General features: G+C 40.1%; 2 protein-coding genes across 2 annotated transcripts in view; one reads left to right on the forward strand and one right to left on the reverse strand.

Annotated features, from left to right (window-relative positions):
• AFG3L2 (AFG3 like matrix AAA peptidase subunit 2) overlaps positions 1-4,414 on the forward strand; it is an 80,493-nt gene extending 76,079 nt beyond the window's left edge. The window contains exon 17 of the mRNA XM_004702870.2: positions 2,990-4,414. Within this exon, the coding sequence (XP_004702927.1) occupies positions 2,990-3,232 (243 nt within the window). The 3' untranslated portion in view covers positions 3,233-4,414. The remainder of the gene's footprint in view (positions 1-2,989) is intronic.
• A 4,673-nt stretch (positions 4,415-9,087) lies between these two features.
• On the reverse strand, positions 9,088-36,362 carry TUBB6 (tubulin beta 6 class V). The gene is made up of 4 exons (XM_004702871.2): positions 36,273-36,362; positions 35,650-35,758; positions 33,747-33,857; positions 9,088-10,256 (listed from the first exon to the last, which is right to left on the reverse strand). Exons 1-4 carry the CDS (start codon positions 36,327-36,329, stop codon positions 9,193-9,195), a joined length of 1,341 nt encoding a protein of 446 aa, XP_004702928.1. The 5' UTR covers positions 36,330-36,362; the 3' UTR covers positions 9,088-9,192.
• Between the last annotated feature and the right edge of the window lie 17,679 nt (positions 36,363-54,041).

Here is a 54,041-nt window from a genome sequence, read left to right on the forward strand (position 1 = left end):
GAGGTTGGGCAGAGGTTCCTGCAACAGCTTGGAATGTTGATGAGTGTTGGCCTTCTGCCTCCAGGTGCACTGGCAGGAATTCCCTGGTGAGAAGTTGGACAGAGGGGAAGCAGGGCTTTCCCTAGCCTCGGGATAACTACACAGGGTGGAGCTCACCTAGCTGGGTGTGGTGCAGGCGTAAATACCCTAGGCTAAGGGGAGTGGTCTGGAGGTCAGCAGTGGAGTGTGAGAGAACAGGAAAGAGAAAAGAGGAGAAAAAAATTAAAAAGTAAGACCAGTTTAGACTGTGCAGTAATATAGGGAAGAGAGGGAAACAAAAGCAACTATGTAGCTGAGTCCCACTCCCACCCAAATGGTTTAGTGCCTGCTCCAAGGCAGCTGGGGCAATCCGCAGCTGAGCTGAGAAAAAGCCCCTGCTCGGCACTCAAAGACCATGGGGGTACAGAGAGCAGAGATGGAAACAAAAGCAACAATGTAGCTGAACCCCGATCCCTGCCTGTGGAGCTGCAAGGGTCCAGACCCTGCCCCGAGGCAGGTGGGGACAAACTGTGGTTTTGTCCATACCAGGCCCCCTACTGGCTCCAAATGGTCCCTGCTCCGGCAGAGACAGTGGCGGGGCCAAGGTCAAGCCCCAGCCGGCTTCCACTGAGGTAAGCCAAAAGCCCCAAGCCCCTCAAAACCCCATGGATCTGTGCCTACTTATCTTTATTATGCTCCTCCTGTGTACCAGTTGTATTAAAGATCCCTCTAAGCAACTCTCCTGGGCTGGATTCTGCTGAGTCCCTCTGGTATGTGTCATTCCGTCACCATCTCTCAGATCGATAATGCATTTTTTCCACTGACTTTGACGTCGCCTCATATAGTATAGAGAAGAGGATAGGGTTTAAGGGGTAGACAGTGAAGGGTTACAGAACTAGATGAGAAGGGCCTCCAAAGTTACACAGACAATGTGGAGCATAGTTTTAGAAATAGAAGTAACCTAAAAATGATCTAATCTAGCTTCCTTGTCAGTGTAATTGGGGGTCTTTGAGGAATGTAATGATAAGCAGAAATGATCATTATATAAAATGATGGGTATGGCAGCAGAGTGGAAGAACACAAGACAGCTCACATTCCTGAGATGATGCCAGTGGGAGCAGGCAAGGTAGAATTATAAAAAGAAGATTTATTAATTAGATACAGAAAGGGAAAAAAAAATCTCCCAAAGACTTCAGTGATGGCAGACAGGAGCTGGTGGAAGGCAGCAAGGTGCAGTTTGATACTCAAGAGTGTGTGAGTAATGGGTTGTTGCACCTCGAGTGTGGACACGTGTTCTTGGCTAGAGGTAAGGGTTTGTAATTTCATATAGAAGATTGTGGAAAACAAGGAAAGAAGCTGTAAGAGATCACGGGAAGCAGAATTCGCTCTAGATTACTACCTCCATGAGAGCAAAAGGCATGTGTGACAATTTTTAAGAGTAAGGATTCCATTTGTATTGAATAGATGCTCAAATGCATCCAGGGAATAAGTCTATTATCTTACTCCTTTCATATATACCATATATACTTGTGTATAAGCCGAGTTTTTCAGCATATTTTTAATGCAGTTTTGTGGTAAAATTAAGTGCCTCGGCTAATACTTGGGTCAGCTTATACTCGAGTATATACGGTACATAGAACATGTTATGACAATAATTGGATAGAAAAAAAATCAGTTGAAAGAGAATTGGTTCAATGTGGTATATACACACACACACATACATATATATGCAAATTGATAATTAAGATGTCTAGGAAAAAGGAATTAAAATAATGTTTATTTCTCCAGTGCTTATATCTGCAAACTGTATTTTAAAAACCAGAGCTTTTGAATATTTTGATTATGTTTTTTCAAGAGTTTGTAATCTCTTAGAGATGTATGAAAACATATGGATAAAATATGACATCTGGTTTGGGTTTTTTTGGGGGGGGGTTGTTTTTTCAAAATAGTTCAAGGAATAGGTAAAAAATTGACTTTAAATTGATAATGTTTTATAATGGTTACATGGGGATTGGTTAGCCATTCAATTTCTGTATGTATTGAAAATACTTTGTAAGGAGTTTGAAATATCAAAACAAGAGTTTATTTCATATCTTTTAAAACCATAACATTTAATATAAACTATAGATATATTAAATTTTTAAGTAGTGTACTGTCTCTGGAACTAAATCCATTTTCTACTCATAATAACCCAATTGGTTAGGATAGAACTGCCCCTATGGGTTTCTGAGACTCAATTTTTTGTGGGAGTAGTATGCCTTGTCTTTTGCCAGCAGTTTATAATTTAAGCAGCTTAATTTTCTTTTACAACAGTCAGATCACCTAACATGAACACCATCCTCTAGTCTCCTGACAAAATCACTTTCTTCCACAACATAACCATTCAGGTCTCCCCTGTTCTGTGACCCTTTTCTGTGTAGTGGCAAAGTTATAGGTCAGCAATAGCAAATGATTAAAACTTCAAGACAATATATTTGGGTGTTAACTTTGTTTTCATTTTGTATTTTTGCCCCAGCCTGCCTCTAGTAACCGCTTTCACTACTTATCCTTCCAGCATTTCTGTATGTACAAACACTTAAAGATATATTCTTTTCTACATTAAAAATCAAATGTAGCACCTTATATATATTGTGTATTTTGCTGTTTTCATTTATGTATCCTTGAGATATATATAGAACAAAGAGAACTTCTACTTTTCTTTATTACAGATTCATAATTACTCATTCTATATATGCACTGTCCCATGTGGTGGACATTTTTGCTTGTAATACTTTAAAACATTACGTTTCTAACACTTTTGTTGCTTATATTTATTTGCCTCTTTAAATTCATGTTACCTAGTATATAAGACATTTTTTCCCAGTCACCTTAAATCTTTATTTCAAATGGTTTAGGCTATGAGTAAGAACGTGATTACCTTTAAGTAAATATTTATTGAGTAACTGTATTTAATGGAAATTGTTCGTTTCAGGTTGCTCTCCTATTGTTAGAAAAAGAAGTATTAGATAAGAGTGATATGGTTGAACTTTTGGGCCCAAGACCGTTTGTGGAAAAATCTACCTATGAGGAATTTGTGGAAGGGACTGGCAGCTTGGACGAGGACACATCACTTCCAGATGGCTTGAAGGATTGGAACAAAGAGCGTGAGAAGAAGACAGAGGAGCCCACGGATCAGAAAATGGTGAACCAGATCAAAGGACAGATGCCAATCTAATTGTGTGTGGTTGCAATTTACACATTATTTCAACTTGGCTTTCACAGGAGAATGAGAACACTGCTAAGTTGATTTTTAAATCAACTTAAAAGTCAACTTACCCAGGTGAAATGGTGAGAAGAGTAGTATTTAGTCTTCTACCTCAGAGTTGTGGTGGGAATGGCAGTGTGACTTTCTGAATATCTTAGAGCTTCGTTGGACAGTGCAAGGCCTGTGAGTGCCTTGGACTGCTGGTTTCTCCTGGACCCTCAGGAAAGTGGGCTGACCATGTGCTAGGGTAATGAATATGTGAAATCTAGATAGGAGTTGAGAGCTACTTTTTCTTTTGATTGTCCACATCCTATTTCCATTTATTTTCCCACTATAGATGCAGGTTGCCATGGACAGTGAAATCAAATTCAAATTCAGATAAGAATATTTTCATTTGACCTAATATTTTAATAATCAAATTCTGATTACTTGTTGCTGTTTAATGGAATGGTTTTCTACAAAGAGCTGTAATATTTAAAAATAGTAATGTATTATGTAATTATGGCTTCTTTACATCAAGAAAAAAATAAACACTATACTTTTTTTTTCTGAGTACAAAAAAGTCCATATTTTTAAAAGCATAATGGCTTAGGAATTAAATGTTCTTGCTTTTTCTCATCAGCTAATGTATTTTTATACAAATGATGCACACATTATGAAGGTTGGTTTTTTTTAATTAATTTATTTTTTTTGCTAACCTTGACTTCCCTTCTCTCAGGACATTTTTGTAATCATGCTCTTTTTTTTTAACAGCAACATGTTTAACACATTAAAATTAGCATGTTTACAAAACTACCTTGGTGAGGGAGTGTTTGGCAGAAACCATATAATGCACATATTTTTATGTTAAAAAAAAATCTAGATTTGTGTATTCTGGGCTGACATACTGGATTTTGTATGTAATATAGACAAAGTATACTGTGAGGCAGTGGGTTTAAGGAGCTGGGTGATGATGTCAGCATAATAATCTTCGCTAGCTAGACCTTCGAAGACTTTGACCACACTGTCTGGGTCTAGGGGTGGATCAGGATGGTGGGCTTTGACAGGTTGTTACAGATCATCCTCTCCATGTTCAGGAATAATGACGCTAGTTGTCAAGGTCCTGTAACAGTTGTTTTCTGTGGTTTCTCAATAAAGTGGTTCAACTCTTTAGCTACCACTACTTTCTATTTGAAGAGAGTTAGGTAGTTTATGGTCACAAAGATACTACAGCACCCACACAGTGTTTTTTGGATTTTTGTTGTTGTTATGTGTAAGGTTTCCAAGAGTCAGAGTTGACTTGGCAGAAGTAGCCTCAATTAATGTAATTAATGTATTTTGCAGTGTTGCAGAAAACATGATATCGGAAGTGTTGCAGACCTACCTCAGAGTTCTTACAAGATGAGTTCACTTGGTTTTCAAGCACCATGATTTGGATTTGGAACTACCAAACATTTTTTAGCAGCTTCCTTAAATGGTATTCCAACTTGCTTTCATATTTATCTAATCGTGTTGTGAGCACAGGGGTTTCAGGCTTGAGATGTAAAATTATATGGTGTCTCTGGAGACAATTAGAAGGCAAGACTGTCTTCAAGCATAGAACTGGCTGAACATTATGACCCACTGACCATCACTTGGGAATTGGCACTCTTCCCCCCACAACACCATCATTACACTTCTACTAAACCCTCTGCCAATGGTCTTCTGAAGAAGCATACTGCCTATCTTCCTCATAGGATGATTTTAGGAAGTAGCTTTTGAAAGAATTGTTTTAAAGCTGTAAGATTCACCTACTCCTGACAGGGATTCAGCAAGGGCAATGTAACAAAGAGAAATTACTGAAACCCAAATGAAGGCTGAGCATGATAGTGGACATGACAAGAGGAAAGTAAAAGGAAATAGAGGAAAGAACTAGGAGGCAAATGGTATTTATAGAGGTCTAAATACAGGCATGTACATATGTAAATATATTTATATAGGATGGTGGGGAAATAGATCTATGTAGATATATTTATAGTGGACATTGGACCTCCACTCAAATACTTACTCAATGCAAAAACACTTTGTTCTGTTAAATTGGCATTCCATGATGCGCACCTTCCCAACACAATTGCAGAAGACAAGTGTGTGCATAAAGCAAATGTGGTGAAGAAAGCTGATGGTACCCAGCTATCAAAAGATACAGCGTCTGGGGTCTAAAAGGCTTGAAGATAAACAAGTGGCCATCCAGCTCAGAAGCAACAAAGCCCACATGGAAGAAGCACACCAGCCTGAGCGATCACAAGGTGTAGAAGGGATCAGGGATCAGGCATCAAAGAACAAAAAATCCTATCATTGTAAATGAAGGTGAGTGCAGAGTAGAGACCCAAAGACGATCTGTAGTCAACTGGACACCCCCTTACAGAAGGATCGTGGGGAGGAGACGAGCCAGTTAGGGTGCAGGGTATCAACAATGAAACATACAACTTTTCCTCTAGTTCTTAAATGCTTCCTTCCCCCACTATCATGATCCCAATTCTACCTTACAAATCTAGCTAGACCAGAGGATGTACATTTGTACAGATACGAACTGGAAACATGGGGAATCCAGGACAGATGATCCCTTCAGGACCAGTGGTCAGAGTGGCGATACCTAGAGGGTAGAGGAAAGGTGGGGTAAAAAGGGGGAACCAATTACAAGGATCTACATATAACCTCCTCCCTGGGGGATGGACAACAGTAAAGTGGGTGAAGGGAGATGTCGGACAGTGTAAGATATGACAAAACAATAATTTATAAATTATCAAGGGTTCATGAGGGAGGGACAGGGAGGGATAAAATGAGCTGATATCAAGGGCTCAGTTAGAAAATGTTTTGAGAATGATGATGGCAACAACTGTACAAAAGTGCTTGACATGATGTATGTATGGATTGTGATAAAAATTGTACGAGCCCTCAATAAAATGATTTTTTTTTAAAAAATCACCTAGTTAGATGAGGGATTGGTGATTTATTCATAAAATTCTTGCCTTCCATGCACCAGACCCAGGTTCAATTTCTAACCATTTCTCCACTAGAGGTTTGCATGGTACTATGGTGCTCAGCAGGTTTCACTGGATGCTTGCAGACTAAGAAGAAACACCTCATGATCTGTTTCCTAAAATCAGGTAATTACAGCCAGTAACGGTGGGACAGGACCAGGCAGTATTTTGTTTTCCTTGTGCAAGGGCTAGAAATTAGAGCTGCTCGTTCTCCATCGGCACCTCTTCGAGGAAAGTGTGCTGGGCTGAACTAGGCTGGGCCTCCCATGGAATTGGTGGGTTATGCCAAAAAGTCCCATTTGATCCAGCACACTACACATGAGACTGTTGGTGACTCAACTCATGCTCTGGCACCTTTAAAAAAAAGACAAACCCCAGTGCCATCTAGTCGACTCATTAGTAACCCTAGGAACAGAACTGCTCTTTAGGGTTTCCAAGACTGAGTTTTAACAGGTGTTTAACTTTATTCCCATAGAATGGCAGGTGGGGTGGTCCCAACAAACCTTATAGTGGTTAAAAGCCCAACACAACCCAGTGTGCCACCAAGACTGTGTAGACAGTACTCGAATGGCCTGACATAGTTGCTTAGCCTCAATGGTTTACCTTGGTTCTGCAAAGAGATCCTTAATAGCTTCAACCCGCCCTTTGAGGGGACCATGTAGTACACAGCAAGCACTCTCTGTACTCATCTTTTCATATTCTTCAAGATCAAGTTGGAATCTGGTTGGAATGTTTATGGCGAGGTGTTTGGTTTTTTTACACACCATACCCTCAAATAGCTCAGAATTCTTTCTGCAAAGGGGGCTTTGCTTGCACATCTGTCAAATCTTACTGTGTTCCAATCTTGCCCTGGTCTGGGGTCTGGAATGCTTGTGCTCATTGTACACTAGGGGCAGGACAGGGAAAACGGTGGTTCCAGGCAAGAGTGGTGCTGTGGGGCAGCATGGAATCTGACGACACAAGAAGCCATTTTCCCCCTTTGTGCAGCACAGGCTGCAGGGGCTCTGCTTGTGACAACTCACCACTGGTACCAACTGCTACCATCTCGACCAGGGAATCTGGTATAGAGTATGGGAGTCACCACTCACATCCCTACACTCCTGTGGCGCCACCACACTGGAAATGAGTGCCACTCACTTCTTATTTGATAAAGCAGATGTTCATAACTAACTTACGGGACAATAAGGAAAACCCTGAAGTGAACAGCAGTCTACTTAATACCTAGTATGGCAGGGGTATGTGTTTTACAAGGCTTTTGAAAATATACTGTTATTTATTAAAACTATAGTTATATTAGGAGAACTAGTATATTGTAGCTAGCCCCAATCTGGGTTTCTTGTCAAGTTACAGAAGCACATCTCAGGAGCTGTAAGCTTCAGGGTGCTCCCATTTACCCCTCTTGATCCCACACACCCCATGCTGTGCCTGGAAGACTGAAGGCTGCTGCTTGTGCATTCATTGGCCAGCCAGAGCTGCGCAGGTACAGGAGGCTAGAAATAGGCCGAAATAGGCTGGCCTATGACGAGATAGCAATATGAAAGATTATTGGTTGCAAATAAGACAAACTAGTAGTCATCAAGTTGACTGACTCTCAGCAGCCTCAGGTGAGCCAACACTGAATTTTCTGTGGCTGCTTTTATAGAAGTAAACTATGCCTTTTTCCTGAGGCACCTTGGGTGGACTTTATATTGCTAACCATACATGCTTACCTTTTGTACCACCAAGGGAAGGAGAGGAGAGGCTTTTGTTTGTTCATGTTTGCACTACTTGTAAGCTCAGGAAAATAATCTCACTCATCGCTATCAAATCAGTTTTTACTCACAGCAATGCTAGAAGACAGTAGAACTGCCCCTGTGGGTTTCCAAGATTGTAACTCCACGGAAGAGAAAACCTCCTCTCTCTCCTGTAGGGCCACTGGTGGTTTTGAACTGCTGACCTTGCTGTTGGCAGCCCAATGCATAACTACTGTGCCACCAAGGCTCCCTGCAGGATAACTGATAGTCACTACTTTTAAAACCTTCAGTTTGACAAAAGTGCTTTCAGTTCCTTTTTAGGGAGCTGCAGGGGCAATTTATCCTAAGAAGAAACCAAAAGGACGGGCATAACCACTCTAAATCCAAAATAGTTGTTCAAGGGAAGGGAGCATCAAGAGAAAAGGGAACTATGTTTCCTGGTGGTTTACATATTCAGACAAGGTACCACGTACTTCAGGTTTCATCACGAAAGATGAAAACAGTTGTCTAACTTCTCTCTAGGATGAGTCTCAGACTCGGTGAGAACTTAATGGAAGGTAAGGTCTGTCTAGCCCACTGTGGCCTCAGAGACTTAACTGTTTTATTATTATTAATAAATAATGTATTAACTGTTCCACGGAAGGGAGCTGTGTATTAACTGTTCCATGGAAGGGAGCTGAACTGAGCCCCGTGCTGCTGTGTGGACTAATTAGCTGTTATATTCCTGTATCTGTCTGTACATTCATACATATGTGTCCTGTTTTGTTTCTCTAGAGAATCTCTCTAACACATTAGGTACCGGGAATGGTTCTAGAGAAACAAGATCATAAATATGGGCTTCTCACATTGGCTCTCCAGTCTGATTAGGCTTACCAGCACTGATAATGCTATCTCTAATCCTAAAGGCATGGATAAGTCCGCCACTCTTACTAGAGTGGGTGGTGTTACTCCGTGGTGTGAAGTAGCAAAGCTGATAGCCACAGTATTTGTAGATCTTCACAGCTGATCTGCTGGGAGGAGGGAGGACTGCCAAGTCTGCTATTTTAATGTAGTTTTTGTTACTCCACATGACAGATAATACCATTCTGCATTTGTGAAGGGCCTACACCAACAAATTTAGATGAATGCATAGGGTCAGGATACACCAGGGGTAAAGAAATAACATCAGTTATTTAGCATTTGAGGTGGAGAAGCTCCTTTATTCATTGATCTCTTCATCATCATCCCCAAAAGCTTCTTCTCCATCATTAACTGTAGCTTCTTGATACTGCTGGTATTCTGACACCAGGTCATTCATGTTGCTCTCAGCCTCAGTGAACTCCATCTCATCCATGCCCTCTCCAGTGAACCAGTGCAAGAAGGCCTTGCGGCGGAACATGGCTGAAAACTGCTCTGAGATGCGCTTGAAAAGCTCTTGTATGGCTGTGCTGTTGCCGATAAAGGTGGAAGCCATTTTGAGACCTTGGGGAGGGATGTCACACACAGCTACCTTGACGTTGTTGGGGATCCACTCCACGAAGTAGCTACTATTCTTGTTCTGGATGGCCAGCATCTGCTCGTCCACCTCCTTCATGGACATGGGTCCCCGGAAGACAGTGGCCACCGTGAGGTAGCGCCCGTGCCTTGGGTCACAGGCGGCCATCATGTTCTTGGCATCAAACATCTGCTGAGTAAGTTCTGGGACTGTGAGGGCCCGGTATTGCTGACTACCTCTGGCCGTCAGCGGTGCAAAGCCAGGCATGAAGAAGTGGAGACGGGGGAAAGGGACCATGTTCACGGCCAGCTTTCGGAGATCAGCATTGAGCTGGCCTGGGAAGCGCAGGGAGGTGGTGACCCCGCTCATGGTGGCAGACACTAGGTGGTTCAGGTCTCCATAGGTGGGAGTGGTTAACTTCAGGGTACGGAAGCAAATGTCATACAAAGCTTCATTATCAATGCAGTAGGTTTCATCTGTGTTTTCAACCAGCTGGTGAACAGAGAGGGTGGCATTATAGGGCTCCACCACAGTGTCAGAGACTTTGGGGGAAGGCATGACACTGAAGGTATTCATGATCCTATCAGGATATTCCTCTCGGATCTTGCTAATGAGCAGAGTGCCCATGCCAGACCCTGTTCCTCCCCCCAAGGAGTGGGTGAGCTGAAACCCTTGCAGACAGTCACAGTGCTCGCACTCTTTTCTCACTACGTCAAGCACTGAGTCCATCAGCTCGGCTCCTTCTGTGTAGTGCCCCTTCGCCCAGTTGTTTCCTGCTCCTGTTTGACCTGGAATAAACCAAAAGAGAGAGCAGCATGTGGTTTAGATAGGATGACTCAGGAAGGAAGTAGTGATGAAGTACCTTAAGGAATGGTCACAGAAAAAGATGAACAATGGGATGTTCCCTGCCAAGTCGTGTCCACCAGCCACTCTGGGAGAAAGATGAGGCTGCGTACCTATTGAAGAGTTATTCTGGGAAACACACAGGAGCAGTTCTCTGTCCTACACGTTCACTGTGAGGCAGAAACGACTGGAAGGCAGTAGATTTGGTTTCGTTTTTATCCAACAATATATTGTACAAAGTTGAAGGGGAAGAGAAAGGCACTCGTCAAAACTTCTTTACTAAGAGAAATGAGTGAATTTTAAAAATGTACATTATCTTCTGACCTGGTAAAGTACATTCTTAATTTTTAATATGTAATTCTTGCACATAAAATTTAAAGGGGACAAAATGTACACATTAAAAAATAAGTCACCTTCTGAGTTAGTTAATTGTGCCAACCTGGCTGATAATCACATGTGGGGCTAATTGAAAGGCGGAGGGATAAATGGGTGGTGAGCCTCACCTTTCTAGTTCTCTGGTCTCTTGCTTTGTGATGGTCGCACCAGGGTGCAGCTGCCTTAGCAGTTCTCTGCTTCAGCTTGCAAGATTGACTTCCTACAAGACATCCCCAAGGAGAAGCCACGTGGACCTTTCCCGATGCAGCCCTGGGTGCTGGAGCAGCCGTGTGGAGACCCCTGCTAGTGCTGAGATGAATATTCGTTCACTGACTCAGCTTTCCTCCTGCAGTCGGCATCATTGCCTCTGTTTTGTGAGGTGGAGGATTTTGTGGACTGGTCTTGGGTTAATGGGTTAATGTTGGACTTGTGGGCTTGGGCAGCATTGGGTTGGGATGTTTTCGTGATGCACACTTTCTTTACATAAAACTCTCTTATACATGAGTTGCTGTGGATTTGTTTCTCCAAAGTACCCAGACTAATACACCTTCCCCTCTCTAAGCATTCTGACATTGTAATATGTACAAATATTTTCAAAACGAATTCTTTTAAATGTTATTAGAGTTCTCATTCATTATCCAGAAGTAATGTTGCAAAAGTTTCTGAGACCAATTCTTTTTTTAAGGTTTCTTGATATAAAATACACATATCATACACTTCCATTGTCAAGTCACTTTTTATTTTATTATATTAAATCATTTTATTGTGGGCTCTTACAGATATTTTAACAACCCATAAATCACTTACATCAAGCGAACTTGCACATATGTTGCCATCATCATTTTCAAAACATTTTCTTTCTACTTGAGCCCTTTGTTATCAGCTCTTTTTTCCCCACCATCCCCCACCCTACCACTCTCACGAACCTTTAATAAATTATATATATACTTTTTCATATCTTATGCCAACTGCTGTATCACTTCACCCACATTTCTGTTACTTGTCCCCCTGGGGGTGTGTGAATTATACATCTATCATTGATATCAATCCCTCCCCCACCACCCTGATAGAATCACTACTCCCATTACTGTTTCTGAGGGGTTTTTCTGTCCTGGATTCCGTCTGTCAACATCTTTTATCTGTACCAATGTACATATGCCAGTCTAGCAGGATTTGTGAGATCGAACTGGGGTCATGATTGTGGGGGAGGAAGGAATAAAGAACTAAAGGAATATTGTGTATTTCATCAGTGCTATGCTGCACCCTGAATGAATTGTCCTTTCTGTGTGTCCCTTCTGTGAGGGATTGTCCAATTATTAACAGATGGGCTTGGGTCTCCACTCTGACCCCTCTCCTTCACATCAATATAATTGTTTGTTTTCAGTCTTTCTGATACCTGTTCCCATTGACACCTTGTCACACAAGCTGGTGTGCTTCTTCCATGTGGGCATTGTTGCTTCCCTGATAGAAGGACACTTATTTAACTTATTTAACACTTAATTAACAAGCCTTTAAGACCCCAGATTCTATATCTATTAATATCCGGGTGCCATCAGCTTTCTCCACCACATTTGGCTTATGCATCCATTTTTCCTTCAGTGATCGTGTTGGTAAGGTGAGTATCACAGTGCCAGAACTGTGTTCTTGTGTTGAGAGAAAACTTAAGTAGAGGCCCAAAGTCCATCTGCTATCTTAATACTTTAACATATAAATATATGTATATAGACCAATACCCATCTTTATATATTAATGTATTTACATATATACATGTCTATACACCTAGATAGCTTTTAATTCTTAGTTATTTCCTGTATTTCCTTTTATTTTCCTTCTGCCCCGCTATCATATTCACCCTTCATTTGGCTAGGCTACATTACAATTGCTCCAACATCACCAGGCACTCTGCATCCTCCTTGCCATTGATTCTGGATCCCTTGTCCCCCTGTCCTAGAGTTTGTTGTCTCCCTGATCCCTTCCTCTTGCCTCCTCCTCTCTCAAACTCCACCCCCACCCCCCACCAACATCCATCCATTGTTTTCTCCTCAGGATTGTTTATCCTGCCCATCTTATAGTGATAAACATATTGTTAAGTCACTTTTTAAAAGAGTTGTATATACATCACAATCCGTTTTAGTGCTCCCCACCCACCCACATTCATTGTTCCCTCATTCCTCTCCCCCACCCCCCACCCACCTCCTCCCTGGTAAAACATTGCACTGGTTATTGCTTCTATTCATCCATTCCTTTCATGTTTTGTAAACTGGGAAACCTAACATAAATAAAAATATAAACAAAACCAAGCAGAAAGAAGGAAATAATAATACAAAAAGAAAAGACCGCCAACAATCTTTACCAAGACAGCAAAGAAATTTCTATTGTGGAACAAGCAAGAGATACTTAAGCCCAGAGCAAATTTAAGTTGGGTAAAGAGGGAGGTCAACTGGCCGAGTATACTGTAGTTTGAGGCACTATCATCAAGTTTACAATAGTTTCTCTCGCATAGTAAAGCTGTCAAGTCCCTTGCCTGCGGCCAGAAGGGATCTGCCAGATCTGACTAGCTACTCTGCAGATGGACTTTGGGCTCCCACTGTCCTCCTCAGCCTAAAAACCCATTCTTGATTTTGTTCCTATAATTAAATACATAGTTGGCTTCAGGAAGTTCATTTAAAAAATGGAATTAAAAAATCATGAAAATTTCCCTTGAAATATTGTTACCTACCTAAAAGATTTCATATTTTTACCCCAAGAACTCAGGTACCTTACAAGAAAAGACAATCTTACTGTAGATATAAGCACATTTTCACTAAATATGTTAATATTATCTCACAGAAGAAAACTTGAATGAGTGGTTAGTTCTTAAATATAAAATTCTATTTTTAACTTTACTTCATTAGAGCTTTGAAAAAAACTAGAGTTTTATCACTAGAGAAAGGACTTTTTCCAAGTTGTAAAAATAATATAGGCCTATATATACATGAATGGAGGCAAAAGGAAAAAAAAACAGTAAAGAGGACTTGGGTTTTATTTATTTGCTTTTCTGGACACTGCAAATTGCCTATAACTATAGTATTCTTCACATATTGCTCTTTTACTCCTGAATATATAAAGTAAAAAATATTGCTACAAAATCATACAAACCTTTATTAAACAAAAATATCAAAATGAACAATTTTTGGAAATATCTTCCATGTAGATCTATAGTCTTTTCACCTCTTCTAAGAATTCATTGCTCTTTGATTTACACCATATAAAAATAGCAAAAACGTATTATACCTGAGGGACTCAGGTGGTATTCCTTTTCAGTTTTCTGAAAATGTTTTGAGCTGATCTCTCTGGCTTGAATTGATTTTTGAGATTTTCCCAATGCTCCTTAAAGTGTTTGATTCAAACATCAATCTCCACACACCTGAGAGCAGAAGTAGATGGTGCCTGGCTACCATTGCCAACTGCTCTTAAAAGGGATCACATTAGAAAGCTCTGTATGGAGTGGAAGGAAATCAACTCAAAATTTTTAAAAAGACCAGGCCTACTGGTCTCATAGAGACTGATGGAGCCCTTGAGCCTTTAGTCGCCTTTCACATTTAGAAATGAACTCATCCCCATGGCTCAATTTTCAAACAATAGATAAGTTTGTAAAGGGAACAATAACACTAGTGAGGCATGCACTGAGAACCATCAGCCATTTGAGATCCAAAGGACAGCATTTACTCAAGGGCAAAGTTCAGAAAGGTTAAAAAAGAAGGAGGAATAAAAACGGGACAGGGAAGAAGTAGGATAAGTGATGTTGTATTGTGAAAATTACAATCAATGAGATTAAAAAAAAAAAAAACTCATCTGCTTTGAAAGCCTTCACCCAAGTCACAAGAAAAAAGTAAAATTAGAATGCTCCTTAGAAGTGAAGATGGCAAACCTTAGAGACATGTTATCAGAAGAGACCAGTCCCTGAAGAAGGACATGATGTTTTATAAAACAGCCAGTAAAAGTAAGGTCCTCAGATGGATTATCATAGTGGCTGCCATATTGACTCAAGCAGGAAGAGACACTGTTCTCTTCTGTTGTTTAGGGGTTGCTATGAATAGGAACCAACTTAATGGCAGCGAACAACTGACCCTAGCCCAACCCTGTTAATTAGCTTAAGAGGAAAAAAAAAAGAAAATATAAAACAAAACCCAACCCACTGCAATCAAGTAGATTCCAACTGAAAACATTTCCTTTACAGGAGAAGACAGCCGCGTCTTTCTTGCAAGCTGGTTGGACTGAAATGCAGATCTTTAGCTAGTAGCTTAATGCCTAGCCCAGAGCACCACTGGGCTCCTCTCAATTAACTTCATTGGAAAACAAATGCCAAGAAAGCCAAAACATCAGGGCATGTGCTACTTTTAGTCTGAAGGACACCACACACTCCACCTCCATTCAAGGCAAGGGGGCAATATTTTAAAAATAAACACTGAATATTAAAATTCAAAAACAAAAAACTCCACTTATCCATCTTTTTTTTAAATCGTTTTATTAGGGGCTCATACAGTTCTTATCACAGTCCATACATACATCAATTGTGTAAAGCATTTGTGCATTCATTGCCCTCATCATTCTCAAAACATTTGCTCTCCACTTAAGCCCCTGGCATCAGCTCCTTTTTTTCCCCTCCCTCCCCGCTCCCCCTTCCCTCATGAAGCCTTGATAATTTATAAATTATTATTTTGTCATATCTTGCCTTGTTCAATGTCTCCCTTCACCCACTTTTCGGTTGTCCGTCCCCCAGGGAGGAGGTCACATGTAGATCCTTGTCATCGGTTCCCCCTTTCCAACCCACTCTCTTAGCCATCTTTTATGTGAGGCAACATTCCTGAATACTTGCTGCAAAGTTACAATGATTTGGGAAGATGTCCATTTGAGTTTTGTTACAATTTTAATATTGGCCTTGACCAATCATTTTATCCCATGGCTTACAAAGTATCCTTTTTGGAAGGCATCCTAAGGAGACAAGTGTTTGTTACAGAGATAACTGCAGCCATCCACTGATCAGAGAGACATGTTTAGACACATTGTGTCTGGAATCAACCCAGGCATGTATGAACTGGAGCCCCAGCAGCCATACTTTTTCACTTGTCCTGTCTTCACAGACTATGCACTCTCCCAGGATCCCGGGTGGTGGAGTGGGTTATGAATCGGCAGTTTGAAACCACACCTAATTTTTCTTTATAAATTCAAATAGTTACAAATAGTATAGCATTAATTTCTGGGGCACTATATTTGAAGAAGTAAAATTTTTATTCTGTTAAGTATATTCAATGGAATATAAAAATCAGAAATAAATCCAATAATTAAAATTTATTATTTTAAATGTCCCATTATCACCAAAAGGCTAGTGGCCTATTTTGTTACACATTAGTCAATTGGTCAAATCTACCAGCTGCTCCACCAGAGAAAAGGTAGCTTTCTGTTCCTGTAAAGATTTACAACCTCTGAAATGCAGAGGCAGTTTTATTCTGTCCTATAGGGTTGCTGTGAGTCAGTACTGAATCAATGTTCATGGAGCTCTAGTGGTGTAGTAGGTTATCAGTTGGACTACCCATCACAAGGTCAGCAGTTTGAAATAATTATAAGGTATTAAAAATGTCATTGTATCTATGTATTTTTATCTATTTGATTTATTCAAGAATGAGTATTAAATATTGCCAGAAGGAGATAAAGTTTGGTTTCAATTTTAACCTTTTTTAAAAATTTACATATATAAATCTCTCTGCCATTGAGTTGATGCCAATTCATAGCAACCCTATAGGACAGGATAGAATTGCCCCCTGTGAATTTCTGAGACTGTAACTCTTCATGGGAGATGAAAGTCCCATTTTTCCTCTGGGAGCAGCTGGTGGTTTTGAACTACTGACCGTGTGGTTAGTAGCCCAACAAATAACCACTACCATCAGGGCTCCATTTACACATATAAACACTGATAAATCTTGTTTAAGTACCTATGAATATGGGAAGGAGTTATGTTCTAACAATGTCATTCAACTATTCTAAAGGCTGGTGATTTGCACTCACTCCTGGGCACCTCAGAAGAAAGGTCTGGCCACTTGTTTCTACGAAGATTACAGACAAGAAATCTCTATGGAGCAGTTTGACTCTATAATACGTAGGGTTGTCACAAATTGGACTCAACTATATGGCAATGAGTTTGGTGTGGTTTAGGTCATAGAATCCCAAACTTAGCCTATTGTCCCCTTTTCAGAAAAAAGAAAAAAAAAAGAAATTACTCAGTGCCCCACTGGCAAATGAAAACATTTGTACTATAGCCCATAATCCAGGATAATGGGCGGTTGGTTGTCTTCTTTTGCAGCCTTCCCCGGGATCATTCCATTGCCCATTTCAGGAAGCACTGGTTTAGATGATAGAAAAAAAGAGGTAGAGATGCTGAGGCCCATTTATCTTACCCTGCACTAAAACCCTGTATGCAATGCAGTTTGGGGCTGTTCTAGTTAGGATTTTTGTACCAACATGGCACCTGTAAGAAGATATGGATGGAGTTTAGCCTGTCATTCAGGTAACACCCTGATGATAACCTCCTGGTGGCCATAGCTTTCTCATAAGGAGAGTCCTGAGAACCTCCCCCACTCTCTACCTTCACCTTCCTGCTGGCTGACCCTAATGGCAGCCAAAGCACTAGAGATGCATCCACTGCCATTGGATCCACAAGACTTTGCACCCACTGACCTGTGAGATTCCTGCATCCTGCATGTGACTACATGAATCTGAAGAAGGACTTATGGACTAGTATCAGACTTATGGGCTTGAGTTGGACAGGGCTGGGATGTTTTCCTGATATATAAAGCTTTTTGATATAAAGCTCTTACTTATACGTATTTAATGCCACTGGATTTGTTTCTCTAGCCAAACCAGTCTTCTCCCAACATAGTTCAAAATGTTAACTAGATTTTGTGGGGATAGACACAACCCATAACAACAATTCACAACAAGCACCAACAGATAGAATTTTCTGTTGTAGCATGATACTGGCAAGTCAGGACCTGATACTGACCCCCCAATGCTGGAAATTAGTTATGAATCAGTGAAATTTCCCAGGCTTCCCCAAGGTGATCTCAAAAATCTATTAGCTTTGGTTTGAAAGTTTTTATCTTGTGTTTTATTTTCCCCTCCTTATAATAGTGGTTTATTATTTATTATTTATTAATATTTATATAATTAAGATGTGTGTATAGGTATGTGTGTGAACATTTGTCTAAGAAACAAAAGCTCTGTGTATCTAAGTTTATGCTAACTTCTTATCCTTAATTTAAAAAGTAAGTTATTTACCTGTTGAATAAGCTAAAGTTTAACCTTTTAAGTTTTTTCATTAAATAATTCAAATATTGTTTCTCATTCATTTGTAGTGAACTTCTGACAACTTTTAAATTTTGTAAAAAGCCACAATCAATTATGTTTTTGTTTTGTTTTTATTTATTTTGTTTGGTTGTTTTTGTTTTTCACAATCAATTATTTTTGTTAAACAAATAAAAAATACAAGGCTTATTTACTATATTGTAAATTACATGAGACATATTCCCAAGTAAAGGAATGTACATTTTCTTTAGGTTTAGTCCTTATGTGAATAATGGGCTTATTAGTTAATTAGACAAGCAACACATAGTATTATATAATGATTTGATTATTTCAATTGATTGCAACTTTGTGTTTTGTTTTGAATCTAGCTTTACTGGAACCCAGTAATTTTAACTGATACATACATACTATTCCCCCATAATGTCTTTGTTACTATTTCAATATGTAGAGACTTACTATCTTCAGTATTTACTAACTTCAGTATATACTAACCATTTAATATTGTGTCTCAAATTTGTTATGTTATTTTTTAATTTATGGTTAATTACTACATTTATAAATACATTTATCTAATGTTTTGTTGATTTATTTAGCTTTATTTTATGTTTAAGGTTCCAATTAGGTCTTTTACTTTTAAAAATTGTTATAAATAAACTATGGTTATCTTTAAGTTTATCATATACAGAACAATTCTACTCTGACATTGACTAAAAAACATTTGACTAAAATATTTCAACAAAAATGAACTCTATCATATGAATTATATATATCTCAATGAAACTACTTTTAAAAGGGATCATGGTTGAGGGACCTGATAACAGCCTTGTTATCAGAACATTGTAAAATCAATTATGGCATATATAGTTAGGTTAAAATGTAATACCATACGATCTCCCTTTTGTCCCATTTGAAATTTGTTTCAATTAAAAAAATACAGGGGAAATACATATGGATTAAACCTCTAGTCTAGTGAATACCCTCTGACCAAGGATGTGGATAGAATATACTGGAAAGTGAATTGTTTGAGGTGTGGTTAGATGAAAATTTAAGATTTTGTTTTTTGAGCTCCTTTTGAATCATTTTAAATTTGTTTTAGGTTTTGATATTTTTGGTTTACTTTTAAGGTGAAGTTTTTATCTGTTTTACTTTGTTATAGTTGTTAGGTCTTTTGTTTTAAATGTTTTCCTGTATATGAAATCTAGGGTAGGTAAATCTATAGAGACAGTAAGTGGTTCTCTAGGGGTGTGGCAGGGCAGTTGGGGGAAATGAGGAGCTAATAATTAGTACAAGTAGGAAGAAAATGTTCTAAAATGGATTGTACAACTCTTCTTCATGTAATTGGACTATGGAATTGTAAGACATGCAAATTATATGCCAGTAGAACTGGATGGTTTTTTGTTTGTTTTACAGGAATATATCAGACTTTTGGGTTTTATTTAAAGAGACTAGTAGCTTTTTTTTTTTACTATGACAATTATTTTGAACTTTACAAATTATGCACATTTAATTTCAATCTTACACTATCCTAGGATAACTAGGTACTATGAGTTTGCCTGGGACTGTTCTAATTTTTTTTAAATTAATGGAATAATTGAAATAAATGAAAACCCTGTGTTAGGAAATGTTTTAGTTTGGGGGAAGCCCTCAGTTCTGAGCAAAGCATGTTGGTCACTGTAGATACCACCGTGAGCTTTCTGTACGGTCACCATATTTAAAATCCTGCATGAGGTCAAAGATAGGAGAATACAATTCCTTTTCATTGTCTAATCTGTGTACTCCACAGAGATTTGGATCCTCCTCAAATGTCACTATCCTCAATGGTCACACTTAATACCATTCCTGAAAATCATTAAAAAATTAAATGCATGAACTGAATTTATTTCTCTTTTGAGTTAGCCTGGAGATAATGCATCATTATTTTGTGTCATGTACTTTGGATATGTTTTCAGGAAAGGCTAGTCTCTGGATAAGGATATCATGCTTGGGAAAGTAGAAGGTCAGTAACAAAGTGGAAGACCCTCAACAAGATGGTAGCAACCATGGACTCAAATATAACACTAATTGCGGTAATGGCACAGGACCGGGCAGTGTCTTGTTCTGCTTCACATAAATCAAGTTGCTATCAATTGGAACTGCCTTAACAGCACCTAACCACCACCACCACCACACGACATGGGAAAACTATAATTGCCCAGATAGACGGTAGCAAGTATCAGAGACCAACTTAAAAAAGAACAAACATGTGTATTAGAAATATGGAGTATGAAAATTATAGTTGATCGGGGGTTCATGGGGGAGGGGAAAGGGGGCACTGCTATAGAGGGTTCACGTAGAAGGAAAAGCTTTGAAGATAATGATGGCAGCATATGTACAGATGTGCTTGACACAATGGATGAATGTATGGATTATGGTGGGAGCTGTAAAAGTATTTAAATTTAAAAAAAGAAAGAAATATACAGAGTAGCTCAAAGAATCCAAGGTAAACCTAAACAAGCAGGCTTTGGAATAAACAGAAACAAAGATAGCCCCTCTGCTCTAGATATCAGAAATTAATGGATGTGGTAGTTACATAATCTGTTGTCAATCTGAGCATATTAAGAGTGAAGGGGTGGAGTTTAACCTGTCAATCAGGTCACAGCTTGATGACCTCATTTGGAGGCACTAAGGAGATAAATAGCTCACTGGAGGTAGGACATACCCACACTTTACTGACAATGAGCCTGATGGAGCTACATTGGTGCAGCCAGAGTTCTGGGAGTTGGAGGAGCCATGTGAGACACTTGCCAGTGCTGAGATGCTTCTACTGCCACTGGATCCACAAAACTTTCCACCCACCAACCTGTGATCTTCCTGCATTCAGCATTATTACATGGCTACGGGAGTCTAAAGAGGAATTTATGGACTAGTATTGGACAAATGGGATTATATTGGGCTTCTGGGCTTGATCTGGACCAGGCTGGGATGTTTTCTTAATGTACAATTACTCTTTATATAAAGCTCTTTCCCATACACATCTGAGTGTCTGTGAATTTGTTTCTAGTCTACCCGGACTAAAACAATGGGCAACCCTTTTAGGGCAAGGGTTGGCAAACTTTTTCTGTAGAAAGGTCCAGATAGCTGAGATACTCTTTAAACTTTGAATTAAAACTATCCCTTGACGTCACTTCTTAGTGAAATGGCAAATTGACACACAAAATAAAGGGTATTATCTATGAACACAGGGATATATTGAAACCCTTCCCTATGACAGTGGTTCTCAGCCTGTGGGTCACAACCCCACTGGGGGTCGAACACTTTCACCGGGGTCACCTAAGACCACTGGAAAACACATATTTCCGATGGTCTTAGGAACCTAGACACCACTTCTCTATCCATCTCCAGGCCGGTCCGCCCACATGCAGATATGTCCACATATGAGAACCTGGTGTGAAGACTGTTACCCATGCTACACCATGCTTCAAGACAAAATTTCATTTATTTGTAATTAGAAATAAATATTGTATACTATATAATTACATATTATTTTTGTGATTAATCACTATGCTTTAATTATGTTCGATTTGTAACAATGAAATTACATCCTGAATTATCAGATGTTTACATTAAAATTCATAACAGTATCAAAACTACAGTTAGGAAGTAGCAACAAAAATAATTTTATGGTTGGGGCTCACCACAACATGAGGAACTGTATTAAAGGGTCACAGCATTAGGAAGGTTGAAAACCACTGCGCTAGCCAGTAACTTTACTTTCCACCCCCTGGTTACTATCAAAGAACTTTACTGTTAGTGTGGAAACCTTTTCTCGGATTTTTAAAATAAGCACCTCATACAATGTTTGTCCTTAGACCAATGAACTAATGGTCCATGTGAACATCAATACCCAGAAACCAGAAGAACTAGATGGTGTCTGGGACTCATACTACCAACTGCTCTGAAGGATCCTAGATAGAGTGGGAGAGAAATAAGGAATAAAACTCAGAATCACACACACACACAACACAAAGAAATACCCGGCTTACTGGAATCACAGAGACTGGTAACCCCTAAGACAAAGGCCCTTGGTCACCCTGAGGTCTGCTCATGAACTCACCCTCATGTCTCAATTTCCAATCAAGGAAAAGATAGGTCTACAAGAGGAAAAATAACACTAGTGAGGTATGCATTTCTTAGAATCATCAACCACCAAGATCAAAAAGGGCAGCATTAACCCAAGGATAACGTTAAGAAGGGTTAGGAAAGAAAGAAGAGTGGACAAAGGAAACAGAGGGGAAGTGGGACAAGTGATGTTACATAGAGGGGAAATAAAATGTGTAGGAATTGTTGAATGGAAAAACTGATCTGCTTTATAAACCTTTACCCAATTCACAATAAAAAGTTTTAAAATATATTTAAGAAAGAGATTGGAGAAGTATCAAACTAATGACAATGGATGTGGCTGAAGGGAGGGATTACAGGGATATTCAGTTCCAACATTGCTTATAAAAGTTTAACTTTAATAAACAAACATGTACTTTATGGTAATGAGATAATTAAAAAATGAAGTCCTTTAAGGACTTTAAAAATGTCCATCACCATCAGTTCTAATCTGATTGTGATAATATATATAAAATTCTTTTTAAAAGAGCTTTAACTATGGAAATGTATGATGTGTGAGTGTTACATCAAGTTAACTACTAAAACATTTAAAAAAGAAGAAGAAACCCAAAATAAGTCTATCAATAAGGAAGAACAATGTAAATTTTGATACATGTACAAGTAGACTTCAAAAAGTTTGTAAAATTTTTCCATTATCTTTAAGTTCCATTTTTCCATAAACTTTTTGAAACCCTCTTGAATCCTATATTGAAAGATACTCTGTTATGGGAGGATGGTCAAGATGCACTCATGTTCCTATCCCCCACCCCACCCCCACTATCATGATCCCAATTCTACCTTACAAACCCAGCTAGACCAGAGCTTGTACACTGGTACAGATAAGAGCTGGAAACTCAGGGAATCCAGGACAGATAAACCCCTCAGAACCAATAATGAGAGTAGTGATACCAGGAAGGTAAGGGGAAGGTGGGGGGAGAAAGGGGGAACCGATCACAATGATCTACATATAACCCCCTCCCTGGTGGACAGACAACAGAAAAGTAGGTGAAGGGAGACATAGGTCAGTGTAAGACATGAAAAAATCATAATTTATAAATTATCAAGGGTTCGGGAGGGAGGGTGAGAGAGGGAGGGGGGAAAATGAGGAGCTGATACCAAGGGCTCAAGTAGAAAGAAAATGTTTTGAAAATAATGAGGGCAACAAATGTACAAATGTGCTTGACATAATGGATAGATGTATAGATTGAGATAAGAGCTGTATGAGCCCCCAATAAAATGATTAAAATAAAAAAAAAAAAAAAAGATACACTCAGGGGCTTTTTAACACTCATGACTCCATTTTCCAAAAATAAAATAAACTCCGTGTGTCTGTGTGTGTGTTTACGTTTACACACACACCTGCACACAAAACATATGCACATAGAAAAACGTCTAGCAAGTCAGAGGCCAGCAGAAGAGAGAGACGAGTGGGGGTTGGAGTGGGATGGTGTTCACGCTTCACATGATATATTCATGCACTGTCTGAGAAAGCAGGTGCAAAGGGGCTGCTTTGATTTTGTAAGGAACCCGTGAAGCATATTTAAGTGGTAAAGAGTCATATTTCTAGTAAGTGAATCCACCCATCTGAACAGTTGCCTCCCAGGTCCTCTTGGACTCACTTCCACCTCTTATCCAGACGCACAGAGGCCCTTAGAATGGACTGGACAGATAACTCTCACTTCATCAACCTGTGACCCATCATTTCAGCCCCTCGAGGACTCCTGTCCTTGTATTTTTCATAAACCTTTGTTTGACATTGTCCAGGAAGTGACTCTTCTCTCTTAAGAATGTAGAATTCTTCCTTCCAGCTGCACAGTGACACTCGTCCGGCCTGCTCTCTTGGCAGGCTCCTAAATGCTAACTGTCCGTGCTCAGGGTACCCACCCCCATCTACCACGTCCCACTCAGCCATGCCCCACCCAAAGCCTGCCCAGATCACAACAGAGACTAAACAGTTGGAAGTCTGACTCTTGTAGTCACACCTTTGGAATGTTAGGACAGACTGGTAGTACAATTCTTAAAAACAGTCTGAGATCCACTCTGCTAAAATAGCAGAAATTAGTAACTGAAAATAAGTAGGTGGCTTTAGACAAACTGGATTAATCTTTAGTGAACAGAAACTCTGAACTTGATTTTTCCCCTTGTTCCACTTCATACTATTCACTCTGCTTCCTAAATATTTATAGCTGACTGATAAATCATGAAGTTTCTCTATGCTCTTACCAAAAAAATGTAACTGGTAATGTCTGAAAATATTTTGCAGTCTCACAGCAAGGTTCCATGTTAAATAGTTGGGGGTCATTGGTTGAACACCACTATAATGATAAGTTGTGACATTAAAACACAAACAAACAAAAAACCCCTCCAGAGTGTAAGCTAGAGGCTGCAATTTCTAAGCTCTGGCAGCAGGGCTGCTGCAGACTCCAGATTGCCTCAGAGCCCACAGCCCCTTCTTCAGGATCGCAATGAGTCAGAGGTGACTGCAAAGCAGTGAGTTCATTTGGTTGAGCCTCCTTCTAGCCCTGAATCAGGGGGGTTGGGGGCAGGGGGGGCGGTAAAGAAGGAGGCATGACAGAAATTGTACCTTTCTGATGCTTAATTTTCCCCATGAAACTCCTTCCCACAATCTTACAAGCTTGGCAGCTATGCCAAGAAAAGATTATTTTAAAAATCATATTCATACATGTTTTTCAATGCCATTTCAAATTATAACTGAAGGTGGAATGACAAGTGGTTTAATTTACCAATTGTTACTGAAATGATGAATTATAAGACCACTGGGGGATGAACCATCTCCAATTCAGGTAGCTATTGTCTCTTTTAGAAGCCCTCGCGGTTGTAGTGGTTGGGCTGCTAACCACAAGGTCAGCAGTTTGAAACTAACCACTCCATGGGAGAAAGATGCGGCTTTCTTCTCCTATAAATACTTACACTCTTGGAAACCCACATGAGTAGTTCTTTCTACCTATCCCATTGGGTCACTATGAGTCAAAAATCGACCTGATGGTAGTGCGTTTTTTAGCTTTGCTATCTCTTTTATTGGTAAATGCTTTGAAAACAACTGCATAGCCAGACAATCTAGTATATTCATAGTTTGGATATTTCTACATTGGATATTTCTAACTCATAGTGACCCTAGAGGACAGGGTAGAACTGCCCCTGTGGGTTTTCCAGGCTGTATATCTTTTTTTTTCTTGTTGCATTAAAATTCAAGGTAAATCATTGTTTATATATTTTGAAATATATTTTAAATATAATCTTATTGGGGGCTCGTACTACACATCACAATCCATACATACGTCCCTTGTGTCAAGCACATTTGTACATTTATTGTTATCACCATTCTAACATTTTCATTTTTCTCATCTAATCATCTTGAGGAGATTAGCCATAGTAATGCCTTAGGAGGTGAGTTAGTTAATTGTGCCAACCTGGCCGATTAACACATGTGGGGCTAATTGAAAGGCGGAGGGATAAATGGGTGGTGAGCCTCGCCTTTCTAGTTCTCTGGTCTCTTGCTTTGTGATGGTCGCACCAGGGTGCAGCTGCCTTAGCAGTTCTCTGCTTCAGCTTGCAAGATGGATTTCCTACAAGACATCCCCAAGGAAAAGCCACGTGGACCTTTCCCGATGCAGCCCTGGGTGCTGGAGCAGCCGTGTGGAGACCCTGCTAATGCTGAGATGCTTATTCGTTCACTGACTCAGCTTTCCTCCTGCAGTCGGCATCATTGCCTCTGTTTTGTGAGGTGGAGGACTTTGTGGACTGGTGTTGGGTCAATGGGTTAATGTTGGACTTGTGGGCTTGGGCAGTATTGGGTTGGGATGTTTTCGTGATGCACACTTTCTTTACATAAAACTCTCTTATACATGAGTTGCTGTGGTTTTGTTTCTCTAAAGTACCAAGACTAATACAGGAGGAATTCCTTATAGCTCAAAGAAGAGGTGGCTTAAAAACTACCTTTTTATGAACAAGAAATGAACTGGAGAGCCGATGTGACCTGTGATCTGAGAGCAGAAACCTCCTCTCTCTCCTACAGAGAGGTTGGTGTTTTTGAACTGCTGACCTTGTGGTTAGCAGCCCTGTGGCTAATACACTATACCACCAGGGCTCCCTGGGGTAGGGCCAGGGCTGGGAATAGGGCCTTCACTTCATAGTGTTGTCTGTTTCAATTCTGTTTGTGGTTGTTAGATGTTGTTGAGTTGGTTCTGACTCACAGTGAGCCTATGCTTATGTTTATTAACTGATAAAAAAGATAAGACCAGACTTTTTATCTTCTCCTTTTTTGGTTCTAAAGTATGGTTCAATTTACTGAAGAAACATCCAGTATTGCTGAAGCTGCTGCTGTGAAAAACTAGCATACTAGGACACAATTTTTGTAGGTTTTGACAGATCCAGATCCACAAAAATCAGAGCATGATTTGATGCTTTTACAGGGGTGGGAAACATCCAGCCTCTAAACCTTATAAGACCTGCAAAATTATCAATACCAGTTAACATTACATGCCTCCCCACTGAGGAGCCATTCTGCTATTACATCAGAGGTGAGTTAATTAAATATTTGACTAGCATAGCCTATGAATTACCTTCTAATTATCCAAATGGCCCTTGGCAGACAAAAAGGTTCTCCACTCATTTTAGAACCTTAACAGGATATACAACAAATTAATTTAAATGCTGGCTCCACTGATCTAAAAGTGTATACGTAGGTACTGGTTCCTGGGCATCAGGGTAGAATACAGTCAGTTCATCTCCACAGCCATGGGCTAAAGTCAGAGCAGAGACTTGGCTCCTGCAAGTGAGGCTAACCACAAGTTCAGCAGTTCATACCCTCCTACTGTTCCTTGGGAGAAATGCCTGCTCCCACAGTTCCAGAAACCCTAGATAGGGTCTCCATGAGTCAGAATGAACTTGATGGCAGTGGGTTAGCTGCCTCGTCTTCTTCCTACAGAGCAGTTAGTAGGTTTCAACTGCTGACCCTGTGGGCGGCAGCCAATGCATAATCAATTCTGCCACCAAAGCTCCTCATGTCTTGTAATCAATCAAAAAATACTTTCACCATTAACTGAAAATATATCTTGATAGATGAAGGAATTTCTGTTGATGAGTAACATTTTTTCCCTACTAGGCACAAATCGTACTCAACAGTTGAAGTAGTTATTTTTGAAAAATAATATTGATTTGTAGTATCTAACAAGATAAAATCGTCAGAAATAGAAATGTTTAAATTTGTCACCCTTCCCCTGGGACACTTAAGAGAAACGGCTATGAAAGATCACATGCTTATGTATTGGCTTTTCACATTCTCTCTTTATTCCTCTAATATGATAGTCTTGGAAACCCAGAGGGATAGGTCTACTCTGTCCTGTGGGGTCACTATGAGTCACTCTTGGCTAGTGGTTATCAAATGAGCAGAGGTTTCTCTTGGAGATAATTGTGGTCTCCAGTAAAGTCACTAGAGATTTCTGGTGGTATAGTGCTTATTTATATTGTTCAGCAGCTAACTGAGAGGGTGGTAGTTTAAACCCACCTGCTTCTCTATGTAGAAAGTTGTCCATTTGCTTCCAAAAAGATTACAGCCTCGGAAACCCTCGGGAGTTATTCCTCCTCTGTCATAGTTGGAATTGGCTCAATGACAAACCACAACAGGAAAGAAATATCTAAAAGATGTAAATATCTCTATTTGTGGACTATGAAACTATTGGTAATTTGGCTTTCCTGATGTACGAAAAAGGACTTTAGAATCTAGTCTTCGTCTCTTCAAAATATCAAAGGGGGCAAAACCCAGGAACAAATTATCAAAAAAGTTTCCTGCCCACATATTTTGTGGATTATTATGGTAATGACGAAACAGATGATATTTAGAGAACTTAGAAAATGTTTGTGAAAATTTGCTCTTTTGAGACATCTTTATAACAGATCATTGCCTGATTTCTCTACAAGTACATCAAACCATAAGCCAATAAATTCTCCGAAGGTTTTACTTCTTGTTTTATAATTTGAAGTATACTAGTATTTCTTTTATGCTTTGACCCTAAAAGTCACAGTTACAGTGTGATGGAGTCTGTGATTTGGGGTTATTTATTTATATCGGTTTGAAACTAGTTACAAAAGCACTGAAGACCATTTCAATGTGACCCTTCCACTTTTTGTAACCACTCAGACCAGTACTTAGATCTGATGGGAAAGGAAACGAGAGGATTTCAAAGGGGTTTCAAGACAGTGACCTAAGGTTTTCCTTTTTATTGGTGTAAAACACCGTTTCTTCCTCCCACCCTCCCTTCTTTTTTTTAAATTGTGGAATATGAACAACATGGGGAGTGACTTTAAATAGTGTTTTATTTCTCCTGGGTTTGTTTCCTTTCCATATGAACTTGATGAATAGACTTCCCATTTCTTTAAAAAACTGGGCTGGAATTTGCATCGGAATTGCATTGAGTTTACAGAATGATTTAGGTAATATTGACATTTTCATATGTTAAGTCTTCTTGTACATGAACATAGGACATTCTTTCATTTATGTAAGTCTCTTGGTTTCTTCTAGAAGGGTTTTAGAGTTTTCTTTGTATGTCTTCTGTTTCTCTGGTTAGATTTTTTCTTAAGTATTTTCTCTTCTGACAGGTTATAGTAAATCGTATTGTTTAATTTTACTTTTCAGAAGCCCCTTTATATATAAGACTCCAATTGATTATTGTATAATGATTGCCGAATATTCCATAATTCCTGCAATTTTTCATTTGAGCTTTTAGGGTTTTCTATAAACACAATCATGTTTGATCTGATGTTCAAATAGAGATTTTGTTTCTTCTTTGCCAACTTAAATGTTTTTTATTTTATTTTGGTGTCTAATAGCTCTGGCTAAGCCTTCCAGGATTACATGAAATAAGCATGGTGATAAAGGGCAACCCTTTCTTGTTCTCATACAGAAGGGAAATGTCTTAAGTTTTTCTCCATTGTATTAAATGCTGGCCATTGATATTACATGTATATTGGTATTAAGTTGATATTACAGTAGGGTCTTTATTACATTAAGAAAATTTCCCCTTGATTTCTATTTTATTGAGTATCTGTTGTGATGTCACCTATTTCATTTATTTGTAATATTTGCTTTTCCTTTCTTATGTTTGCCAGTGGCTAATTAATACTGTTAATACTTTCTCTCTTTTTTTTTTACTGTTAATACTTTCAAAGAATCAACCTCTTGGTTGTTTCTTCTTTTTTGATGTGAGCACTTACTGCTATAAATTACCATCTGAGAATTACTTTTGCTGTGTCCCAAGGGTTCTGCTGTTTTTCATTTTCATTTGTTTCAATGAATTTTTAAAATTACACTCTTTATTTCTTCCATTACTCAGTGTTTTGTAAGTAAGGTGTTCAATTTCCATGTAGCTGATTTTTTTTCTTGATTTTCCTATTATTGATTTCTAATTTTATAGTATTATAATCTGAAAAGGTAGTTTTCTTTTTGGACTCATTATAGTAACTGGTATTGTTTTAAATTTCTCAATGTTTTTTAAATTTATTGATGTTTGCCTTGGGGTCCAACATGATTTATTCCAGAATATGTTCCATGAACGCTGGAAAAAACTGTATATTGTGTTGTTGTTGATTGAAGTATGTGTAAGACATCACATTGTTTAATTGTGTTTAGTTCTTCAGTATTTTTGTTGATTTTCTTTACAGTTAATGTCTTTCCTGGAAAATAGTATATTAAATTATCCTACTACCAATATTGTAGTAGATTCTATTTGTCTATTTGACTCTTCAACTCTAGCAAATTTAATATATTTTGAGGCTCTTTCATTGGGTGGATATATGTTTATTATGGTTATGTCTTCAATTTCAATTTTGGCTTTCATTATTATATAATGGCCTTCTTTGTCTATCATGAAGCCCCCCCTTTTTTTTAATCATTTCATAGGGGGCTCATACAGCTCTTATCACAATCCATCCATCCACTGTGTCAAACACATTTCTACTTATGCTACCATCATCTTTTTCAAAACATTTTCTTTCTACTTGAGCCCTTGGTATCAGCTCATTTTCCCACCCTCCCTCATGAACCCTTCATAATTTGTAAATTCCCCCCCACCTCCATGTTTTACACTGACAGATGTCTCCCTTCACCCACTTTTCTGTTGTCCATTCCCCCGGAGGGGGTTATAGTAGGTCATTGTGATCCTGAGGTTTTTACTTTGACATCTATTTTGTCAGAAAGTAATATTGAAGCTCCCACCTTTTTGACTACCATTAGTTAGATGTGTTTTTTTTACCTCATTATCTGTTTTTGCATTTATATCTGAAGTGTTTCTTATAAGCAGCTTATTAATGGCTCGTGATTTCTTATCTATTCTTGTAGCTCTTTCATTTAACTGGTGAGGTTAATCCATTTACAGCCAATGCTGTTATTAATAACTATGGTCTTATTGCTGTCATTTTTGCTGCATTTTTATGTAGATATTATTTTCTTTGTTCATCCTACACTTATCTGTTAATTTTGTTTTTCTGTGGAATTTTTTGGTCAATATTTTCTTTGTTCTTTTTGGTTTTTTCTTACTGTTTGGTAAGTTTGATGGTTTTCCTTTTTTATTGTTCAAATTTTGTTATTTTCTTTTAAATTTGTTTGTTTCTTTATTATTTTATTTCAAATTTTAAGGCACTTTGTTGTCTTTTGTGAACTACACAAATTCTCAATTTGACTGTTTAGTGTCTACTCTGTTTCTCTATTGCTTTATTGTTGTTTTCATTGTGGACTGTTACCTGTATTTCTCTTGAAGTTTTGCTTCACTTTGTGCATTACTTAAGTAGAATATTTTCTTTATTATTAATGAATCATTTCATTGGGAGTTCTTACAGCTCTTATAACAAGTTATATATCAATTGTATCAAACACATTTGTATATATGTTGCCATCATCATTTTAAAAACATTTTCTTTCTGCTTGAGCCCTTGGTATCAGCTCCTCTTTTTTCCCCTTCTCTCCCAAGTAGAATATATTCTTGATAATGGTGTCTTAGATGTTGATTTTAAGTTGTTGCTCTTAATTCTTGTGTTGCTGTTAATTCTCTGTCCAAAGGACTTCCTTTAGTGTTTTTTATTTTAAATAAGTTTGATCTTGTTTTTACAAACTTTTAGTTTATCTTTGTCTGAAAATTTATTTCTCCCCTGTATTTGAGGGATAATTTTGCTTTATATAAGATTTGTGGTTGGCAGCATTTTTTTTTTCTTCCAAGGTTTTATACATATCATTTCATTGCATTCTTGCCTGCAAAATTTCCATGGGAAAAAAAATTGAGGTTGGTCTTCTTAGATTGCCTTTTTAGGTGGTTCTTCTTCTTTTTTCCTTCAGTTACTTTTAGGATTCTTTCATTTTACTTGAGGTTAGTAAGTTTGACAGTGAAGTGTCATAGGAATTTTCTTTTGAGGTTAATTCTGTCTGGGGTTCTTGAATATTTTCTGTTCACTCATGTGTTAGGGAAGTTTTCTTCTAATATTTCTTGAACTACTTTTTCTGTGATTATTTTTTCTTCTTTCTGGTCTGGAACCTTTATCAAATATAAGTTGTTCTTTTTGATAGTGTTCTATACAATTCTTATGTTTTCTTCAGCTATTTTGGTCTTTTTTATAGGCTGATCTTTATCTTCAAGATCACTGATTTATGCTTTTATTATTTAATTTCTACTGTTTTGTTCTTTAAGAGTGTTACCCAGTTCTAATATCTTAGTGTGTATCTTCTGGATTTCTATTCGCAGTTGTTGAATTATTCCAAGTTCACAATGTCAGATTGTTTATGTAGTACTTTCCTTGGTTCTTCTCTCTTCTCTTCTTTTTATTCTGTAGAATTTTTTCCTCCATCAATATCAAGCAGCTGAAGTTCATTTTTCTAAACTCCCTTATGGGAAGATTCAAAGTCTTTTATTCATATGAAATATATTCTGGGTCTAGTTCTACTTGCATGTCACTCAGTTCAATTGAACTGTCTTTTTATTCCTTTCTCGTGTACACAGAAATTGACTCATGTTTCTGAGACACGGTGTTGTTTAAATGTTTATCTGTTTGTTGTTCAGATAAAACTAGAATAAGTGTATTTTCTATGCAATTGCTATAGTTCTTATAGATTCAAGGATGGCAAGGTTGTGTGGCAAGCATATTCTGAGCAGGGGTTGATGACAGGAAAAAGTTAAATACTTTCTTTTGTCAAGATCCCAGTTTTGAGGGAAGCTCTTATGTGGTACAGGCCAGTGCCCAGTATAGCTGTCATGACAGGTATGAGAAGGCAATATCCAAGACTTTTCCAGCCCACCCAAGCTGTCTTTAATGAATCTGAGTGTCAGAACAGGACCCAGGGTCTCTTTAAAGTAATCCTTCTGATAGAGCTGTAATTCAGGCTGTGCTTCTTTAAGCCCCAGGACTGCAGATAGTTGATGAGTTTCACATTCACCCAAAGTCATTCTCCCTGCACTGGTTAAATAAGTTCACTTCTTTCCAACACCTAATCTTAGTATCACCTAATCTCACCCTCCTCCAGGGCAAATTCATCCAGGTATGCTGAAGAATGAGTAGATCCATCATCTATGGGATTAGATTAAGTCTCAGGGCCCAGGTGGGTGAGAAGAGAAAGTCATCAACTCACCTTCTCCTCTGACTCTGGACCCAATCATGGAGCAGAGGGCTCACTTGGGGCCCTATCATGTGTGGAGAGAAAGCTGTCAGCTCTCCTTTGCAGCCCCTCCCATCCCCTGTCAATGCTGCAGACTCAAGCAGTGTGGGGGTGGGTCATTTGGGACCTGGCAGGAGTGCTGAGAAAGTTAGCTCACCTCCTCACAGCTTCCAGTGCAGCAGGGACTGAATCAATGGAAAAGGTTGCTCAGCCATAATTTTTCAGGGCAATCAAGCATCCACTATATTTTAGGACTTCTTGCCTCTGAATTGCCATATCGTATCTGGCCTTTATTCTACTTGGGCGGTTCAGAAATCAGGCTGGCTTGTTTTCCTCTTACTTCCAAACTTTGTTCAGAGACGATAATTATAGAATTCTTGGCATGGTGGCCATGTTCCTCCTAATTCCAGAACCTGTTAACAGTAATAGCACTTCTTCATTCAATTTTGTGTCATTTTCTTTAGGAGTTTGTGGATGGGCATGTGCTATCATCATTTATTTATGTGAAAGACAGGAAGAAAAGGATTGCATGATTCTTTTAAAATAAGCCTCACATAAAAGAAACAGATGATAACACTCAAGTCAACAGACCAACAAAGGAGTCGCAAATGGTGAAATGATTTTTTCCTGAAGGAGAGAGGTGCATGGCTAAAATTGTTGTGTATTTTCAACCAAGATCTATTATTTTTCGAACGATGTCATTGAAAAATATACAGGTTATTTTCCTGAAGAAAAAGTCGACTTAAAAGAAGCTCCTAGTGAGGAGTTCAGCTGGAGGTGGGGAGGAGGACAGTTGACTTCTATTTTAAACTTTTCTAAGTCACTTGGTGTTTCTAATCTTGTGCATAAATTAATTTGATTTTTTTAAGGGAAAAAAAAGAAGGAGTTGGTAAAGAAGAAGGAGGTAGTAAAAGACTGGACCTACCAAAGATGAAGTTGTCCGGTCGGAAGAGCTGACCAAAAGGCCCGGATCTCACACTGTCCATGGTTCCTGGTTCCAAATCCACAAGGATGGCCCTAGGCACATATTTCTGAGCTGCATGAGGCAAAAAAAAAAAAAGCCCAACCACAAGGGTTATACTCTGGTTTATAATCTTCCCCATAATAATGCATTCTCTATATCAAGTCCCAGAAGCCTAGAATGTGTAAGTCAAGGTCCTTCAAAGAAGGACCATTACTTCTTAGAACCACAGTGTTTTAACCTTGGGAGAGATGCTGAAAACATCAGCCCATTCCTGAATTTTCCACATGAGAAAACTAGTGAAATGGGCACCGTGTGCGGTGTGAGGAGAAGCAAGGTAAGAGATAGTTCTGACTTGTCCCATGGCATATTTTCCAGTAAACAATGTCACCTCTTTACTGTTGGGGAGTTTTACTTTTTCGGTGTCAGGATGATAAACTGGACTTGTTGTAACAATTGCCATGACATTGTTTGGGAGCGTCCCTCATGCAGTACCTAACTGTAGCTCAGCTACAATCTGAGCACCTGTATGGACCTCACCCATCGTCTCTGTCTCCCCCAGAGACATTTATTTAAGGGAAAAGTGTAGTATTTTCCTTTGTAAGCCACTTTCATGACAAGTAGGCAAGAAACTGTCCTAAACCAGGCTGTGAAGATAAGGCAGATTGCATTCTACTGTGGTATGAGAAGGGATGGATGGACAGACATAAGGGTTATCTTCTTACTATACCTGTGTCGTCTTCTGTGCCCTAATGGTGCACCAGACATTTTGTCTGCTTAATAAACAATAAACCCAGTGATTTAAATATGCCTATTACTCTTCCTAAGTGCTTGTGTGTATGAGCAGCCAAGTCACTCCCAAGAGTCTCGAACCAAACTCATCGCCATCAAGTTAATTTTTCCTCATAGCAACCCAATAGGACAGAGTAGAACTGCTCCTGTGGGTTTCCGAGACTGCACCACTTTACGAGAATAGAAAGCAGAACTGCTGATGGTTTTGAACCACTGTCCTTGCAGTTAGCAGCATAACCACTTGGCCAAGAGTGTGCTTCTAGCTCCCAAGACTCACTCACTGCCATTGAATCAGTGCAGACTCATAGCGACCCTATGACAGGGTAGCGCTGCCCCCTGTGAGTTTCCAAGCCTGTACCTCTTTACTGGAGTAGAAAGCCCAGTCTTCCTCCTGCAGGGCCACTGCTATTTTGGAACTGCTGACCTTGCAGTTAGCAGCCCAAGGCTTGGAAGGAAGGGTAAGAGCTGTCACTTTCTGTGTTTTCAAAGCGGTTTATCTTGTGTGAAGGCAAAGTCACACTTTTGTAAAACAAACAAACAAATACTGTTCTAAAAGTACTGTATCTAGGTGGAATGTTAAGTTATATATTTATAAACATAGATAATCTGGAATTTTTACAAATTCTCCAAAGTGACCAGGATTGTCTGTAGTTTCTACTTTCAGGGAGTGAGAATATTTTTGGAGGTCTCCAAAGGTGCAAAAAACTCTTCTAAGAGAGTACCTTTCAAATTGTTAATCAATCCACCCCCCCTACACACACACAATATGCATTTTACAGTGAAAGAAAATTATCTGTTGAAATATTGAAATAGTTCTAAAGATCCTTGAGAAGCACTGTGATTTATTCTGAAGTTCCATTTCATGCCAACTTTCTCTCTATCTTTTTTTCTGATGATACGACCTACTAAATTGATTTTCCAATTCAGATGCATTATCTCATTCCAGAGCTCAGAGCGGCGCGAAGGGCGGAATCCTGCCTTTTGAAACAAACAGTCGAGGATTTCCTGCCCCAGAGGAGCGAGGGCGGAGCCTGCAGGCCCGCTCAGAGCTGGGCTGACGGGCCCAGATACTCACAAGATGACTCATTGTAGTAGACGCTGATCCTTTCCAGCTGCAGAGCCGAGTCACCCACGTAGCCTCCGGCCGGGTCGATGCCGTGCTCATCACTGATAACTTCCCAAAACTAGTGCGGGGCAGGCGGCACAGGGCAGACGGTCAGATCACTGTGCCTCCGATACTCCGCGCCCCACCCACACCCACCCCCTCGGGGTGGGCAGCGCGATGGGAGGGGTTCTGGGAGCCTAGGGTGGAAAACTGGGTTCGTAGGATGCAGGAAACCGGCGGGAAGAAAATACACGGGTGCAGCAGCAGAGTTGGGGAGCAAAAGTCAAAGTCGGAGACTTGTCGAGACTGCTAGGAGGCCTCGCAGGTTGGGTGGTGGGAGTGAGAGCACAGGGGTCCTAGACGGTTGCTCCCTACCCCTCCGCGCCCCAGCTGGGCACTCTCTGGGGTGCTGGGCGGCCCAGCGGGATTGGGGACAGGTCCCGGCGGGGGTGGCGCGGCCACACCGACCCACGGCGATCCGAATCCCGGGCGCGCTACGCCGTCCACCGCCTGGGCTAGCGGCGCCGGGAAACCACGCGTCCAGCCCCGTGGGCCACGTCCCCGGGAAGGGCGATTTGCCCCCTCGCACCCACCTTGGTGCCGATCTGATTTCCGCACTGCCCTGCCTGGATGTGCACGATCTCCCTCATTGCGGGCGGCGCGCTGGCTGCTGCACAGGCCGACGGACGCTCCGGGCGAGGACTGCGCCGCGGGGGGGCTTGGCGAGCACTGACCGCCCGGCAGCCGCCGGCTTCCCGCCCACCCCCGGCCGCGCCCTACCAATGGAGGCCCCGGCCGGCCCCGCCCCGCCGCCCCTGGGGCCGCCACTCCCGGCCCTTCCTCCCTTTTTGGGTGTCCGGCTCTGAGCCTCCCGAGAAAGGGTCTGGAGCGGCCGTGGGAAGTCTGCCAGGGGAGCAGGGCAGGAAGTGGCCGCGGTCCCTGCCGCGCGCATCCCATCGGACTCCGGGTCGAAGCCGGACTCGGGGAAGGGACCCTACAGATCGGGACAGAGGAGGAAGGACGGACGGTTCCCGGGGCCCAGCTCCACCCTCAGGAAGACTCCGCGAGTCCTGAGGGACCGTGGACCGCAGTCTGGGGCGGAGTCCTTAGCGGCCTCTCCGCCCGGCCCGCTCGGAGCAGGCTGGGCGGACGTACCCGGGGGCCTGGGCCCTCTTCCCCGCAGGCTCCCTCGTCCTTTACCCGGGGCAGGGCCTTCTAATTTGAAAGCAACAGACAGATGGCTTTGGGGTGACTAAAGTGCACTTTTGCAGCTTTGTCTGCGTCGGGCCCTAGCTCCCCGTCCCCACCCTCTCACCCCCTCCCCAAACACACACACGCACACTTAAGCGATTTAATCTTGACCACCTGTTCCCGTTCCCTCACCCTCCTGCCTCTGAATCGTCTCTGAGTGGAATTAGTGAAAGTGAACACAGAATTGGAAATCAGCACTTCTGTTGCCCTCACCTTTGCGTGTACTGTCCTACAGTTTTGAGGTCTGAATGTGAGTGTAAGAGGCTCGTGTGAAGAAGGAGTTTTGGATCCTAAAGAAGGAATGGTGGATCCTAAAAGAAAAGCGTTGGTGAATTACCTCTAGTAATTACCTCCACTTCGCTGAAGTCTGGATTTAGCGCTTTAAGACTCAAAGACGGTTAGGCAAAGTACAGCTCCTTCCTTTCCTATGAAATGGTTCCTGATCTCTCTCCGTAGTCCCCACCTCCCATTTCCAGTGTTGGCTGGACATCACCCTGCTCCTCCTTGCCCCAACCTGGTCCAGTCAGCCCCTCAAGCAGGTAAACTAAATCCCCACTGGCAGCTTTGGGGTGCCAGACCTCTCCAGGTCTGGGGATTGCTTGCTCTTTATAACTAGGGCTTTGCCACTGCCAGCTTTTCCACATGCTGCCCACCTGGGACACTCTTTAGTGCATTCACACGTCAAATGTGTTTTTCACTCCTAATAAGTTATTTCTAGATATGTATCAGGCTATGTATTGGTCATGTACTCTTGGCGTGTATTGGTCTTGCAAGCCTATCTAGTGTACAAGAAGGTAATGGACGCTGTAGCCAAGCCAACTCAATTTGTAATTCTCCCTTTCTAATTAGCCCTGTTTTACTCCTTCACTTGACCAATCTGTATATTGAAAGGGTTTTCTAAGGTGACCACTAAGAGCCTTTAAAACTTTTAACGTCAATGCCGAATGTACATCCACCAAATTCTTCTGCATGAGTTCCTCCTGTGAACTCTTCTAGCACAGAAGATCCATATCTCTTAAGGCTTCAACTGAGCCTCTTGAAGACCAAAGCAGAAGGCCAGTGACTTGCACATGTTTTCTTGTTAGTTTGGTTTTCAGATACATGAAAAAAGAACCAATGTGTCTTGGGAAAAGTACAGTCAGCATAATCCTTAGAGGCAAGGATGGCGAGCCTTTGTTTCACTACCGGACATGTCAGGAGAGACCAGTCCCTGGAGGACATTATGTTTGCTAAAGTAGCAGGTGGTGAAAAAGAGGAAACTCGATGGCCCAGTGACTGCATCAGTAGGCTCAAACCCAAGAGCAGTCGTGGGGCTGGCACAGGGCTGGTTTGCTAGGAGGTGACCCGACTCCGCTGGCACCGAACATCAAGAACACATGAAAGTTTCAGAGCCAATCCTACATCCTATGTGTATGCAATTTGAAGTGAAGGGAAATTTTTAACAATAAACTAGATTAAAAATTTTATTTAAAAATGTTTACAGAATTTTTTTTTTTTACCCACTGGCGATCTGCCCTCTCCTTACCCCAATGCTGCTTCCTCTTCCTCCTCTTTAGTCTGTTTGTTGTGAGCGCTGACTGTAATTCTTGACATTAAGCTAATGTGTGCATTCTAGAATCTGGTGGGCCAAAGGGAGTGTCCCAGGCAGTTCCTTGGGAAAAAAAGCCATTAAATTGTTTAAAAGCAAGTATTTATTTTTGAAGCTTCACGGACTGGCTGACATAGCACCTTTTCTAGTGCTGGTCCTTGCTCTGGCATTTGAGTCTGAGATAATCCAGTTTTGTCAGAGAGTTGGGTATGAATGTGGATTCAGGAACTCAGTTGTAATCTCTGTGTATGTTCATTAGTTCCTCAGTCTACATGGGAGGGGGTGGGGACTAACCAATATTTATTATGCTAATGATACATTAGAATTCAACCCCCAATCTGCAAAGCTGACCTTAATTTTGCATGGAGCAAAACACAGACAGGGAAGTCAAATACCTTGTGTCTAAATACACAGGAGTCACAGAGAATACATTTTATTAGATCTGATAGCCTAGAGTGGTTTTTCCAGAGATCTAATACCAAAATTGTTGGAGTAGTTGTTGTTAGAAGCTCTCCAGTTGGTTCCCATTCAAAACAACCCTAGGCACAACAAAAGGAAACACTGCCTGATCTTGTCCCATCCTCACAATTGTTACTGTGTTGGAGCCCATTGTTGCAGCTACAGTGTCAATTCATTTCCTCCAAAGTCTTCCTCTGCTTTCTCAAGCATGATGTCCTTTTCCAGGGTCAGTTCCCTCTGGATAATATGCCCAAAGTGTGTGAGACAAAATTTTGCCATATTCCCCATAAGGTGCTTTCTGACATCTTCCAAGACAGATTTGTTTGTTTTTCTGTCTGTCCGTGGTACTTTCGAGTTTCTTTGCCAGCACGATGGTTCAAATGCATCAATGCTTCTTTGATCTCCCTTTTTCAGTGTTTTTCAGGGCATATGAGGCAACTGAAAATACAGTGGCTTGCTCAGGTGCACTGTTTTCTCAAAGGGATAGCCTTGCTCTTCAACACTTTAAAGATATCTTGTAAGGTAGATTTGCCAAAGGTGATGGATGCCCTGCTTGATTTTTATTATTATTATTAGCTGGCATTTAATACATATAACATATCATTCCATCTTTCAATCATGTCAGTAGAATTGTACTATTGCTACCACAATCACTTTCCAGTCATACTTTTTCTACATGGACTCTTTGACATCATCTACTTTTACACCCACACTCCACCCCACCACCAACACTATGCCTGAACCTCGAACCCCTTATTCTACTTGCTGTCCCTCTAGCTTCATCAATCCTGGGTTTCATACTGAAAAACGGAAAAGCATATAACACAGCTTCAAGACCTCTGTGTTAGGCTGGGTGCTTTAGAAAAACAAATCCACAGAAACTCATGTATAGGAGAGTTTTATATAAAGGTTAAGTGCACATTAAGAAAACATCCCAACCCAGTGCTGCCCAAGCCCACAAGTCCAACATTAACCCATATGTCCAACACCAATCCACAAAAAAAAAAAAATCCTCCATCTCACAAAACACACACTATGACACCGACTGCAGGAGGAAAGCCGAATCAGTGAGTGTGTAAGCATCTCAGTGCTGGCAGGGGTCTCCACACGGCTGCTCCAGCAACCCAGGGCTGCATCGGGGTAGGTCCATGCCACTTCTCCTCAGAGATGTCTTGCAGGAAGTGAGCCTTGCAAACTGAAGCAGGGAACTGGCTAAGGCAGCTGCACCCTGGTCTGACCATCAGAAAGCAAGAGACCCGAGAACTCCAAAGGCGAAGCTCACTGAGCCATTTATCTTTCCGCCCTTCAATTAACCCCACATGTGTTTATCAGCCAGGTTGGTACAATAAACTAACAACTTCCATGGACATAACACTTCTGAGATGCTCTACAATTAACAAACAAAAACCAAATAAAACAACACAAATTAGAAGTATAGAAAAATTTTAGAAACCAGATCAGGTCCAGCCTGCAAATGTTTTAACTGTCCAGGTCAGATTTATGCCATTGATCTACACGCCTCTCTTCAAAGCACTTTCCTCCCATCCCTCAATTTTAGATAGGGGGAGTTCTCTGAAGGATTATTTCCTATGTAGTTCTACAAATCTTGGGCTTCCACTGTCATCCATCGCCTTCTGCACACCGCATCCTCACAGTTTAGACTCTGATACTAATCTTGTTTGATTTCTTTTTTGTTGTTGTTGTTTGATTTCTTGACTGCTGCTTCCATGAGTAGTAGTTGTGGATCCAAGAAAATAAAACCCTTAACAACTTCCATCTTTTTCCCGTTTATGATATTCTCTATTCGTCCAGTTGTAGGATATGGGTTTTCTTTACATTGAGCTGCAAGCCATACTGAAGGCTGAAGTCCCTGATCTTCATCAGCAAGTACTTCAAGTCCTCCTTGCTTTCAGCAAGCAAGTTGTATGACCTGCATATGTTAATAAACCTTTCTGTACTCCCAATACTGAGTTCCTTCTCACATAGGCCAGCTTCTCAGATTCTCTGCTCAACACACAGATTAATTAAGTATGGTAAAAGCATGCAACCCCGATGCACACCTTTCCTGATTTTAAACCATGCAGCATTCTGTTCTGTTCAGGAGCACAATGAATAAGTGAATGATTCCACAGGTTGATCAGGAACCCAGATGTAGGTGCTTTGAGTGAACTCTCAAGACATTTTCATGTGCATGCCTGTGTAAGACTAGAAAGTTCTTTATTCCATTTAATGTAGGACATACTTATGAGGAGACAGCCTACCATTGCCACATGATGCTCCTTGCTACAAAGATAGAGTTCCAGCAGAGAAGGAAAGATGCAAGGGGTGTCCAGAGAGTCCCAGCTGAGTTGCTGTGGCATAAAGTGACATTGAACTATATTTTTAAAGATAAGATTGGGAAGAAAAAAGTAGGGAGTGGGTAGGAAGGACACTTCTGAAGAGAGAAAACTATGAATAAGGAACCAGAGATATGAAGAGGCCTATAGTTTGGAAGTAATTTGGAGGCCTCTCCTAGTCAGTTAGGAGTTTCCACTGTACCGCAGAGATGGGAGCTGCACTAAAAAGTTGCTCTTCCATCTGAACAGAAAAAGCCAGATCATCTACAAAGTCTAACTTTTCTTGAGTCATTAGGGAGCTGAAGTGACAAACAGGTGAATGGAATTTCTTTTTTTTTTTTTTTTTCCAGGTGAATGGAATTTCAAAGAGTGAGAGCGCTTTTAAGGAGCGATGAGATACACTGACAGTTTAATTTATACCAAGCATTGAGGGGAAAGGTATTTGCCACAAAGGGGGCACAAACGAAGTGGCTACAATTGTAACAGATTCCGTGGGCTCTGTGGTAGTTGAGCATAATTGGAAGCCCCAGACACAAGGGCCCATATGTTCACTTGCAGCTCTTCCCAGCCTACGCTTCAAACTCCATTAATGCTCATGTAGAAAAGTGCAGGCAGGAGAGCAGTGTTCCTCTGGGTGCGGTGATCCAGTGAGGATCAGCTGCTACTGGGGGACAGGTATAGAACACCCTCATTTTCCCACAGGCACAAGGCAAAAGTGGACTGCCATTGGAGGCAGTGCTTGGAGAGCTGTGAAAACTTTTCTCCAGGGTGCAAGCTCACAGGCCCCTAACCCAAGCAGAAATGGGAATTTCCCCTGCCCCACCATAAGCATATTCCAAATGAGCAAGACTATAGCGATAGGACCCTCTATGGCACAGCTATGCAGAGAGTCTACAAGGTCAACAACAAAAAAAATCAGTTGAGTTTCCATATACCAGTGATGAGAAATTTGAAAATGAAATTAGTGAAATAATTCCATTTACAATAGCATTGAAGAGAATAACATATGTAAGAACAGATTTACCACAGATGTGACAGATTTTACAATGAAAAATATAAAACACAGCTAAAAGGATTAAAGAGAACTTAAATAAATGGAGAGATGCTCATGTTCATGGTTTGGAAGACTTAATATGTTATGATTCCAATAGTATCCGACAGCATCTATAAATTCAATGCAATCCCAATCCAAATCCCAACAGCCTTCTTCAGAGAAATGGAAAAAACCAGCTAGCTTCAACTTTATATAGAATGACATGAGGCCATGACTAGCTAAAGAAGTGCAGAAAGAAAACAAAATAGGAAGAATCACACTTCCTGATATTAAGACATATTATATAATTCCCTCATCTGTCAGTTAGTTGCACATAGTTACAATATGGCTTTAATGTTCTTGTGTCACTGGAAACTATGTTACTGGTGTTTTAAAAAAGTTACAATATGGCTTTAATGTTCTTGTGTCACTGGAAACTATGTTACTGGTGTTTAAAAAAAATCTGCAGAATCAGTCATGGTTGACAAGTTTTCAGCAGTTTTCCAGATTAAGACAAACTAATAGGAAGGGCCTGATATTCTTCTACTTATGAAAACAATGCCTACTGAAACCTTTCTGGGTAGCATCAGAACCTTGTCTGATCTAATGCCAGGAGATGATGCCTCAAGTTGAGAGACACTTAAAATATGACTTGGGAAGAGCAGTCTCCTCAAGGTAGAATACACCTTACTGACGTGGCTGCAGTAAGGCATTTGAGACCTTCATTTGCTGATTTGGGTTATCCATTTGCTGATGTAATACTAATTAGAGGATAGAATTACAAAATATTAATTTAGGAGAATTAGAAGTTGTGCTAGGCTGGGTTGTTAAGAGAAACAAAATCAGTGACACTCATATATGTATAAGAAAGAACTGTGTATCAAGAAGTAATTTTGTATGAAGGCATTCCAGCCCAGCACAACTCAAGTCCATGGGTCCGATCCTAGCCAGACCCTCTGCAGACTCAAGTAGGTGCAGATTCATACTCAGAGGGGTGAAACAGGAAGATCACAGTCAGTGAGTACAGTCATGTGGGTCCAAGGTCTGGGGACCTTGGCAGGGAGCAGACAGTTTTTCAAGTTGGCAGCCCACATGGGGCCTGCCCCTGGAGGCAGACATAGAATCCTAGGGAGGAGGAAGGCAAAGGGCCAGAGAGAGCCAATTTCACATTGTCTCTGTTATGAAAAAGCCACAACTCCAAGGAGGCACCACCAGCTGGTTGACAAGTTGCACCCCACCCCTACATTTTCACAAAGTTTCAAGTTGACATAAAATCTTACCAGTACAGAAGTTGTCAAACATTAAATACATCAAAATTGATCCCATAGGCATAGGTGAGATAAGATGGATTGGTATTGCCAATTTTGAACTGTAAAATTATATGGCCATGGACAATCTACAGGCAATCATGGAAGCAGCAGTCAAGAGATCAAAACATCCATTGGATTGGTCAAATCTGCTGCACAAGACCTCTTTGGAGTGCTGAAAAGCAAGGAGGTTATTATTATTTTTTAATGGTTTTATTAATATAAAATTCACATATGAAACACTTCTATAGTTAATCACTTTTAAAAAGAGCACATATACATCATCATAATAAATTCTACTCTTCCCTCCCTCCTCATGGATTCATTGTTTGCTCCCCCATTTCCCTCCCTCTCCCTCTTCACCCCTATCCTGATAAACCATTGCATCAGTTATTGTCTCTAAGCATTCCCTCCTCCTTCTGTGTTTCACAAATTGGGAAACCTAACATAAACAATAAAAATACAAAACAAATTAAATCAGAAAAAATTTATAGTATTATAAATATAAAAATAAAAATAAAGAATAAGAAAGAAAAGACTGCCAGCAATATTTAAAAAGCCAGAGAGAAAAAATTCTTATGTGGAACAAGTGAGAAATATTTAAGCCTAGAACAAATTCAGGTTGGGTCAAGAGTGAAGTCAACTGACTATTATATTATTCCGTGCTTTGATAATCAAGTTTATAATAACCTCTGTCTGATAGTAAAGCTGTTCCAGTCCCTTGGCTGTGGCCAGAGGGGATCTGCCAGAAGCTTAATCTGGTTAGATACTCTGCAGTTGGATTTGGGGCTCCCACTGTCCTCCATAGCTTTCTACAAATTAGGTGTTCACAATTAAAGTTCTGATACACTTCCCTTCATTATATTTGGATTTTGTTATTGTCATCTTTGGATCACACAGTGTGGCAGTCACGTAATCTGGTGTCAATTTAACGATTAAGAGTGTAAGGGTAGTCTAGGCTGTCAATCTGGAGATAGTCAATGAGACTTCTGTGTGGGCATGGTCTTCTGAGAATTCTGAGAAATCTGGGACTTCCTTCTTGGAGGCAGAAGACACCTCTCTCCCTGCTACTCTCTGGGAGACATTGCAGAAGACAAACCACATGGACGCAACCAGAATTTGGAAGCCGGAGAAGTCACAGAGAGACCCCTGCCAGCACTGAGATGTTTCCAATGACACTGGATCCAAAGACTTTCTACCCACTGGCCTATGATCTTCTGCATTCGGCGTCATTGCATGTGTTTCATGAGTCTGAAGACAACTTTATAGATTGATATCGGAAATATGGGCTAATATCGGACTTATGAACTTTTTCTAGACTGGGCTGGGATGTTTTCTCAATGTTCAATTGCTCGTGTATGTAAATCTCTTTCTTATACACATATGTGTGTCCATGGATTTATTTCTCTAGTCTACCCAGACTAGCACACACAGGCTGGGGTGCTTCCTCCATGTGGACTTAGTTGACACCTCACTTAGTTGCCTGCTTGTTTAAATAAAAGCTTTTAAGATCCCAGGCATTATCCCAATTGATAGTCAGGCACAATCCATCTACCTTCTTCACTATATTTTCCTGTAGCACTCTTATCTCCAGTGACCTCTTTCTGAAGGCAAGTATCAAGCAAGGGGCCATTTTAAAAGAACGAACGGTTCTTGAATTGGGGCTAGAATTAAGTGATAGCCTAGAATCCAACTGTTTGCCCATAGGTTATGATCGACTCTGATTAACTTTAGTCATCATATTATGAAAAATAAAACAAGAAAACAACAAATAAAAACACCACTACTAAAACATAAAAACATTGTCAATCATCCCCCTGGGGTGATTGCATTGAATACATCAAAAATGTATTCAAATTGTATTAAGGTACTATTGAGAAGATGAGTTTATGTGAGTATAGTCCAGTGTCCAACTGTGAGCTACAATCCATGAGTTGTTGCTCTGTATAGATGCAATTCTTACATGATTGAGCTCTGTTTACATTTAGCATGAGGGTTGGTGCTAGGGGAGGGCAGATCCTTGTCTATCAGATGAATACAGTGAACCCTCGCCACTTCGCGCTTCGACTTCCGTGTCTTCACTCTATCGCGGTTTTTGCGTAACAGTGCATGCTCTGTCATTACTGCCACTGATTGGCTCATACTGTACACGCTTGATGCCATAAATAATATAATAAATAATAAATGATAATTGTAACGTCCAAAATGTTTTACTGTATTTTCCCTTTTTCGTTTAATAAATTGGGTAATACGAGTGTAATGGTGACTAAAGGGTGTTTTTTCATGTCCTCTATGCTCTAACTACGAAAATATTTGATTTATAAATAAGGAATCCTACTTCGCGGAATTTCATTTATCACATAGGGTCTAGAACCGATTAACCGCGATAAATGAGGGTTCACTGTACTTGTTATATTAATGGAAACGGAACATTGAGATACTAAACATCTAGTGCTTCTAGGTCTCCTTTCAATGGACATTCACTAAGCCAGGGGTCCAACCCAAGGTCCAATGACCACCATTTCCACAGTCTTGGGGAGGCCATAATTTGCTTCTTCTCCCATCAGGGAGTTTCAGCCTGAAGTCCAAAAGTACAGGTAGTTTTGAAGTAGGTCCCAGTTCATTCATTCAGGCTTCCATATTAAATCCTTCTGGTATGGCCCTTGGAGGATGCCATGTTCCCTGTAAGGCCAGCGCCTAATGTCATCATAGTGCTTAGTTCATAGTTCACCAACTATTGGGTAGAAATTTATTCAAAGTGTTTACCCAGACACATATAACTGGATTTATTCTCCCCTTAGGTTCCCTACAACTTTTGCTTAGCATCCCTTCCCAATGTGAGGTTGCTTCTCCCCATTAACCCACCACACCCACCAAGAGAAATATAAGGGCCTCTGCGGAAATGTAAGTGCTCTTCTCCCCTGGTCTTGACTCGATTTTCCAGTAACGTTCTCCTCTCATTCCCGTGGAGTGTCTGTTGATTTTTCACCTTGTTTCAATGTTTGATGGCATCAAGTGCATGGACTTGGCCCTTTTACCCCCTCCCAAAGAAGTGACCGCAGCCAATGTGAGGTGTCCTCTTTTTAGGTGTTTTTTGTGAAGTGCATATAATGGGCTAATGTAGGGTTAATGGCGAGTAGGCAGGCTCTCTATCCCTTTGTTTGGAAATTGGCCTCTAAGATTTGTTTAATTGGTGTTTCCCCTTATAGTAATGAATCATACAATATTCGTTCTTTTGTGATTGACTAACTTCACTCAGCATAATAGTTTCCAGGTCCTTCCATGGCATGTGGTGGTTCATGGTTTCATCACTGTTTTGGATTATGTGTATGTACCATAGTTTCTTTATCCATTTTTCCACTGTTGGACATTTGGGCTGATTCCAGTTTCTTGCTATTGTGAACTGCACTGCTATAAATATGGGAGAACATACATCCACTCCCATTGTGTCTCATTTCTTTCAGGTATACATTTATAGAGGTATCACTGCAGTGTATGAGATTTCAATTCCCAGTTGCTTTAAATATCGATGTATCATTTTCTATAGTGATTGTATGTATTTACAAGTCCACCAATAGTGTGTATGAGTTCCATTCTATCCACAACCTCTCCAGCATTTGTTTTTTCTGATGGTTTTTTGTTTGTTTGTTTAATTGAGCTAGCATTGTGGGTGTAAGGTGGTATCTCACTGTGGTTTTAATTTGCATTTCCCTGATGACTAGTAATCATAAGCATTTTTTCATGTGTTTGGTAGCTATTAGTATTTCAGTTTTGGTCAACTGTCTGTTTATGTCTTTTTCCCACTTCTTAATTGGGTCATTTGTTATTTTCTTACTGAGCTGTTGTAGAGTTGTTTATTTTGGTAATTAGACCCTTGTTGGATGTGTCATTGGCAAAAATTTCTTTCCCAGTATGTGGGCATCTCTTTTTACTCTTTTGATGAAGTCTTTTGATGTGCATAAGTGATGTGAGTTCAGCATGGCCCAGTCATCTACTTTGTCTCCTGCTGAGTGTGCCTCCTCCATTATACTTGGTAGTCTATGTATGCCCTGCAATAGGATCCTTAGGTCTGTTCCAGTTTTCTCGTTGATGATCCTAATAGCTCTAGACATTTAGGCCTTTAGTCAATCTTGAGTTCATTTTTGTATATGGGGAGAGACATGTGTCTTGTTTTATTCTTCTTCATATGGACATCCAGTTTCTCCAACACCATTTGTTGAAGAGGCTGTCTTAGTACCCTTGAATATTTCTAGGTCCTTTGTTGAAGATTAGTTGCTTGTAGGCTGAAGCATTTACGTTGGGGTTATCTCTTCTGATCTACTGGTCTATATATCTCTCATTGTACCAGAGCCAGGTTGTTTTATCTGCTATGGCTAGGGAGTGGGTTTTTAGGTCAGATAGTGCAAGGCCCAGAGAGGTCATTTTCAGGACAAATGGGAGACTGACCCAAGCTCACTTTAGGTATTTTCAATAATATTTTCCAATCACTTATATGTCTGTGAAAGTTGGACATTGAATAAGGAAGATCTAAGAAGATCTATACATTTGAATTGTGGTGTTGGAGAAGTTTTTGGACTGCCAATAGGACAAACCAATCTGTCTGGGAAGAGGTATGACCAGACTAATTTTTTCAGTTCCTGGATGCTGCTTCCATAAGCATTGGCTGAGTATCCAAGCAAGACAAAATTCTTTAAAACTTCAACCTTTTCTCCATTTATCACGATGTTACCTATTGGTTCAGTTGTGAGGATTTTTGTCTTCTTTACATTGACTTGTAATCCATACTGAAGACTGTAATCCTTGATCTTCATCACCAAGTGCTTCAGGTCCTCCTCACTTTTAGCAAAGAAGGTATCATTTGTATATCACAGGTTATTAATAAACCTTTCTCCGATTCCAATGTATCATCTTTTTTCATATATGAAGGGATATGCAAAAACAAAAATGGATTTTTTTCAAAGCTATGTATTTAATTTTTTTTTTACAAAGCAACCTTCAAATACTCTCCACTGCATTTAATACATTTGTCAAATCTGCAATTCCATTATTCGAAACATTTTTCAAACTCATCTGTTTGAATGGCTGACAGTGCCTCCCTTGTTTTTTATTTTCATTTCTTTTAACGCATCAAATTGCAGTCCTTTCATATCCCTTCCCAGGTGAAACCACTGGGCACGCTAACTCAGAGTGAGTTGCTTGATGCTCGCCTAGCAGGAAAATTGCGTACCATGAAAGGACGTGTCCTTTCATGTCCCTCTTCTTTCGTGGAAACAAAAAGAAGTTTCATGGAGTGAGGTCAGGTGAGTAAGGTGTGTGGAGCAAGAGAGGCATGTTGTTTTTTTCCAAAAACTGGTGCCCTGAGATGACTACCTGAGCAGATACACTGTCGTGGTGGCAAAACCAGTCCCCCATCTGCCACAAATCAGGCCTCTTTGGTCCCACACTGTTATGCAATCTTTTCAGAACCTCTAAATAGAAAGTTTGATTAACAGTCTGATCTGGTGGAACGAACGCCAAATGCACTACAAGTTGACATTTCAAGTTGACTGATGTCCAAAACAAGGTTTGTCATCAAATGACACTTCACCTTTTTTGAAATGAGAAAACCACTCGTACACTTGAGTTTTTCCCATAGTGCTGTGTTCAACATCACAACAGTTTCTGTGGCATTTTTCCCAAGCAGGAAACAAAATTTCACAACACGCTGTTCTCTTAAATTGGCCATCACACACACACCAAAAAAACGAGGTTTGAGCAAAAATGCTTTTTTGAAAATTTCCTATGACCAGAGAGAAACTTTCCAGGTGACACCACTGTGTGCATTAACTCAGAGCAATTTGCTCAATGCTTGACTAGTGGGAAAATTGTGTACTATAAAAGCTCTGCCCAGTGGAGTTTTTTTCCTCGGTACCCCCTCATATCAATGGAAACATTTTACTTTCATGAATATCAGTAATACTGTTTTGTAATTTGAGGATTCTATTGGGTTACTTTTCCTTTGAATGGGCACAAATATGGACTTCTTCCATTTTTGGAAGTCAGTTGGCCAAGTTGCTGTCTTTCAATTTTCCTGGCATAGACTAGGAATTTTCCTGGCACAGATTTGCTGAAATATTTTGATTGGTAGTTCAACGATTCCTGGAGCTTTCTGTCAACTTCTTCTTTTTGGTACAGTGACTGTATTTTTTCTATCTTCTTTTGATGCTTCCTGCATCATTCAGTATTTTGCCCATTTCAGTATTGTAACTAAAGGCTTGAGTTTCTTTCTTGATTTCTTTCAGTTTCAGATATACTGAGCATGTTCTTCTTTTTTGGAATTCTATCTCTAGGTCTTTGCACATTTCATTATAATATTTGACTTTGTCTACTTGAACTGTCATTTGAAATTCTATGTGCAACTATTTGTCTTCATAATTTCTTTCAGTTGCTTTAGCCACTCTACAATTAAGAGCAGGTATCAAAGTTTCTTTTGACATCCACTTTGATGTTTTCTTTCTTTCCTGTCTTTTAAATGACCTTTTACTTTCTTCATGAATGATTATCTTGATGTCCTTCCACAGCTCATCAGGTTTTGTGTCTCTAATGTTCATGTATCAAATCTTTTCTTGTGACATCAGACTCAAGGCCATATTTTGGCTCTTGTGGACTTGTTTTAATTTTCTTCAGCTTTATCCTGAACTTACATATGAGAAATTGATAATCCTTTCCACAATCAGCCCCATGGCCTAGTTATTTTTTAAAGGAAATGTGAAAACTTTAATAACTTGCATTTGGTAATTACTTAGAAATATAGTCACTATGTGCAAATGAGGATTATCCTGGCATTTTCCTTGAAATGCTATAGTGAACATAAAAAGCATGTTGGACAACTGCTCTGTTCTGCTTTTGCACTTAACCTGTAGCAGAGCTCCCTTTGCCTTATGGTATGCATTTTATATGCAATAGAAAAGGTATTTTTGTTGTTGTTGTTTTTAAAAATCATTTTATTGGGGGCTCATACAATTCCTATCATAATTCTTACATACATCCATTGTGGCAAGCACATTTGTACATTTGTTGCCCTCATCATTCTCAAAACATTTGCTTTCTACTTGAGCCCTTAATATCAGCTCCTCATTCCCCTCTCTCCCTCCCTGTTCCCCCCTCCCTCGTGAACCCTTGATAATTTACAAATCATTATTATTTTGTCATATCTTACACCGTCCGATGTCTCCCCTCACCCAATTTTCTGTTGTTCATCCCCCAGGGAGGAGGTTATTTGTAGATCCTTGTAATCGGTTCCCCTTTTCCACCCCACCCTCCCTCCACCCTCTAGGTATTGCCACTCTTACCACTGGTCCCAAAGGGATCATCTGTCCTGGATCCCTGTGTTTCCGGTTCCTATCTGTACCAATGTATATTCTCCAGTCCAGCCATGGCCTAGTTTTAGCTGCTGATATTGAGCTTCTCCATTGTTTCTTCGCACACATGTAGTCAATTTGATTTCTGTTTGTTCCATCTACAAAATTTCATGTGTATACTCATTTTTTTGTGTTGTTGAAAATAGGTATTTTCTATGAACAAGTGTTTGGTTTTGTAAAATTCTATCATGCAGTCTCCAGGTTCATTTCTATCACCAAGTCCTTATTTTCCAACTACTGTTTCTTCCTGTTTAATCCCAACTTTTGCATTCCCATAGCCAATAATTATCGATGCATCTTTATTGCATGTTTGATCAATTTTCAACTGAAGATGTTGGTGGAATTCTTCAATTTCTTGCTCATTAGCTTTTGTGGTTGTTGCATAAATTTGAATAGTAGTTATATTGATTAGGTTTCCTTGAAGGCAGAAAGCTATAAGTACAGAAATCATTGTATTTCATAATTGATTTTGCAATGTTCTTTCTGAGAATGAATGCCATGCCATTCATCTTGATTGTGTTGTTTCCAGCATAGTAAATCATATGATTTTCTGATTCAAAATAGCCCAAACCAGGCCATTTCCACTCACTAATGGCTCGGATATTGATAAATATATATGTGTTCCATTTAATTTTCGATCACTTTCAATTTTCCTAGATTCATACTTTACATATTCTAGTATTTTTGAAGCTGTTTCTCATCGGCAAATGAAGATCGAGGAGGGTCAACTCCCACAGGCTTTACCTGACTCACATCACCATGGTTGACTCCAGTCTGAGAAATCAGCTCCTTTTCAGTCACGTTTCCAGTACTCCTTAACCTCAGGGACCCATCCTCCAGCACTCTCTTCAACAGTTTTCTGTTTCCATCCATTAGATCTTCAGTGTCTGACAATGTTTCAATGTTGTGCATAAGGTTTTCAATGGCATCTTCCTCCATAGTGGGGAGTTAACTTTCTTTCCTGTCTGATCTTAGTCTGCAAGCTCCACTGAAACTTTTTCACTTTCGGTGACCTTGCTGGCATTTGAAATACTAGTGACATCATTTTCAGAATCACAGCAACACACCAAGCCAACACAGTATGACAACCTGATAGAAAGTGGTGGAGTTGTATCTACAGATCCAGGGAAATGAGGTTTCCCTGAGGAAGCCCGGCCATCTCTGCCTTCGCTTAACAGAGTCATGTTCTGAAAAGCCTGAAAAATGAGAATGTGTATGAATTCTAGGGTAAGAGTCATTAGTTCTCGCAGTCTTTTCTCAGGTGACGTGGAACCTGGAGCTTTAAGACCTTGTCTGGGCTGCCTGGAATGGGACTTCCAGTCTCATCACCGGAGATGGCCAATGTTGCCTTGCTCTTCTGCCCGGGTCCATCTTTCACCTCCGTTTTCGGCTTGTTGAAGAAAGGCTTGGGCTACTGGTTCCAGTGAGTCTTATGCTCTTTTGAACCTGTTCATTTTTCCTCTTTCCCTTTTTACGTCTTATCTTTTTTTTTTCTTTCAGCCCTTCCTACATCAGTGGAGTCATCTCATAAGGGAAGGCTGCCACTAACAATGGTTAAAGCTGTGCTGTATTCTCACAACTAAAAGCACAAATGGGAATATTTGAGATTTTGAAGTTTATCTTTGTGCATTCGGTTAGATTAAGTGCATTCCTATCTGCCCACTTTCCAAATGGAATGATCTGATCCACGCTTTTCCAGATGCTAGTTCTAGATTCCAGCTCTATAACACATCCCTATCCAAGTATATCAGGTCTGAGCCCATAGCCTTCCCTTGTGTGTCTCTGCCAACCACATTACCATGTGCTCACTAGGTGGGGCTTAGGATCAGATAACCTGTTTCACGTTTAAGTCTTAACTCCCCATTAAATGAAAAATTCCATAAGCCTAACGAGTAGACGTCCCCATCATTGGCATCAAGTCTATTTTGAGATAGTAGAATTTCCCCCATAGAGTTGCCTAAGCTGCATTTTTTTAATGGAAGCAATATCTTTATCCTACGGAGGGCCTGGTGGCTTTGAACCACTCATCTTTCTGTTAACATCCAAGCTTTTCACCATCACACCAGCAGGGCTCCTTTTGTTCTCCAAAACACTCAGGATTGTACTTCATTTAAAGAAACCAACAACTATTGTGAATGAAGAAAATGGAATGGCAGAAGATTTGCCCATATAGATTTTTCTGAAAGAATATTGTGATGGGAAATTTTAAAAATCATAATTCAAACATAATCCAGACAGTTTAAAAATATATAAAGTCAGAAAGATTCGGCACTTGATATGATCAACCAGTTATTGCCATGTACCATTCATATTTAGGATCTTACAACTTATTTAGGACCTGAATTTTGCATCTAGTGTAGTTTGGGCCCTGAATTTTAATTTGTAGACATGAGGGAGATATGGGTGATAGTGGTAGTTATGCTGGTGAAGAGGTAGGATGGTGGGCATATCCCTACCTGTACCTTGTATAAACTGTGCTACTTGGCATCTCTGTGGCTCAAGGGATATACTCCCAGACTTATTGGAGCATATCTGTGATCATAGAGGACTTGGAAACTGTGCCATACCACAAAAGTAATTCTAGAATCCTTATTTTCTCTACAGCAAAACAGTGGCTATCTAGAGAGTTTAACTCAATTTAAGTGAAAGTTCATATTTTCTCCCCAGCTGTCTCAGCTGTTCTCAGGAATTTTAGAAGTCCTGCTAAGCTCTCAGCTGGCCCAGTGATCCAGGAAACAGCTTTCTTCATCTACCTCAACAAATTCAACCCTCATTCCTTAACCCTTTCCTATCACATTGTATTTGTGAATAATTCTCATTTGTTCAAATAGCAAAGAAATAAAATTATCTGATAATGAGCACTCACAGGGCTCCAGGAATTGAGCTGGGTGCTTTCACCCATCATTTCACTTAATTATCATTATTTCCAAAGCAGATCATACTCTTATTTTCCCCTCCCTCCCCACTCTCCCTTCCCTCATGAACCCT

Source organism: Echinops telfairi, unplaced genomic scaffold, assembly GCF_000313985.2.
Source record: "Echinops telfairi isolate 266 unplaced genomic scaffold, ASM31398v2 ScPeMD7_57;HRSCAF=196, whole genome shotgun sequence".
NCBI classification, from domain to species: domain Eukaryota; kingdom Metazoa; phylum Chordata; class Mammalia; order Afrosoricida; family Tenrecidae; genus Echinops; species Echinops telfairi.

Excerpts from the sequence above, each read along its gene's own strand:
- TUBB6 (XM_004702871.2), bottom strand. The coding sequence starts at position 36,329 with ATGAGGGAGATCGTGCACATCCAGGCAGGGCAGTGCGGAAATCAGATC. Across the intron at positions 35,759-36,272 it reads GAAATCAGATCGGCACCAAG|TTTTGGGAAGTTATCAGTGA; the intron begins GTGGGTGCGAGG and ends GCCCCGCACTAG. Across the intron at positions 33,858-35,649 it reads CTACTACAATGAGTCATCTT|CTCAGAAATATGTGCCTAGG; the intron begins GTGAGTATCTGG and ends TGCCTCATGCAG.